Source organism: Salmo salar, chromosome 26 (assembly GCF_965601325.2).
Source record: "Salmo salar chromosome 26, fSalSal1, whole genome shotgun sequence".
NCBI lineage: Eukaryota > Metazoa > Chordata > Actinopteri > Salmoniformes > Salmonidae > Salmo > Salmo salar.
The window spans coordinates 780,156-852,244 of NC_138316.1; the positions used below are offsets into that span (position 1 = coordinate 780,156).

General features: G+C 42.4%; 2 protein-coding genes across 2 annotated transcripts in view; both read right to left on the bottom strand.

The window, feature by feature from the left end:
- qsox2 (quiescin Q6 sulfhydryl oxidase 2) overlaps positions 1–5,029 on the bottom strand; it is an 88,403-nt gene extending 83,374 nt beyond the window's left edge. Inside the window, exon 1 of the mRNA XM_045708129.2 lies at positions 4,663–5,029. Within this exon, the coding sequence (XP_045564085.1) occupies positions 4,663–4,936 (274 nt within the window). The 5' untranslated portion in view covers positions 4,937–5,029. The remainder of the gene's footprint in view (positions 1–4,662) is intronic.
- A 27,251-nt stretch (positions 5,030–32,280) lies between these two features.
- cmlc1 (cardiac myosin light chain-1) lies at positions 32,281–33,043 on the bottom strand. The gene has a single exon (NM_001141464.1). The coding sequence runs from the start codon at positions 33,008–33,010 to the stop codon at positions 32,414–32,416; it is 597 nt and encodes a 198-aa protein (NP_001134936.1). The 5' UTR covers positions 33,011–33,043; the 3' UTR covers positions 32,281–32,413.
- Between the last annotated feature and the right edge of the window lie 39,046 nt (positions 33,044–72,089).

Consider the following 72,089-nt stretch of genomic DNA (forward strand, 5'->3'; position numbering starts at 1 on the left):
TGCGACCAGTCGCACTAGTGTAGTCCATTTTGTTGAAATGTAGGCTACATATGAAGGTGGTACCACAGAGTATTAAATGTAGGGCATTAAACTCTTTTCACAGCATGAACCAATTTTTTGCGCTCTTCCAAGTTTCTTGGAAATGCATGGAAACCTATGTACGGCTGCTTTTGCTTGATATTAGTACAGAGAAGTAAGCAACAAAAACACTGATTTAGCCTCCGCCATTGTTGATTGTACTCAGTAACCAAGGAAGGGACTGGAATTATTCATACCCAACAAAGGATGCTTCCACATTCCAAAACACAGAAGTATGATAAAAGCCTTTAAAACAACACAATGTAACTCCAAGTCAATCACACTTCTGTGAAATCAAACTGTCCACTTAGGAAGCAACACTGATTGACAATAAATGTCACATGCTGTTGTGCAAATGGAATAGACAACAGGTGGAAATTATAGGCAATTAGCAAGACACCTCCAATAAAGGAGTGGTTCTGCAGGTGGTGACCATTTACATTACATTTACATTTAAGTCATTCAGCAGACGCTCTTATCCAGAGCGACTTACAAATTGGTGCATTCACCTTATGATATCCAGTGGAACAACCACTTTACAATAGTGCATCTAAATCTTTTAAGGGGGGGGGGGGGGGGGGGTTAGAAGGATTACTTTATCCTATCCTAGGTATTCCTTAAAGAGGTGGGGTTTCAGGTGTCTCCGGAAGGTGGTGATTGACTCCGCTGTCCTGGCGTCGTGAGGGAGCTTGTTCCACCATTGGGGTGCCAGAGCAGCGAACAGTTTTGACTGGGCTGAGCGGGAACTGTGCTTCCTCAGAGGTAGGGGGGCCAGCAGGCCAGAGGTGGATGAACGCAGTGCCCTTGTTTGGGTGTAGGGCCTGATCAGAGCCTGAAGGTATGGAGGTGCCGATCCCTTCACAGCTCCGTAGGCAATCACCATGGTCTTGTAGCGGATGCGAGCTTCAACTGGAAGCCAGTGGAGAGAGCGGAGGAGCGGGGTGACGTGAGAGAACTTGGGAAGGTTGAACACCAGACGGGCTGCGGCGTTCTGGATGAGTTGTAGGGGTTTAATGGCACAGGCAGGGAGCCCAGCCAACAGCGAGTTGCAGTAATCCAGACGGGAGATGACAAGTGCATGGATTAGGACCTGCGCCGCTTCCTGTGTGAGGCAGGGTCGTACTCTGCGAATGTTGTAGAGCATGAACCTACAGGATCGGGTCACCGCCTTGATGTTAGTGGAGAACGACAGGGTGTTGTCCAGGATCACGCCAAGGTTCTTAGCACTCTGGGAGGAGGACACAAGGGAGTTGTCAACCGTGATGGCGAGATCATGGAACGGGCAGTCCTTCCCCGGGAGGAAGAGCAGCTCCGTCTTGCCGAGGTTCAGCTTGAGGTGGTGATCCATCATCCACACTGATATGTCTGACAGACATGCAGAGATGCGATTCGCCGCCTGGTTATCAGAAGGGGGAAAGGAGAAGATTAATTGTGTGTCGTCTGCATAGCAATGATAGGAGAGACCATGTGAGGATATGACAGAGCCAAGTGACTTGGTGTATAGCGAGAATAGGAGAGGGCCTAGAACAGAGCCCTGGGGGACACCAGTGGTGAGAGCGCATGGTGGGGAGACAGATTCTCACCACGCCACCTGGTAGGAGCGACCTGTCAGGTAGGACGCAATCCAAGCGTGGGCCGCGCTTGTGTGACCACAGACCACTTCTCAGTTCCTATGCTTCCTGGCTGATGTTTTGGTCACTTTTGAATGCTGGCGGTGCTTTCACTCTAGTGGTAGCATGAGACGGAGTCTACAACCCACACAAGTGGCTCAGGTAGTGCAGCTCATCCAGGATGGTACATCAATGCGAACTGTGGCAAGAAGGTTTGCTGTGTCTGTCAGCGTAGTGTCCAGAGCATGGAGGCGCTACCAGGAGACAGGCCAGTACATCAGGAGACGTGGAGGAGACCGTAGGAGGGCAACAACCCAGCAGCAGGACCGCTACCTCCGCCTTTGTGCAAGGAGGAGCAGGAGGAGCACTGCCAGAGCCCTGCAAAATGACCTCCAGCAGGCCACAAATGCGCATGTGTCTGCTCAAACGGTCAGAAACAGACTCCATGAGGGTGGTATGAGGGCCCGACGTCCACAGGTGGGGGTTGTGCTTACAGCCCAACTCCGTGCAGGACGTTTGGCATTTGCCAGAGAACACCAAGATTGGCAAATTCGCCACTGGCGCCCTGTCCTCTTCACAGATGAAAGCAGGTTCACACTGAGCACATGTGACAGAGTCTGGAGACGCCGTGGAGAACGTACTGCTGCCTGCAACATCCTCCAGCATGACCGGTTTGGCGGTGGGTCAGTCATGGTGTGGGGTGGCATTTCTTTGGGGGCCCGCACAGCCCTCCATGTGCTCGCCAGAGGTAGCCTGACTGCCATTAGGTACCGAGATGAGATCCTCAGACCCCTTGTGAGACCATATGCTGGTGCGGTTGGCCCTGGGTTCCTCCTAATGCAAGACAATGCTAGACCTCATGTGGCTGGAGTGTGTCAGCAGTTCCTGCAAGAGGAAGGCATTGATGCTATGGACTGGCCCGCCCGTTCCCCAGACCTGAATCCAATTGAGCACATCTGGGACATCATGTCTCGCTCCATCCACCAACGCCATGTTGCACCACAGACTGTCCAGGAGTTGGCGGATGCCACCTCCTGACGCCACCTCATCAGGAGCATGCCCAGGCTGTAGGGAGGTCATACAGGCACGTGGAGGCCACACACACTAGTGAGCCTCATTTTGACTTGTTTTAAGGACATTACATCAGACTTGGATCAGCCTGTAGTGTGGTTTTCCACTTTAATTTTGAGTGTGACTCCAAATCCAGACCTCCATGGGTTGATAAATTGGATTTCCATTGATTATTTTTGTGTGATTTTGTTGTCAACACATTCAACTATGTAAAGAAAAAAGTATTTAATAAGATTATTTCATTCATTCAGATCTAGGATGTGTTATTTTAGTGTTCCCTTTATTTTTTTGAGCAGTGTATTTAGCCGAAGTCCAACAAATTAATTGCTTTAAATAATTATGACATGTTAAGAAAATGATGAGCAATGTAAAAGTAATGACTTTCCAAATAAGCTACACGTTATGTTGGCAGACAATTTGTTAGGTACGTTATCCTTACGCATCATTAGAGCAGTATGTGCCTGTATGTTAGCTAGCTACCTAATGTTAGTTGCCTGCTAATACATCAAACTTGCCAGTATATTAATGATATGCTATTCAACTAACTACCCAACGTTTATTGACTTGATTATTCACGTCATTCTTTGCTTAGCTAAGTGGTACAGTTGTTGTGCGTTCTCAATGGACATTGTTAATGAAGGGTTCGTAAATTCGCTCTGGATATCTACACCAATTTCAGAGCACTCTTGTCTGAGTGTGCCAGAACGCAGAATAACTGATTAATTTATGAAAGCTCAACACCCGTTGAATATGGCCGGTGTCAGTAAACATCTGCAAAAAAGCGTAATTAAATTGGTGCCAGCAGCAGTTACAGACACCAACGCTATGGACAACATGAAAACAGCTTAATCAGCTCTGCTAGGGAGAGTAAAATGGTCAGAGCGAGGAGTTCTCTCACTTGTGTCTGGAAGTAGCTAACAAGCTAGCCAACATTAGCCAGTGGACTTGACTGCAGTTGTGAGGTCAGAACGCTCAGATCAACCCGACTCCTCGACCAGTGTCCAATGTGCACTCTGAATTTACAAAGCGCCAAGAGAGCACTCTGGCAGTACAAATTGAATTTATAAACACACCCGTAGTCTTAAGATGTCTAGCTAGTAATTTGTTATGCTAACAAACTAGCAAGAGGTTGCATAACAACAGCATCAACTTCCAGTAGACAAGCGAAGAGCTAGTACGCTCAACTGAAAGGTTACCATTCGTTTACAGTATACTAAAATTAACGAATAGTGTATAGTATCATATACTCATAAAGTGTGCAGTATACAGTATGTTATTATTGGTATTCAAACAACTTTAGTGAGGTTGCCAAGTCACGTGGTGGAAGAGCTATTGCCATTTGAATATTGTGATCATGCACTTTGTTGACTGTCCATAACTAGTGTCAGTGCGCAAGGCTGTCTGAAAATAAGACCTGTGCAATGTTGTACAGCTTTTTTCCTTCATAAAAGAGCCTTATCCGGTGTATGTAACGTTAGCGCAAATCGTTCGCGACCTATTGAAGTTTACGGTCCGAATATTCGGCAAATATCTCATCTCAAACCAACTTTAACCACGGTGTTAAACCGTACCATATGTTGACGGACTAGAAGAGCCGATGAGGGGAAAAAACATCGAGATCCAAATAGCTAGCTAAGAAAACATGCACGAAATTGATAACATTATGACTAAGCTTGCCGTTGTTATTTGTAATGTTAGCTAACTAGTGTATCACTTAATCCAAACTCAATTAAGGTAGCTACTAAACTAGCTAGTTATCAACCAGCTAACAATATTAGCCAGCTAACGTTGTTAGCTATCTGCTAAGAAGATAGCAGAAATACAACAGGGAAAGATCATTTAGAAAAGGCTAGCAAACCTTTTATGTGACCGTGCTAGCTAGCTAAATATCCGTAAGACTCACCTTTTACATCGCCAGCTAGTGCCTTCCAGGTAGGAGAGTACTGGATGCAGTGACCACACCACGATGAGTAAAACTGGACCAGCCAAGCGGTGGAAGAGTTGAGCAAAGTCTGCTCGACAGTCGCGCTTGTCAGTATAACCACCGAGTCCTCCTCAGAATACAGCCGAGTGGTTAGAGACGGATTAAATAGAAACACAAAAATAATGCTCGTTTTGAACAATAAAAAACCTGTTTTTCGGAGCGAAGGGCAGTCGTCTACACACAGAGTCGCCATATCGTAAAGACAATGTGGAGATGGAAAGCGAGAGGCTACGGACACGCCTGGTGGCAAAATTGATGACGTATGTCGAGTGGATACGAACGGATTCGGTTCAGTCAAAGATTTGTTCAACTGAACCAAGATAGACCACAGCCTGTCATTTCCAATGGGAACGAATGAGTCATAGTGGGCAGAACAACCACGAGCTAGCGAGATCCTATTGGCGCGTTCTAGCAGACATCTGCATATTTCCGTTAGGGAACGCCTCCTCTGTGAAGTGCGCGTGTGCAATAACCCAATTCGCATTTGCACTCATTATAAACAACGCGATTTAAAACAAATAACAGATTGTAGCGAATATAAAACTGTATTGATATCAAATGTTTCATCGATGAGAAAATGTGCAGAATGTCAGCCAAAATCCATCTCGTTCCTGCTTCTCCCACTGCCGGCCAGTGGGCTTCCTCTCGCAAAGCGGATGATTTATACATCCGATAAAATAATCTGTCTCGTGGTTCTATCTGTGGTTCAGCTGTCCCAATGAGCCTTTCCCAGCTAGCTAGTTTATTGTGGCTAGAATCTTCAGCGAGACTGGGAAATTTGTCTGCGGAAGTTGGGACTTGGAAGTGTTCAAAGTGTTTCCGTTTTTATCCGAGTGAATTTTCGTTGTTGTTTTGGGATTTTCTTTACAAAAACATTTAAAAGTCAATGCCGTAGTTGTACATTTTCGGTGCAATAAATGTGCTTCAGCGGTCACCCTGGTCTGATATTGGATACACTATCTCGCTACCTTCCACTAACGCTTCGATCACACCAACAATGACCCGCAGCATCGTCTGGATATGTGTGCAACAAAAGTTCATAAACCACCTGCTACCATTTCTGTCAAGCGGCCTGCGCATACAGTTTGAATAATATATTCCATAAATCCAACACAGAACGCACGTCAACTGCCTCTGCAACGCAAAGCTGCAAGGCAAATGCAGCGTTCCATTGGAAGTTAATGTACTTCTGTTGTACATTTACATTACATTTAAGTCATTTAGCAGACGCTCTTATCCAGAGCGACTTACAAATTGGTGCATTCACCTTATGATATCCAGTGGAACAACCACTTTACAATAGTGCATCTAAATCTTTTAGGGGGGGGGGGGGGGGGGGATTACTTTATCCTATCCTAGGTATTCCTTAAAGAGGTGGGGTTTCAGGTGTCTCCGGAAGGTGGTGATTGACTCCGCTGTCCTGGCGTCGTGAGGGAGCTTGTTCCACCATTGGGGTGCCAGAGCAGCGAACAGTTTTGACTGGGCTGAGCGGGAACTGTGCTTCCTCAGAGGTAGGGGGGCCAGCAGGCCAGAGGTGGATGAACGCAGTGCCCTTGTTTGGGTGTAGGGTTGTACCAAAGTGCAAAAACATTGTAGGTGTAATCGAGGCATAACATGCTGACCACATCGCCTGCAATTTGCGCACAAGCGTTGTAAAATAAATGTACACATACCTGTTATTCAATCACACCTGTTACACATACCTGCTCACGTGCATGCTAAAATATAATTGACTGCATCACTTCCAATCCCCCATATATATTTAGCAAATATATATATTTATATACATACAGTGGGGGGAAAAAGTATCTGATCCCCTGCTGATTCTGTACGTTTGCCCACTTACAAAGAAATGATCAGTCTATAATTTTAATGGTAGGTTTATTTGAACAGTGAGAGACAGAATAACAACAAAAAAATCCAGAAAAACGCATGTCAAAAATGTTATGAAATGATTTGCATTTTAATGAGGGAAATAAGTATTTGACCCCTCTGCAAAACATGACTTAGTACTTGGTGGCAAAACCCTTATTGGCAATCACAGAGGTCAGACGTTTCTTGTAGTTGGCCACCAGGTTTGCACACATCTCAGGAGGGGTTTTGTCCCACTCCTCTTTGCAGATCTTCTCCAAGTCATTAAGGTTTCGAGGCTGACGTTTGGCAACTCGAACCTTCAGCTCCCTCCACAGATTGTCTATGGGATTAAGGTCTGGAGACTGGCTAGGCCACTCCAGGACCTTAATGTGCTTCTTCTTGAGCCACTCTTTTGTTGCCTTGGCCGTGTGTTTTGGGTCATTGTCATGCTGGAATACCCATCCACGACCCATTTTCAATGCCCTGGCTGAGGAAAGGAGGTTCTCACCCAAGATTTGACAGTACATGGCCCCGCCAAATGATGCGATGAAGTTGTCCTGTCCCCTTAGCAGAAAAAATCCCCCAAAGCATAATGTTTCCACCTCCATGTTTGACGGTGGAGATGGTGTTCTTGGGATCATAGGCAGCATTCCTCCTGTCTCCAAACACGGCGAGTTGAGTTGATGCCAAAGAGCTCCATTTTGGTCTCATCTGACCACAACACTTTCACCAGTTGTCCTCTGAATCATTCAGATGTTCATTGGCAAACTTTAGACGGGCATGAATATGTATTCTTGAGCAGGGGGACCTTGCGGGCGCTGCAGGATTTCAGTCCTTCACGGCGTAGTGTGTTACCAATTATTTTCTTGGTGACTATGGTCCCAGCTGCCTTGAGATCATTGACAAGATCCTCCCGTGTAGTTCTGTGCTGATTCCTCGCCGTTCTCATGATCATTACAACCCCACGAGGTGAGATCTTGCATGGAGCCCCAGGCTGAGGGATATTGACAGTTCTTTTGTGTTTCTTCCGTTTGCGAATAATCGCACCAAATGTTGTCACCTTCTCACCAAGCTGCTTGGCGATGGTCTTGTAGCCCATTCCAGCCTTGTGTAGGTCTACAATCTTGTCCCTGACATCCTTGGAGAGCTCTTTGGTCTTGGCCATGGTGGAGAGTTTGGAATCTGATTGATTGCTTCTGTGGACAGGTGTCTTTTTTACAGGTAACAAGCTGTGGTTAGGAGCACTCCCTTTAAGAGTGTGCTCCTAATCTCAGCTCGTTACCTGTATAAAAGACACCTGGGAGCTAGAAATCTTTCTGATTGAGAGGGGGTCAAATACTTATTTTCCTCATTAAAATGCAATTCAATTTATAACATTTTTGACATGCGTTTTTCTGGATATTTGTGTTGTTATTCTGTCTCTCACTGTTCAAATAAACCTACCATTAAAATTATAGACTGATCCTTTCTTTATCAGTGGAAAAACATACAAAATCAGCAGGGGATCAAATACTTTTTCCCCCCAATGTATACATACATACACAGACCTGTATTTCCATCTCATACATACTATATACATTTTATGGACACAGTCTATTTTACAATAGTTTTATTTTGTTTGTTTTTAACTCTTGTCCTTCTTCTACCGTCAAACTCTCCCATATATGTATGATATCCATCCGGTTTGATTTCTATTTGCCATATATTTCAAACTGCTCTTTCAAAAAGTTCTTAACCTATATACGTTTTACGGGCACATTATGTATGTTTTACATTCGTTATCTTGTTGTTATTAGTCCCAACCTTCAGCTCCATTCAATCCCTCCCATCTATCTCTTAACACCATCCATATTGGATTTCTATTTGCTATACATTTTTCAACTGTGCTGTGATGTTTCACAAACGTTCTGAACCTTTCTATTCTCAGTGTTCCTACAGATTGTAAATTGAAAATAAATATTTTTGGTAAAAGTATTATTATATTATTGTTCGACTGACTATGACTTTTCAGATCACCCAGTAGTGCTGTCCGCAGGGTTAGCTCCAGGTAAATATTGCAATTCTTCAACCATTCCTGCACCTGTGACCAAAAACAAGCTACATATGGACAGTACCAAAACAAATTATCGAATGATTCTGCCTCTTCGCAGTAAAATCTGCAGTGCTGGGAAGGTTGAATCCCCCATATAAATAACATTCTGTTGGTTGCAAGAATTCTGTATAATAATTTAAATTGAAAAATTCAACAAAATTCGTTGTCGTTTTGCGTATCAGTTCATAAACCATGTGCCATGGAATCGGTACCTAAAATATCTCTTCACAACTATTTTGCAATCTATTTGGCACGGCTGTACATTTTTTGGTTGTTAAATTAAATGAAACTAGTATACTTTTTTATTTATCTGAAACCAATTGTGGTCTTTAATGCAGGGCCAACAGACAAATTCCTTACTTTTTCCCCCTTCCACTTTCCTCTTCCATTTTTGCGGTAATGCTGCAATTAGTTGGTTGTAATTTTGGGTAGAACTTGGTTCTATTTTTTATGCATGATGTGCTTCAAGTCCTGCCTCTCCCATCTCCTCATTGGTTTTTAAGAGCATATACTCACATGGGTGGTTGAAAGCTGAACTGAGGTCCACAGTCGGTTGTAGTAATGCACCTTAATAATGGTTGCTAACCGCCATATGAAGTCCACAAAAGAAGAAGAGATTACTAGAAACTAACTAGGTTTACCCTTTTATCTGTGGATTAATTATCGGAGTAGAGAATACACAATTTTGGGTGACTCAGAATGAGTAAAAATTCTGCAAAAATCCAGGAAAAAATGCACCTTGTGCATTTCAGGTAAAATAACAACCCAATGTTTATATCCCAGGACAAATTAGCTAGCAACAGCAAGCTAGCTAGCTAAATGTCCATGAATGTTTCATGTGTTTCGACCTGTCCTCAAATTAATTTAGCGTATAGATGCCACCTATCAGACGTTATTTTCTTTTTTTTAAAATGGGAAATAAACCATATATATGTGTTTCCGTTAAAAATCGAAATTACATGATGGATTCATTTACATTTACATTTAAGTCATTTAGCAGATGCTCTTATCTAGAGCGACTTACAATTTGGTGCATTCACCTTATAATATCCAGTGGAACAACCACTTACAATAGTGCATCTAAATCTTTTAAGGGGGGGGGGGGGGGGGGTAGAAGGATAACTTTATCCTATCCCAGGTATTCCTTGAAGAGGTGGGGTTTCAGGTGTCTCCGGAAGGTGGTGATTGACTCCGCTGTCCTGGCGTCGTGAGGGAGCTTGTTCCACCATTGGGGTGCCAGAGCAGCGAACAGTTTTGACTGGGCTGAGCGGGAACTGTGCTTCCTCAGAGGTAGGGAGGCGAGCAGGCCAGAGGTGGATGAACGCAGTGCCCTTGTTTGGGTGTAGGGCCTGATCAGAGCCTGAAGGTACGGAGGTGCCGTTCCCCTCACAGCTCCGTAGGCAAGCACCATGGTCTTGTAGCGGATGCGAGCTTCAACTGGAAGCCAGTGGAGAGAGCGGAGGAGCGGGGTGACGTGAGAGAACTTGGGAAGGTTGAACACCAGACGGGCTGCGGCGTTCTGGATGAGTTGTAGGGGTTTAATGTCACAGGCAGGGAGCCCAGCCAACAGCGAGTTGCAGTAATCCAGGCGGGAGATGACAAGTGCCTGGATTAGGACCTGCGCCGCTTCCTGTGTGAGGCAGGGTCGTACTCTGCGAATGTTGTAGAGCATGAACCTACAGGATCGGGTCACCGCCTTGATGTTAGTGGAGAACGACAGGGTGTTGTCCAGGGTCACTCCAAGGTTCTTAGCACTCTGGGAGGAGGACACAAGGGAGTTGTCAACCGTGATGGCGAGATCATGGAACGGGCAGTCCTTCCCCGGGAGGAAGAGCAGCTCCGTCTTGCCGAGGTTCAGCTTGAGGTGGTGATCCGTCATCCACACTGATATGTCTGCCAGACATGCAGAGATGCGATTCGCCACCTGGTTGTCAGAAGGGGGAAAGGAGAAGATTAATTGTGTGTCGTCTGCATAGCAATGATAGGAGAGACCATGTGAGGATATGACAGAGCCAAGAGACTTGGTGTATAGCGAGAATAGGAGAGGGCCTAGAACAGAGTCCTGGGGGACACCAGTGGTGAGAGCACTTGGTGCGGAGACAGATCCTCGCCACGCCACCTTGTAGGAGCGACCTGTCAGGTAGGACGCAATCCGGAGATGCCCAGCTCGGAGAGGCTGGAGGATCTGATGGTTCACAGTATCAAAGGCAGCAGATAGGTCTAGAAGGATGAGAGCAGAGGAGAGAGAGTTAGCTTTAGCAGTGCGGAGAGCCTCCGTGACACAGAGAAGAGCAGTCTCAGTTGAATGCCCAGTCTTGAAACCTGACTGATTAGGATCAAGAAGGTCATTCTGAGAGAGATAGCAAGAGAGCTGGCCAAGGACGGCACGTTCAAGAGTTTTGGAGAGAAAAGAAAGAAGGGATACTGGTCTGTAGTTGTTGACTTCGGAGGGATCGAGTGTAGGTTTTTTCAGAAGGGGTGCAACTCTCGCTCTCTTGAAGACGGAAGGGACGTAGCCAGCGGTCAAGGATGAGTTGATGAGCGAGGTGAGGTAGGGGAGAAGGTCTCCGGAAATGGTCTGGAGAAGAGAGGAGGGGATAGGGTCAAGTGGGCAGGTTGTTGGGCGGCCGGCCGTCACAAGACGCGAGATTTCATCTGGAGAGAGAGGGGAGAAAGAGGTCAAAGCACAGGGTAGGGCAGTGTGAGCAGGACCAGCGGTGTCGTTTGACTTAGCAAACGAGGATCGGATGTCGTTAACCTTCTTTTCAAAATGGTTGACGAAGTCATCCGCAGAGAGGGAGGAGGGGGGGGAGGGGGAGGAGGATTCAGGAGGGAGGAGAAGGTAGCAAAGAGCTTCCTAGGGTTAGAGGCAGATGCTTGGAATTTAGAGTGGTAGAAGGTGGCTTTAGCAGCAGAGACATAAGAGGAAAATGTAGAGAGGAGGGAGTGAAAGGATGCCAGGTCCGCAGGGAGGCGAGTTTTCCTCCATTTCCGCTCGGCTGCCCGGAGCCCTGATTCACATGTCCATGAGGGTTATAACAAAGTATGTATAATCTGTGTATGATCTACTTTACCCAATTTTTTGGGGGGTCAAAAGTCCGAACGAGGGCATCCTCCGGTGAAAACAAATTCTCAGATGCGGTTTCCGCTTAAAGGTCACATGATCAACGCATTGGCAAACACTCTGGTTGCAGTCCAAACACTTAAAAGACACACCCTATCCCCTCAGCCCTCAAATTAAGTGGACACTTCTGATGACGTATCATTATGTCTGATGAGTTTACACTTGCAGGGAAAGGGGCGAGGGAGGAAGGAATTATTTTTAAAAGGTCCACCCTTGGCCAGAAATTCATCACTCGTTCATCCCGCGATGATTGTGTTTTCAGCCACCTGTAGCTTGTGGGTGCTTTATATGGGCTACAGTCAATTATGAGTGCAAGTCTACTTATATTAAATATATAATTATTAATATACGCCTACTGTATGATAGATAGCAAATTAATTAGCTAACTAACGTCAGCCTGTCTAGCTGTAACTTCTGAAGAAGGAAAATGTTTTATTTCTAAAAGATAACCAAACAAAAACATATTTACTTTTTACGGGATGTGCAGTTGTTGGAAGTTTACATATACCTTAGCCAAATACATTTAAACTCAGTTTTTCACAAGTCCTTACATTTAATCCTACTAAAAATTCCATGTTTTAGGTCAGTTAGGATCACCACTTTATTTTAAGAATGTTAAATGTCAGAATAATAGTAGAGAGAATGATTTATTTCAGCTTTTATTTCTTTCATCACATTCCCAGTGTGTCAAAAGTTTACATACACTCAATTAGTATTTGGCAGCATTGCCTGGTGCAGGCATTCCGCTAGCGACCCACCTCGACAACATCCGGTGAAATTGCAGAGCGCCAAATTCAAAATACAGAAATAGTCATATTAGACATTCATAAAAGATACAAGTGTTATACATCGGCTTAAAGATTAACTTCTTGTTAATCCAGCCGCTTTCTCAGATTTCAAAAAGGCTTTACGGCGAGAGCATACCATGCGATTTTCTGAGGACAGCACCCCGCTTACAAAAGCATACAAACATTTTACAACCAAGTAAAGGAATTACAAAAGACAGAAATAGCAATAAAATTAATGACTTACCTTTGAAGATCTTCATATGGTTGCAGTCACAAGAGTCCCAGCTACACAATAAATGTTTGTTTTGTTTGATAAAGTCCCTCTTTATATCTTAAATACTCAGTTTTGTTGGCGCGTTTTGTTCAGTAATCCACTGGCTCAAAGGCGGTCAAAACATGCAGACGAATACATCCTAATAGTACCGGTAAAGTTCGTCGAAACATGTCAAACAATGTTTATAATTAATCCTCAGGTTGTCAATTGTCTAAATAATCGATAATATTTCAACCGGACAATATCGTATTCAATAGAAAGGAAAAACAACGAAGGGCAGGCACTCGGTCACGTGCGCAAACCAGCACTGCATGACTCTACAGTCCACTGACAGAAAGGTCTCATTCTTCTGAAAATACAAGCCTGAAACAATGTCTAAAGACTGTTGACATTTGGTGGAAGCCATAGTAACTGCAATCTGGGTCCTAACCTATTAGATACTTTATAGGCATTCAATTGAAAACTACCCACATTAAAAAAAATCCCACTTCCTGGATGGATCTTCCTCAGGTTTTCACCTGCCATATTAGTTCTGTTATAATCACAGACATTATTTTAACAGTTTTGAAAACGTTAGAGTGTTTTCTATCCAAATTATATGCATATCCTAGCATCTGGGCCTGAGTAACAGGCAGTGTACTTTGGGCACTCTTCTCATCCAGACGTCGAAATAATGCCCCCAAGCCATAAGAAGTTAAAAAGACCCTAAGGCTTGATTGTTAACATCGTTTGACATGTTTCTACGAACTGTAATGGAACATTTTGACTTTTCGTCTCTGGTTTTGCGCTCGCGCATTTTGCCTTTGGATAGTGATCTGAACGCGCGAACAAAATGAGGTATTTGGACATAAATATGGAGTTTACCGAACAAAACTAACATTTCTTGTGGGAGTCCTGGGAGTGCATTCCGACGAAGATCAACAAAGGTAAGTGAATATTTATAATACTATTTCTGAGTTTTGTTGACTCCAGAACTTGGCGGGTAACTGTATAGCTTGCTTTGATGGCTGAGCTCTGTACTCAGAATATTGAACAATGTGCTTTCGCCGTAAAGCTGTTTCGAAATCTGACACAGCGGTTGCATTAAGAAGAAGTGTATCTATAATTCTTTCAATAACTGTTGTAAATTTTATCAATGTTTATGATGAGTATTTTTGTAAATTGATGTGCTCATTCACCGGAGGTTTTGGAGGCAATACATTTTCTGAACATCACGTGCCAATGTGGACTTTATCGAACAAAACATACATGTATTGTGTAACATTGAGTCCTGGGAGTGTCATCTGATGAAGATCGTCAAAGGTTAGTGATTCATTTTAGCTGTATTTCTGGTTTTTGTGATGCCTCACCTTGCTTGGAAAATGGCTGTGGTTTTTCTTGTCAAGGTGATGTGCTAACATAATCTAATGTTATGCTTTCGCCGTAAAGCCTTTTTTTTGTGGTATATAAACGGACAATGTGGTTGGATTAACGAGAAGTTTATCTTTAAAATGGTGTAAAATAGTTGATTGCTTGAGAAATTTGAATTATGAGATTTTTGCTGTTTTGTATTTTGCGCCCTGCTATTCCATTGGCTGTTGGCTAGGGGTCCCGCTGGCAGAACGGGGTTCCGCTAGTGGAACGTCTATCCTCAACAGCTTAACCTGTTTGGGATAGGGGGCAGTATTTTCACGGCCGGATGAAAAAACGTACCCGATTTAAACTGGTTATTACTCTTGCCCAGAAATGAGAATATGCATATTTTTAGTAGATTTGGATAGAAAACACTCTGAAGTTTCTAAAACTGTTTGAATGGTGTCTGTGAGTATAACAGAACTCATGTGGCAGGCAAAAACCTGAGAAGATTCCAAGCAGGAAGTGGCCTGTCTGAGAATTTGTAGTTCTTTTTTTGATTCTCTATCGAAACTACAGTATCTGTGGAGTTACGTAGCACTTTCTAAGGCTTCCATTGGCTCTCTAAAGCCTTCGGAAAGCGGATTGAGGCGTCTTCGGTCTCTGGGCAGAGTATAGTAGCTCAGTTTGTCAGTGGTCTGCCTGGTGACAAAGAGATTGGATATGCGCGTTCACGTGAGCACGCTGTTTTTTCTTTCCCTCTTTGAATGAATACACTATTGTCCGGTTGGAATATTATCGCTATTTTACGAGAAAAATACCATAAAAATTGATTTTAAACAGCGTTTGACATGCTTCTAAGCACGGTAATGGAACATTTTGAATTTTTTGGTCTCGAAATGCGCTTGCTCGTTACCCTTTGGATAGTGACCTGAACGCACGAACAAAACGGAGGTATTTGGACATAACTATGGATTATTTGGAACAAAAACAAAATTTATTGTGGAAGTAGCAGTCCTGGGAGTGCATTCTGACGAAGATCAGCAAAGGTAATACCATTTTTCTAATAGTAATTCTGAGTTTAGTGAGCCCCGAACTTGGCGGGTGTCAAAATAGCTAGCCGTGATGGCTGAGCTATGTACTCAGAATATTGCCAAATGTGCTTTCGCTGAAAAGCTATTTTAAAATCTGACATATCGATTGCATAAGTAGTTCTGTATCTATAATTCTTAAAATAATTGTTATGTATTTTGTCAACGTTTATGATGAGTAATTTAGTAAACTCACCGTAAGTTTTGGGTGGGAATGCATGTTCTGAACATCATGCACCAATGTAAAATGCTGTTTTTGGATATAAATATGAACTTGATTGAACAAAACATGCATGTATTGTATAACATAATGTCCTAGGAGTGTCATCTGATGAAGATCATCAAAGTTTAGTGCTTCATTTAGCTGTGTTTTGGGTTTTTGTGACATATATGCTTGCTTGGAAAATGGCTGTGTGATTATTTTTGTCTATGTACTCTCCTAACATAATCTAATGTTTTGCTTTCGCTGTAAAGCCTTTTTGAAATCGGACAATGTGGTTACATCAAGGAGAAGTGTATCTTTAAAATGGTGTAAAATAGTTGTGTGTTTGAGAAAGTTGAATTATGACATTTTGTTGTTTTTGAATTTGCCGCCTTGATATTTCATTGGCTGTGTCCCGCACGTGGGACGCTAGCATCCCACGTAGCCCATAGAAGTTAACATAAATCTTCGATAATATTCCAACCGGACAATAGCGTATTCATTACAGAGGAAAAAGAAGGAACGGTGTGTCTGCGTGACTGCGCAGTAAACAACTCATATGTCTCAGGCAGTCCACTGGTTGAATGGGCTCTTATTCTCTCCCCAGTAACAATAAAATCATGAAACAAGGTTCTAAAGACTGTTGACATCTAGTGGAAGCCTTAGGAATTGCAAAATGACCCCACAGACACTGTAGTTTGGATAGGTAATCACTGGTAAAACTTTTTCTCTGGTTTTTGCCTGCCATATGAGTTCTGTTATACTCACAGACATCATTCAAACCGTTTGAGATTTGCCTCTGGGCCCGAGTAGCAGGCAGTTTACTCTGGGCACGCTTTTCATCCGAACGTGAAAATACTGCCCCTATCCCAAACAGGTTTTAACATTGTATGTGGTACTGAGCTGAGCTGTACCAATCCACGCCACTCGTCATTCAGTATGGCTCACTATTGAACATCCTGCTGTAATTATTTTGCCCAACCTTTGTCATGGAGAACTATCCCCCTAAAGGTTTTCACTTCATTCCTTACCTAACCTACTTGTACACATTCAGTACAGAATGATCCACTGTATAGAACCATCTTTTTAACCAATAAAAAAGCAGTTGGTCAAAGTCAATAACGTCATCCTCTCTACGTGACAAATGTCCTAATAACAATGCCTCCATGCAAAGTCAAAGCTGTATTAGAGGAACTCTCAGTACCACTAATGATTAAGTTATGGGGGTGATTGATAGAAGTCATGGTTACCTGCAGGAAGTCCCCAGTGTGCTGTGCATAGAGAAGAGCCAGGTACTTGGAACAGAGTGGACTCCTGTAGCTCCTATCTCTGTCAGCTAAGCAGAGAACAACTACCACATAAATCAAACTAAATCAAATCAAATGTTATTGGTCACATACACATATTTAGCAGATGTTATTATGCGTGTAGCAAAGTTCTTGTGTTCCTAGCTCCAACAGTGCAGTAGTTCACAACAATACACACAAATCTCAAAGTAAAATAATTAAGAAATGTAAATATTAGGACGAGTAATGTCGGAGTGGCATTGACTAGAATACAGTAGATTACAGTATATACTGTACATATGAAATGAGTAAAACAGTATGTATACATTATTAAAGTGACCAGTGATTCCATGTCTCTGTACATAGGGCAGCAGCCTCTAAGAGTTGAGTAACCAGGTGGTAGCTGGCTAGTGACAGTGACTAAGTTCAGGGGAAGATACTGGGTGGAGGTCGGCTAGTGATGGCTATTTAACAGTCTGATGACCTTGAGATAAAAGCTGTTTTTCAGTCTTTCGGTCCCAGCTTTGATGCACCTGTACTGACCTTGCCTTCTGGATGATAGGCCGTGGCTCGGGTGGTTGATGTCCTTTATGATCTTTTTGGCCTTCCTGTGACATCGGTCGTTGTAGGTGTCCTGGAAAGTGGGCCTGCATGGAAAGAGGGATGGAGAGAGAGAGAGAGAGAGATGGTTAGAGGTCATTCTCTTTTATTGTAACTGCACAAAAACTGCCAGAGTAAAAGTAATCAATTCTGTATTTCAAAAAGACTGTCTCAAGGAATTAGTTAGCGGTGTACAATATTCACTATTTAGTTCAGAGTTTGAGCTCTCTTGGCTCCCCCTCACCCCATCTCAATCAAGGGCCTCTTCCCCACTGAGGGCCTTCCCTGTCTGTTCTCAATCTCACCCTGCCTCTCCCTCCTCTGCCACTCCCTCCCAGTCATGCTGGTTTTCCAAATCCTCCTCCTCTACTAACCCCTCGTTAACTTAGCTAGCTAGCTACAAAACTCTTTGCTAAACCAGAGATATTGGTAACGTTTATATGTGGTTAAATATTAGCTAACGTTAGCTAACCAGCTAGTTAGGTTCGGAGCTAGCTGCTAGCTGACGCTAACCTAGCTTGCCTAATCAATAACTTGCTTTAATAACAGAAGACTAAATAATAACCTACTTCAATTTCAATATTGAAATCATAGTTGATTAGTTGGTGTCGGGAATAATGATTTTCTTAAGGAGTGGAACATGCTGAGCCCAAGGATAAGGCAAACGACTTCTAAATTTAAAGGTTTAATTGACAAACAATTGACAGACATACGCATAATGAAGACCGACACTTTCCTCTGAGAGGTTTGTAGTAATCTGCTCTATATTCCAAAGATAAGACATTGTATGCTCATCCTTATCTCTGTTCGCTCACCAGCTGCCTCCCTGGTCAAAACATGGTCAAAACACAAGTCAACTTGCAAGGCCAGTGTGAACTATAGAGTAAACGTCTCTAACACTTTCAAGTGCTTAGCTGAATTACAGCCAATGGCCTTAGCCCCAGGAATGTCACTTTGGGCATTAAGTGCTGTTTTATGGTGACCCCACTTGCTGTTTTATGGTGACCACTATCCTCCACCTAATAAAGCATTTATAATGGATTAGTAAATAGTGTAGTCATAATTTATTAATCATTACTCCCACATTTGTAAATGTTAGTAACCTAGTTATTCACAAATGTATAAACAACAAGTATTTAATAATCATTCATAAATTAAGTTATTACATTTTTAATATAGGTCCTTGTAAACCATTTATGAATCATTAGTTAAATATTTTTGCGTGGCCTCATCTAAAGTGTGGGCTATTTATACTTTAGGAATACTTTATAAGTGTTTTGAGTGACCAGTGTAATTTCTCACAAAAAGATGGCCATGCCTTTAGCAGATAACATGACACCTAGAAGACATCATTAAACAATAAGCACATAATACAGGGGATGTTTAAAGGTCCAATGCAGCTGTTTTTATCTGAATATGAAATCATTTCAGTGTAACAGGTACCTTAATGTGATTGTTTTCAATTAAAACGGTCAAAAAGAAACAAAAATAGCTTCTTAGCAAAGGGTAATTTGTCAAGAAAGAATTTAGCTAGGACTGTCTGTCAGTGGTCTGAGTGGGGAAGGGAAAACTGAAAATTAGCTGTTATTGGCAGACAGACTAATTTACCACATGGTGATGTTTGGAAGGCCAAAACTCCATCCCACCAAGGCAGACATTTTTCAAACAGCTCTTACACTAAGAGGGCATTATCTTAATTTTCACAATTTCACAGTATTATTCCAACTTTATAGTGTGGAAATATACAACGAGATCCAAAAGTATTGGGACAGTTTTTTTTTTTGCTCTGTACTCCAGCACTTTGTATGATACAATGACTATGAGGTTTAGGTGCAGACTGTCAGCTTTAATTTGAGGATATTTCCATCCATATTGGGTGAACTGTCTGGAAATTACAGCACTTTTTGTACACAGTCCCCTCATTTTAGAGGACCAAAAGTAATGGGAGGAATTCACTTACGTGTATTAAAGTAGTAAAAAGTTAAGTATTTAGTCCCATATTCATAGCATGCAATGACCACATCAAGCTTGGGACTACACATTTGTTGGATGCGTTTGCTGTTTGTTTTGGTTGTGTTTCAGATTATTTTGTGCCTATAACACATGAATGGTAAATAATGTATTGTCTCAATTTGGAGTCACTTTTATTGTAAATAAGAATAATTGTGAATAATGATGACTGAGAAAGTTACAGATGCATAAATATCATACCCCCCAAAAAATTCTAACCTCCCCTGTTATTGTAATGTTGAGAGGTTAGCATCTCTTGGGGTATCACTTTTTGTGCATCTGTAACTTTCTCACTCATCATTATTCACGATTCATTCAGGATTAGCCGTAATCATGGTAGCATCCACATTAATGTAGCAATGTTTAGGAACATATTCTATTCTTATTTACAATATAAGTGATTCCAAAATTAGTCAATACATTATTCCAAACTAATTTATTCCAAACTAATTTTGCTCACAAAAGAATGTCACGTCCTGACCATAGAAAGCTTTTATTTTTCTATGGTAGAGTAGGTCAGGGCGTGACAGAGGGTTTTGTCTAGTTTATTTATGTCTATGTTGGTTCTAGTTTCTTTTTTCTATGTTGGGGGTTCTGTCTAGTTTATGTATTTCTATCTTTTTTTGGGGGGGGGGATGATCTCCAATTAGAGGCAGCTGGTCATCGTTGTCTCTAATTGGGGATCATATTTAAGTGGTTGTTTTTCCCACCTGGGTTTGAGGGAGATTATTTTGAGTAAGTGTATGTTGCACCGCTTTGTCACGGTTTGTTGTTTTGTTTATTTCTATGTCTTGCATAGTTTCACAGTTATAATAAAAATGTGGAACGCTACACACGCTGCGCCTTGGTCCCATTCTTCAGACAGCCGTGACAAAGAAGCACATTTTAAATCTTAATTTCTTAACTAACTCAACTATATGCTTTTCAAAAGATCGTTTTTCGTCAATCCAGATGCACAGATGCATAAATCAGACATATTTTTTTACGTGAATTGTAAAATAACATACTTGGTTTTACTTGCATTAAGTACCAATTTCAGTTCAACAAAGGCTTTCTGAAGCTCCAAAAGAGCCTGGCCAACCATAGGGATGATAACATACACATCAGTGCCATCTGCATACAGGTGCATGTTACAATTTTGTCTATCCTCTCTAGGGCCGGCAGGACGAATTCGTCCCACCTACGTAACAGCCAATTGAATCCTGTGGCGCGATTTTCAAATACCTTAGAAATGCTATTACTTCAATTTCTCAAACATATGACTATTTTACAGCTATTTAAAGACAAGACTCTCGTTAATCTAACCACACTGTCCGATTTCAAAAAGGCTTTACAACGAAAGCAAAACATTAGATTATGTCAGCAGAGTACCCAGCCAGAAATAATCAGACACCCATTTTTCAAGCTAGCATATAATGTCACAAAAACCCAGAAGACAGCTAAATGCAGCACTAACCTTTGATGATCTTCATCAGATGACACACCTAGGACATTATGTTATACAATACATGCATGTTTTGTTCAATCAAGTTCATATTTATATCAAAAACCAGCTTTTTACATTAGCATGTGACGTTCAGAACTAGCATACCCCCCGCAAACTTCCGGCGAATTTACTAACAATTTACTAAATTACTCACGATAAACGTTCACAAAAAGCATAACAATTATTTTAAGAATTATAGATACAGAACTCCTCTATGCACTCGATATGTCCGATTTTAAAATAGCTTTTCGGTGAAAGCACATTTAGCAATATTCTAAGTAGATAGCCCAGCATCACAGGGCTAGCTATTTAGACAGCCACCAAGTTTAGCACTCACCAAAGTCAGATTTACTATTAGAAAAGTTTGATTACCTTTCCTGTTCTTCGTCAGAATGCACTCCCAGGACTTCAATAACAAATGTTGGTTTGGTCCAAAATAATCCATAGTTATGTTCCAACAGCGGTGTTTTGTTCGTGCGTTCTAGACTCTATCCGAATGGTAGATAAGGGTCATGCGCACGGCGCATTTCGTGACAAAAGATTTCTAAATATTTCATTACCGTACTTCGAAGCATGTCAACCGCTGTTTAAAATCAATTTTTATGCCATTTTTCTCGTAAAAAAGCGATAATATTCCGACCGGGAATCTGCAATTAGGTAAATAGACGAAAGAAAATATATCACTGGGTCGACTCGGGCACACGCCTAATTCCTTTGTCCTCTGATCGGCCACTTGGCAAAGGCGATAATGTGTTTCAGCCTGGGGCTGCCTCGACATCGTTCAGCTTTTTCCCGGGCTCTGAGAGCCTATTGGAGCCATAGGAAGTGTCACGTTACAGCTAAGATCCTGACTCTTCAATAAACAGAGACAAGAAGAACGACCACTTGTCAGACAGGCCACTTCCTGCATGAAATCTTCTCAGGTTTTTGCCTGCCATATGAGTTCTGTTATACTCACAGACACAATTCAAACAGTTTTAGAAACTTTAGGGTGTTTTCTATCCAAAGCCAATAATTATATGCATATTCTAGTTACTGGGCAGGAGTAGTAACCAGATTAAATCGGGTACGTTTTTTTATCCGGCCGTGTAAATACTGCCCCCTAGCCCTAACAGGCTATCAGGCTGCTTGAACCAGACCAATTTCAGACTGTCTACGAATTAATAATGGCTGGTCAACAGTGTCGAAAGCCTTCAACAGTTCTATGAAAAGGGCAGCACAATGCTGCCTTTTGTCCATGCTATTTACAATGTTATTTATCACCAAAGAAGCAGCAGATATGCAGTGCCTTCAGAAAGTATTCATAGCTCTTGACTTATTCCACATTTTGGTGTGCTACAGCTGTCAAGTGTCAGTTGTGCAGAGGTGAGGACGGAGTCAGGCGCAGGACACAGAACTGAGTAAAATAACGTATTTTACTCTGAAAAATAATCAGCCAATAAATCCATGCAGGGATAACAAACCCAAACACAAAAGACTAACACAAAACCAGGAATCATTCACGCACAAAACATAATAAGAACCAGAGGGTTAAATAGGGAAATAATAATAATGTAATGGGTACCAGGTGTGAACAATCAAGACATAACAAATGGTAAAAGAAACGTGGATCGGTGGCAGCTAGAAAGCCGGCGACGATGACTGTCGAACGCCGCCTGAACAAGGAGAGGCACCAACTTCGGTGGCAGTTGTGACAGTACCCCCCTGACGCGCGGCTCCAGCTGCGCGCCGACACCGGCCTCGGGGACGACCCGGAGGACGAGGCGCAGGGCGATCTGGGTGGAGATGGTGAAATTCCTGCAGTAAGGAAGGGTCCAGTATGTCCTCCACCGGCACCCAGCATCTCTCCTCCGGACCGTGCCCCTCCCACTCCACGAGGTACTGAAGGCCCCTCGCCCGACGCCTTGAGTCCATGATGGCTCGCACAGTATACGCCGGGGCCCCCTCGATGTCCAGAGGGGGCGGAGGAACCTCCCGCACCTCAGACTGCTGGAGCGGACCAGCCACCACCGGCCTGAGGAGAGACACATGGAACGAGGGGTTAATACAATAATCAGGGGGAAGCTGTAACCTACCTCGTTCAGTCTCCTCAGGACTTTAAATGGCCCCACAAACCGCGGACCCAGCTTCCCGGCAGGGCAGGCGAAGGGGTAGGTTTCGGATCGAGAGCCAGACCCGGTCTCCCGGTGCATATACCGGGGCCTCACTATGGTGGCAGTTGGCGCTCGCCTTCTGTCGCCTGATGGCCCGTTGCAGGCGTACATGGGCAGCGTCCCAGGTTTCCTCCGAGCGCCGAAACCATTCATCCAGTGCAGGTGCCTCGATCTGGCTCTGATGCCACAGTGCATCAGAGCCAGGAGTTTTGGGCCATCTCTGCCCAGGGGATGAAAGCCGACCACTCCCCCGGCCGGTCCTGGCAATAAGACCTCAGAAACCTACCCACATCCTGGTTAACTCTCTCCACCTGCCCATTACTTTCGGGGTGAAACGCTGAGGTCAGGCTGACCGAGACCCCCAGACGTTCCATGAGCGCCCTCCAGACCCTTAATGTGAACTGGGGACCACGATCAGACACTATATGCTCAGGCACCCCGTAGTGCCGGAAGACGTGTGTAAACAGGGCCTCCGCAGTCTGTAGGGCCGTAGGTAGAACGGGCAAAGGAATGAGACGGCAGGACTTAGAAAACCGATCCACAACAACCAGAATCGTGGTGTTCCCTTGTGACGGAGGGAGATCCGTCACGAAATCCACCGATAGGTGTGACCACGGCCGTTGTGGAACAGGTAGGGGTTGTAATTTCTCTCTGGGCAGGTGTCTAGGTGCCTTGCACTGGGCGCACACCGAGCAGGAGGAAACATACACCCTCATGTCCTAATCTAAAGTGGGCCACCAGTACTTTCCACTAAGACAGCACACTGTCCGACCGATGCCAGGATGACCAGAGGAAGGTGACGTATGAGCCCAACAGATCAATCGATCACAAACATCAGATGGAACGTACTTACAACCAACTGGACACTGGGTGGGAGTGGGCTCCGCACGTAATGCCCGCTCGATGTCTGCGTCAACCTCCCATACCACCGGTGCCACCAGGCAAGAAGCCGGCATTATGGGAGTGGGATCCGTGGACCGCTCCTCTGTGTCATACATCCGAGACAGTGCGTCTGCCTTAGCGTTCTGGGAACCTGGTCTGTACGATAGAGTGAACACAAAACAGGTGAAAAACATGGCCCACCTTGCCTGGCGAGGATTCATTCTCTTCGCCGCCCGGATATACTCCAGATTGCGGTGGTCAGTCCAAATGAGAAAAGGGTGTTTAGCCCCTTCAAGCCAATGCCTTCACGCTCTCAGAGCCCCGATAATAGCCAACAGCTCCCGGTCCCCCACATCATAGTTTCGCTCCGCCGGGCTGAGTTCCTTCGAAAAGAACGCACAGGGGCGGAGTTTTGGTGGTGTACCCGAGCGCTGAGACAGCACAGCTCTTATCCCAGTCTCGGATGCGTTCACCTCTACTATGAACGCTAAGGAGGGATCAGGATGAGCCAACACAGGAGCCGAGGTAAACAGAGCCTTCAGGTGACCAAAAGCCCTGTCCGCCACAGCTGACCACTGCAGTCGCACCGGTCCCTCCTTCAGCAAAGAGGTAATGGGAGCCGCTACCTGACCAAAGCCCCGGATAAACCTCCGGTAGAAGTTGGCAAACCCTAAGAACCGCTGCACCTCTTTTACCGTGGTTGGAGTCGGCCAATTACGCACGGCTGAAATGCGGTCATTCTCCATCTCCACCCCTGACTCGGACAGGCGATACCCTAGGAAGGAGACGGACTGTTGGAAGAACAGACATTTCTCAGCCTTAACGTACAGGTCATGCTCCAACAGTCGACCAAGCACCTTGCGCACCAAAGACACATGCTTGGTGCGTGTAGTGGAGTATATTAGAATGTCATCTATATACACCCTGCCCGTGCAGGTCCCTGAAAATCTCGTCTACAAAGGATTGGAAGACGGATGGAGCATTCATCAACCCGTACAGCATGACGAGGTACTTGTAGTGCCCAGACGTGGTACTAAATGCCGTCTTCCACTCATCCCCCTCCCGGATACGCACCAGGTTGTAAGCACTCCTGAGATCCAATTTGGTGAAGAAGCGCGCGCCCCATACAATGACTCGGTCACACTGGCTATGAGAGGCAGAGGGTAACTATACTTCACCGTGATCTGATTTAAACCTCTATAGTCAATGCATGGGCGTAAACCTCCATCCTTCTTCACAAAAAAGAAACTCGAAGAGGCAGGTGAAGTGGAAGGCCGAATGTATCCCTGTCCCAGAGATTCGGTGACATATGTTTCCATAGCCGCCTTCTCCTCCTGTGACAGAGGATACACGTGACTCCTGGGAAGTGCTGCGTCTACCAGGAGATTTATTGCACAATCCCCCCGTCGATGGGGTGGTAGTTGAGTTGCCTTCTTTTTACAGAAGGCTAGAGCCAAATCTGCATATTCACGGGGGATGTGCATGGTGGAGACCTGGTTTGGACTCTCCACGGTAGTTGCACCTATGGAAACACCGATACACATCCCTGAACACTGACGTGACCATCCCTTGAGAGCCCTCTGTTGCCACGAAATAGTGGGGTCATGATGGGCAAACCAGGGAAACCCCAACACCACAGGAAACGCATGAGAATCTATCAGGAAGAGACTAATTCTCTCCTCATAACCCTCCCGCGTTATCATACATAGTGGAGCTGAGACCTCCCTAATCAGGCCCGACCCTAAAGGACGACTATCTAAGGAATGTACAAGGAAGGGCACATCAACAGGAACAATAGGGATCCCTAATCTACGAGCAAACGAATGGTCAATAAAGTTCCCAGCTGCGCCTGAATCTACTAGCGCCTTATGCTGGGAATGCGGGGAAAACTCAGGAAATTCTATAGATATATACATGTGCGCAACAGGAAGCTCTGGGTGAGTTGGGTGCATACTCACCTGGGATGATCCAACAGTGCCCTGCCTGCTGCCTCGACTTCCTGGGAACCTCTCCAGCACCGACCAGTGGTGTGTCCTCTGCGGCCACAGGTAGTGCAGGAAACAGCCCCCCCTCCGGTCACCCTTAGAGCAGCACCTCCGAGCTCCATAGGTGTGGGATCGGAGGTGCTGGGGGATGGAATGGACGGACCCCGATCCAGACGTCCACGGGTGGGCAATAGGTTATCCAGCCGGATGGATAAATCCACCAGCTGGTCGAGGGCATGGATGGTGTCCCTGCAGGCCAGCTCCCGACAAATGTCCTCACGTAGACTACATCGGTATTATGGCAAGAACAGCTCAAGAAAAGAGAAACGACAGTCCATCATTACACTAAGACATGAAGGTCACGGAAAATTTGTGCAGTTGCAAAAACCATCAAGCGCTATGATGAAACTGGCTCTCATAAGCACCGCCACAGTAAAGAAAGACCCAGAGCTAACTCTGCTGCAGAGGATAAGTTCACTAGAGTTAACTGCACCTCAGATTGCAGCCCAAATAAATGCTTTCATGGAGTTCAAGTAACAGACACATCTCAACATCAACTGTTCAGAGGAGACTGCGTGAATCAGGCCTTCATGGTGGAATTTTCTGCAAAGAAACCACTACTAAAGGACACCAATAATAAGAAGAGACTTGTTTATGCCAAGAAACACGAGCAATGGGCATTTGACTGGTGGAAATCTGTCCTTTGGTCTGATGAGTCCAAATTTGAGATTTTTGGTTCCAACCGCCGTGTCTTTGTGAGACGCAGAGTAGTTCAACGAATAATCTCTGCATGTGTGGTTGTCACCAAGAAGCATGGAGGAGGTGTGATGGTGTGGGGGTGCTTTGCTGGTGACACTGTCAGTGATTTATTTAGAATTCAAGGCACTCTTAACCAGCATGGCTACCACAGCATTTCTCATCCATATATTTATATGTACATATTCTTATTCATTCCTTTACACTTGAGTGTAAAAGGTAGTTGTTGTGAAATTGTTAGATTACTTGTTAGATATTACTGCATGGTCAAAACTAGAAGCACAAGCATTTCGCTACACTCACATTAACATATGCTAACCATGTGTATGTGACCAATACAATTTGATTTGATTTGATTCTGCAGCGATGCGCTTAGCGGGACTATCATTTGTTTTTAAACAGGACAATGACCCAAAGCACACCTCCAGGCTGTGAAAGGTCTATTTGACCAAGGAAAGTAATGGAGTGCATCCATCATCAGATGACCTGGCCTGTGAAATGCTTGATAATGTATGTGATATCAACAGACAAGTATATTTTCTGGGTGATTTAAATATTGACTGGCTATTATCAAGCTGCCAACTCAGGAAAAAACTTCAAACTGTAACCAGTGTCTGCAACCTGGATCAGGTTGTCAGTCAACCTACCAGGGTAATTACAAACAGCACAGGAATTAAATCATCAACATGTATTGATCACATTTTTACTAACGCTGCAGATATTTGCTTTAAAGCAGTATCCAAATCCATAGGATGTAGTGATCACAATATAAATATAATAGCCATATCTAAGAAAACTAAAGTTACAAAGGCTGGGCCTAATATAGTATATAAGAGATCATACAAGAAGTTTTGTAGTGATTCATATGTTGATGATGTAAAGAATATTTGCTGGTCTGTGGTGTGTAATGAGGAGCAACCAAACGCTGCACTTGACACATTTATGAAACTACTTATTCCAATAGTTTCATAAACGACTTATTCTTTATTCTAATAAGCACGCAACATTAAAATTACTGTATAAACTGTTAAATCCCCTTGGATTGATGAGGAATTGAAAAATTGTATGGTTGAGAGGGATGAGGCAAAAGGTATGGCAATTAAGTCTGGCAGCCCAACTGATTGGCAAACGTGTTGCAAATTAAGAAATCATGTGACTAAACAAAATTAAAAAAAACTACGCTATGAAACCAAGATAAATTATATTAAGAATGACACTAAAAGACTTTGGGGCACCTTGAATGACATTTTGGGGAAAAAAGCCAACTCGGCTCCTTCATTCATTGAAGGAGCCACTGATATTGCAAACTGATATTGCAAACTACTTTCAACTTCTGGTGAAACTGGAGGGCGCGCCAATTCAAATAAATAATCATAAAAAAGATGGATATTAAACATTTAGGTACATATAAGTGTCTTATATTGGTTGAAAGCTTAAATTATTGTTAATCTAACTGCACTGTCCGATTTACAGTATCTATTACAGCGAAAACATGCCATCCATAGGATGTAGTGATGCCATGTGATTGTTTAAGGACGGCACCCCACGTCAAAATATTTTGCCACCGGCACAGGTTTCATACATTCACAAATAGCGATTAAATATTCACTTACTTTTTTAAAATCTTCCTCTGATTTGTCATCCAAAGGGTCCCAGTTATAACATATAGTGTCGTTTTGTAAGATCAAATCCTTCTTTATATCCCAAAAAGTCTGTTTAATTGGCGCCATCGATTTGAGTAATCCACTCGTTCAACAGGTAGAGAAAGGAATCCGAAAATCTACCCCTAAACTTTGTTTCAACAAGTCAAAATACATTTCTATTCACTCCTCAGATACCCTTAAATGTGATCAAACTATAATATTTCTTACGGAAAGAAGTATGTTCAATAGGAAATAGGATTTTAGCAGGTGCGTACTGTCTTCATGGTGCACGCAAACATGAATTTCCAAGACTGTGTCCCTGTACTAAAACTGATATTTCTTATTCATTTTTGAAGTTACAAACCTGAAACCTTGAACATAGACTGCTGACAGCCTGTGGAAGCCATAGGAATTGCATCCAGAGAGCTAATTTTCAATATATTATACTTGCCATTTTAAGAGGATGGTCTCTTTGGGCACGTCATTCAGGTGGAAATTGATAAAAAAAAGGGGCCTAGCCCTAAGAAGATATAATAATGACTTTTTCATTGGCAAGATAAGCAAACGCTGACACTACATATCAAAGTATATTGGACCAAATTATGAAAGACAAGAATTGTACTTTTGAATTCCGTAAAGTCAGTGTGGATGAGGTGAAAAAATTATTGTTGTCTATCAACAATGACAAGCCAACGGGGTCTGACAATCTAGATGGAAAATTACTGAGGATAATAGCAGACGATATTGCCACTCCTATTTGCCACATCTTTAATTTAAGCCTACTAGAGAGCCTGTCTTGTTAGACTTCAGTGCAGCTTTTGACATTATTGATCAGAGTCTGCTGCTGGAAAAATGTATGAGTTATGGCTTTACACATCCTGCTATAATGTGGATAAAGTGTTACTTGTCAAACAGAACACAGAGGGTGCTCTTTAATTAATGGAAGCCTATCAAATATTATCCTGTTAGAATCAGGAATTCCCCAGGGTAGCTGTTTAGGCCCCTTACTTTTACATTTTTTTTTACTAATTACATGCCACTGATTTTGAGTAAAGCCAGAGTTCCTATGTATGTGGATGACTCAACACTATACACGTCAACTACTACAGCGACTGAAATGACTGCAACACTCAACAAAGAGCTGCAGTTAGTTTCAGAGTGGGTGGCAAGGAATATGTTAGCCCTAAATATTTCTAAAACTAAAAGCATTGTATTTGGAACAAAACATTCACTAAACACTAAACCTCAACTAAATCTTGTAATAAATAATGTGGAAATTGAGCTAGTTGAGATGACTAAACTACTTAGAGTAACACTAGATTGTAAACTGTCATGGTCAAAACATATTGATGCAAGAAATTATGAAAATTGCAATTGGCTCAGAACAGAGCAGCACGGCTGGCCCTTGGATGTACACAGAGAGATAATATTAATAATGTCAATCTCTCCTGGCGGAAAGTGGAGGAGAGACTGACTTCATAACTACTCCTTGCTCATGAGAGGAATTGACATGTTAAATGCACCGAGTTGTCTGTCTAAACTACTGGCACACAGCTCGGACACCCATGCATACCCCATAAGACATGCCACAAGAGGTCTCTTCACAGTCTCCAAGTCCAGAACAGACCATGGGAGGCACACAGTACTACACAGAGCCATGACTACATGGAACTCTATTCCACATCAAGTTACTGACACAAGCATTAAAATTAGATTTAAAAAAGGATGAAAAAACACCTTATGGAACAGCGGGGATTATGAAGCAAACATTGGCACACACACACACACACACACACACACACACACACACACACACACACACACACACACACACACACACACATGGATTTAGTACTGTAGACATGTGGTAGTGGTGGAGTAGGGGCTTGAGGGCACACAGTGTGTTGTGAAATCTGTGAATGTATTGTAACGTTTTAAACTGTCTTAATTTTGCTGGACCCCATGAAGAGTAGCTGCTGCTTTGGCAGCAACTAATGTGGATCCATAATAAATACAAATACAAATTGTGATGGTTTGGGATGAGTTGGACCTGCAGAGTGAAGGAAAAGCAGCCAACAAGTGCTCAGCATATGTGGGAACTCCTTCAAGACTGTTGGAAAAGCATTCCTCATGAAGCTGGTTGAGAGAATGCCAAGAGTATGCAAAGCTGTCATCAAGGCAAAGGGTGACTACTCTGAAGAATCTAAAATGTTAAATATATTTTGATTTGTTTAACAGTTTTTTGGTTACTACATGATTCCGTATGTGTTATTTCATAGTTTTGATGTCTTCACTGTTATTCTACAATGTAGAGAATAGTAAAAATAAAGAAAAACCAGGGAATGGGTTGTTGTGTCCAAACTTTTGACTGGTACTGTAAGTATTCACACCCCTGAGTCAAAACATATTAGAATCACCTTTGGCAGCAATTACAGCTGTGAGTCTTTATGGGTAAGTCTCTCAGAGCTTTGCACACCTGGAATATACAATATTTGCACATTATTATTTTTTTAATTCATCAAGCTCTGTCAAGTTGGTTGTTGATCATTGCTAGAAAGCCATTTTAAAGCTTTTCATCTATTTTCAAGCCGATTTAAGTCAAAACCATAACTAGGCCACTCAGGAACATTCAATGTCACAAGCAACTCCAGTGTATATTTGGCCTTGTGTTTTAGGTTATTGTCTTGCTGAAAGGAGAATGTGTCTCCAAGTGTCTGTTGAAAAGCAGACTGAACCAGGTTTTCCTATAGGATTTTGGCTGTGCTTAGCTCTATTCTGTTTAATTTATCCTAAAATAACTCCATAGTCCTTGCCAATGACAAGCATACCCATAACACCACCACGCTTTAAAATTTGCTTGAAAATATAAAGAGTGGTATATAACTCATTGTATTCAGGACATAAAGTAAATTTCTTTACCACATTTTTTTCGATTTTACATTAGTGCATTATTGCAAGAATACATGTTTAGGAATATTTTTATTCTGTACAGGCTTCCTTCTAACAATAGGTGCCCTTCTTTGCGAGGCATTGGAAAACCTCCCTGGTCTTTGTGGTTGAATCTGTGGTTGAAATGTATGCTCGACTGAGGGACCTTACAAATAACTGTATGTGTGGGGTACAGAGATGGGGTAGTCAGTTAAAAATCATGTTAAAAAAACACTATTATTGCACACAGAGTAAGTCCATGCAACTTATTATGGGATATGTTAAGCAAATCTTTACTCCTGAACTTATTTAGGCTTGCCATAACAAAGGGGTTGTATTCTTATTGACTCAAGAAATTTCAAAAAACATAATTCCACTTTGACATTATGGGGTTTTGTGTTTAGGACAGTGACAAAAAAAGAATCTAAACGTGATAAATGTTATATTCAGGCTCTAAATCAAAAACATGTGGAAAAAGTCAAGGGGTGTGAATACTTACTGAAGGCACTGTATATTCAGAAACTGTGCCTGGGATTCAATGAATTTCAATCTGACGCGCGCTGTCCAGCGCTTGACATGAAAAGGTCATGAATGCAATCTCAGCGAACTTGGGGACCTTGGCTTCAGAAGACGCATTGTCGACAGCGCTCAGATTGAATCCTGGCCTATGATCTATTGTGACCTCTTCAAAAATATAGAAAATCCTAGACCTTGTTGTGACATGTTGGGTATCAATCAGTCTGGAGCTCTGGAAAGCAGCTGGTGTGTGATCTGTCCCTGTAGGAAGCCTGTGATTTACTTACAAACCCAACTCTCACACTTACTAATTGATGTCATGTACTGTATTTATACAACGTCCGTATTGTGTCTTATTTTGTTTTGAATCAGACACTAAATGGGTTTCAACAGCTTGTCTTTACCGGAGATACATTCTGACAGTATTTCTCAGCAATGACCGTATATCACGAAATCTAGCCAACTTTGGAGGCTTGTATCTACTGCTGCTGTTTCTTTTTAAACAGTATTTCTCAAAAAATGACTGAACACACCTAGAATGATGGGCATTTATTTAGGAATCAACATTGTTCAGCATACAGACAGAAAGGGCAATATATGTTCCATTCAGTCCTTTGAGCCAGGCAATGTTAAAGTAGAATTTGTAATGTGACTCAAGAAAGAGCAGCTCACGTAGAGAGGATGTGTTTGACAAATTCGGTGTAATTGATGTGGCCACTTGAGTCCTCTTGTCCGATCATGAGTTGGTCCACTTCGCTCTCCATCAGCTTCTCCCCAAGGGTAGCCAAAACGTGCCTGAGCTCAGCCCCCATCACCGTGCCATTGCCCTCTTTGTCGAAGACTCTCAGACCCTCCACAAAGTCCTCAAAGGTCCCTGTCTCCTTGGTGCGGGAGATATGCTGCAGCATGGGCAGGAAAGTCTCAAAGTCCATCAGCTTGGCGTTCATCTCCTCAGCCTTGGGCTTGCCCAGCAGCTTCAGCACATCAGTGTTGGTGGGGTTATGACCCAAGGCCCGCATTAGGTCTCCGCACTGGGCGTACCTGATCTTCATCTCGCCCGTCGGTGTTTCATCGAACAAGGTGAACGCCTCCTTGAACTCCTCAATCTGGTCCAGCGTGAAATCTAGAATGATACTCTTGAGGTCCACCTCAGGCTCCTTGGGAGGCTCAGGTTCAGGGGCCTTTGCTGGCTCTGCCTTGGCCTCTGCTTTGGGCTCTGGTTTCTTAGGCTCTACTTTCTTGGGTTCCACTTTTTTCGGGGCCATGTTGCCAGTATACCTACTGCCACGTCAATGTGTGCGGATGTGAGGCGAGAGCGAGCGAGTGATACAGGGCACACTGTGCAAGCCTCTCTAGAGCTTTTATACTGTTTCTTAGTGCAAATGAGATAAGGGTTATCTAAACCAGTACACTGACGCCTATAAAAGGAATAAACTTTAAATAGAACCACTTACCGGTCACTTCACAATGGAACTTTTCCAGCAGCTGTCAAGATAGAGAGATTTATTAGTCCACACGAGATGGAAATGTTTCTTCTGCTTTTTATCCAACCCACTGATACACACACACACACACACACACACACACACACACACACACACACACACACACACACACACACACACACACACATTAGGTTGGAGAGCCTGTCAAGCCTGTCAAGCCTTCGACAATCCTACACATTGGGGTTCAATTAGGATTTTGGAGGTTGGCTCTACCCTAATTTCCAAAATGACATCTTAGTTCAACTGCTCACTCAACATTGACTTCATTTTCAAAGGTACAGTGCATTTAAATGTAATCTCATAAACATTTCATACTAAGAGTATTTTGAGAACAGTATTTTGACCACATATTAAACCATTCAATATTTCCTTCATGGTCCTTCAAACCTGCTAGCGCAATTCTTTTTCCAAGGTTAACATTCATTTACAGTAATTACACATAAAAAATTAAGGGTCACACATTAAACAAGGTATATCCAATAACGCTTAATAAAGCCCTTTCAAGGCCACCAATAATGCTTGACAAATTATTTAGACGCTAATGTCTACCATACCATCCTCACATCTGTTGCTTTGTCGTATGTGGCATAAGCCTTATACTAACTACCCTTTTATATAGTTCAACATCTGCTTGTAAATGCTTCAGGCCTTATGATGGCTTCATAAGATATAATTTGCTTACTGTGACCACAAAAAAATTAAATATATCTTGTGCATAAGCACTTGTCCACCAAAACTCAATTGGATTCAGGCTGAGAAGTGAGAAGATAGGGCAGGAATGAGGCAGGCAATATCCCAGGAGCAAGAGTGGCTTTGAGCTGTTGACAGAGAGAGAGAGAGAGAGAGGCCTACTGGGTGTCTGGCATACATCTCTGTTGATGGAGCTGGTATTTCAGTGATATGAGCTCAGCTCGTAAAGGACTGATAGGAACCATCCACATTCCAGACGATCCCCATATTGTCAGCCTCGATCAATTCACTTTTCTAATAACAGGTATTGAAAGAAAGAGGTGTATCACAGTATATGGCCCTCTGGGGGCCACCTTCTTTATCTTTTATCATTATGACCTTGTGAATAATATGGTGTGGAAATCAGCATCACGATCACATCTGGACCAAATTGGTGGTCAACTCTCTCTGTACTCTATGTGCCGGAACTGTATGTCCACACATAACACAGTCCTGTGTCCCTGTGGTGTCATGGGCCCGGTGCCACGAGGGGGGCATAGACCTCTCAGTTCAAACTTATGCCCCCTCAGTTTTAGTTTTTTGTCTGTACATAAAAGTTGCAAAAAGGTTTGATTGCGTGACAGGTTGGCGCCAAACAATTGGTGTTTCTGCTGCACTGCGTTGCTGTGTGTAGGCAGCCTGGTCTCATAGACTAGATGTAACATAGTAAATCTAGATCCGGGACACTCAAAATATATGTTACATATGTTACATTTACTTAAAGGTGCAAAATGCAGAAATTGCTCTGCTATTTCCTGGTTGCTAAAATTGCAATAGTTTGCCTAATTTCAGTTTATGTGAAAAAACAAGCAGTCATTGTCTAAAGAATCATTGTACCATCTAAACCACTGTAAAATATATTTTCCGTAACATATCATACAAAAATGGATGATGGACATTCTCAAATTAATACATATACTTCACTTGAATAACTCTACTCAAGTATATATTACCTCAATTACCTCGACGAACCGGTGCCCCCGCACATTGACTCTGTACAGGTACCCCCTGTATATATATAGCCTCGCCATTGTTATTTACTGCTGCTCTTAAATTTTTTGTTACTTTTATTTCTTATTTTTCATTAGGTATTTTCTTAAAACTGCATTGTTGGTTAAGGGCTTGTAAGTAAGTATTTCACTGTAAGGTCTACACCTATTGTACTCGATACATGTGACAGCTAAAATTTGATTTGATTAAAAAAGATTTGCCAGTAGGTTGTCGACTTGATTCATGATGATGATTGCTAGCTAAGATTTTGAAAGTATGATGTTGACATGATCAGTCCAATCAAAGCTACTGTAGATATGTGATTTGACATCATTTTATCTGTGGCCAATGACCTTGAGCCTTCTTGGATGGGCACTTCTAATGTAACTCTATGGCAGCACCCAAGCATGCAAGAGAGCATCAGCTGTTCCGGATGACTGTGTGATCACGCTCTCCGCAGCCGATGAGTACAGGTCAACATTCACAAGGCCGCAGGGTCAGACGGATTACCAGGACGTGTACTCAGAGCATGCGCTGACCAACTGGCAAGTGTCTTCACTGACATTTTCAACCTGTCCCTGACCAAGTGTGTAATACCAACATGTTTCAAGCAGACCACCATAGTCCCTGTGCCCAAGAACACCAAGGTGACCTGCCTAAATAACTACCAACCCGTAGCACTCACGTCTGTAGCCATTTAGTGTTTTGAAAGGATGGTCATGGCTCACATTAACACCACAATCACGGAAACCCTAGACCCACCCTAATTTGCATACCGCCCTAAGAGATCCACAGATGATGCAATCTCTATTGCACTCCACACTCCGCACTCCACACTACCCCGTCCCACATGGACAAAAGGAACACCTACGTGAGAATGCTAGTCATTGACTAAAGCTCAGCGTTCAACACCATAGTGCCCTCAAAGCTCATCACTAAGCTAAGGACCTTGGGACTAAACACCTCCCTCTGCAACTGGACTTCCTCACGGGCCGACCCCAGGTGAAAAGGGTTGGTCACAACACATCTGCCATGCTGATCCTCAACGCAGGGGGTTGAGCACGCAGGGGTGCGTGCTCAGTCCCCTCCTGTATTCCCTGTTCACCCATGACTGCATGGCCAAGCATGACTCCAACACCATCATTAAGTTTGCGGACGACACAACAGTGGTAGGCTTGATCACTGACAACAATGAGACTGCCTCTAGGGAGGAGGTCAGAGACCAGGCAGTGTGGTGCCAGGATAACAACCTCTCCCTCAACGTGATCAAGACAAAGGAGATGATTGCGGACGACAGAAAAAGGAGAACAGAGTACGCCCCCATTCTCATCGATGGGGCTGTAGTGCAGTAAGTTGAGAGCTTCAAGTTCCTTGGTGTCCACATCTCCAACAAACTATCATGGTCCAAACACACCAAGACAGTCATGAAGAGGGCACGACAACACCTATTCCCCCTCAGAAGACTGAAAGGATTTGGCATGGGTCCTCAGATCCTCAAAAAGTTCTACAGCTGCACCCTCGAGAGCATCATGACTGGTTGCATCACCGCCTGGTATGGCAACTGCTCGGCCTCCAACCGCATGGCACTACAGAGGGTAGTGCGTACAGCCCAGTACATCACTGGGGCCAAGCTTCCTGCCATCCAGGACCTCTATACCAGACGGTGTCAGAGGAAGGCCCAAAAAATTGCCAAGGACTCTAGCCACCCTATTCATAGACTGTTCTCTCTGCTACCACACGGCAAGCAGTACCGAAGGGCCAAGTCTAGGTCAGAGGCTTCTTAACAGCTTCTACCCCCAAGCCATAAGACTCTAAAACAGTTAATAAAATGGCTACCAGGAGTATTTGCATTGTCCCCACCCCATTTTTACACTGCTTCTACTCTCTATGTATTATCCATGCATAGTCATTTTACCTCTACCTACATGTACATATTACCTCAACTAACCAGTGCCCCCGCACATTGACTCTGTACTGGAACCCCCTGTACATATCCTCACTACTGTTATTTTATTGTTGCGCCTTAATTATGTTATATTTCTATTTTTCTTTTTTTCTTAAAAATGCATTGTTGGTTAAGGGCTTGTAAGTAAGCTGTTGTATTCAGTGCATGTGACAAATAAAATTTGATTTGAAGGGTCTAGCCTTAGACTTGGTGGTGACGTAGTGTCCCCATGAGTGACAGAACACTGAGCCAATCATCGCGCAACGCTCCTTATTTTCTGCTGGCTTGCCCCAGCACCACAGAAAGCACTGAGCTAGGCTGAAACACCTGCATTTTGGAGCTCCCTTACTCAAGAAAACAAAAAGGAGACCATATCAAGACATTTATCAAAAAAACTATGAGTAATAAAGAGTAGTAAAAACAAGAGGGTAATGTTCTGTGTGTATGTATATGTAAGGGTGAATGAGTGAGTGGGTGGGTGTCGGTGCAAAAAGTATATTGAGAAGCAGGGGTGAAGAGTCAGTAAAAATAGTCTCTACGGTGCAGGTGCAGACATCGTGTCTTCAAGTTGCCCCTGCAAATCGGTGCTTTTCGTCAGCAGAGAGTTCTTTTGACCAACTTGCCAGAGCCTGTGAAAGTACAGGAGACAGTAAGTTATTCTTCCCAATAAAGCAACACTGGAATCTCAAAGATAAAAAAGCACCACTAAAATCTGTGGAACTTACTACTGAATTTAAAAGTTATAGATTGGTTTATATTTATAAACTAACCTGTCTGTGGCGACGCCACCTTCACTTTTCTTATGTCCCGTTCCTCTCTTTCTGTGGTGTCCGAGGACTTATGCCTCTCTCTTTCAGTCCAATAACAATTTGCAACTGCATCTGAGGAGTCAGTGTGGTGTATTAGCAATGGCTATATGCATCAAAATCCTTGAAAAAATTGTAAGATGTCAAACAGTTACAGTCAGTCCATGTCTTTATTGGACTACTCACCTTCAAAATCAACCATGCTCCACTCTCCATATGTGTACCTTAATCTCAGCTGACTGACCAGCAGATATTACATGGGTGTTGTGCAGACTGTTCTTCCTGAGACATAACAAAGAAAAAAACCATGAAATTAAGTTTATGCATGATATTTGCACCACTATCTCGTGTAACATATTTAGACCAGCATTAGCTAATTAACAGGATTAAAATATTCAACGTTAGCTAGATACCACTGAGTTCACGGATAGCTCATTCGGTCTTGCTCAACAAACATCCAGAGAAATGCTCTTTTGTAGCTGCTGCTGTAGTTGAGCTACTTGTGTCCTGAGTCTTTAGTTCATATCAGCTACCATGTTGTAGTGCAGCATCTGATTCAGCCTGGCCATAACATAAGTTGTTGGAAATCCATGCCCTTGTTTGGTGATTCATCGTTGCCTTGCACGAATAGACTCCTGGCAGTCCCGCGGGTCCCACAAACGAATTGTATCAATGAAAAATATAAACAGTCAATAGCCACTTGTCTCCTTAGCTGTATTTTACTAGGCTTGGCTAGCTACCAAGCTATCTGTTCTTCCACCAATGTTGGTTATCTAACATTAGCCAATTATGCTTTGGTAGCTAGCTAACATTAGCTTGTTTTAGTCAAAACAGCAACGTGCAATTTCTTACTCTGCTGGCAAGTAAGATGGTCAGCGTGAGGTGTTCTCTCATTTGTGTCTGGAAGTAGCTTGTGGGGTTTATCGGCGGTTGGCATCCAACGTCATGGTGCATTACCACCAGCTACTGTACTGGAGTGTGGACTAGCGACAGGGAGAAACTAAATCCTACCTGCCAGCCCCGTTTCTCTTAAAAAAGATAACATATTTGAGACTGTATATAATGACATTCTACTCAATATTCTCTTTAAACTAATTTCCTGTATCACCTACGCCCTCATACTGAATCACAGCCCCTCTTTTTCCCTCTCATACTGCCCACACTATATCAGTACATGCTCCACTGTCTCTGTGTCCTGGCAGTAATCATACTTTCCTGTTGGATGAGTTCCTATCACATTTAAAATGTCCCACCATTATTCTTGTAAATATAGCGTCCTCACTTCTGTCTCTTCCTGCTGTCCTCTGTACTTGGAATAAATGCCTGCCCTTAGTGTCTCTATTCTGTTCCACTGCTCCTGCCATCTCTGCACCACCACTGTCCATATCAGGCTTTTTGCCTCTGCCTTGCTCATTGAAACTACCACATCCACATCCCCACTACTAAAGTGCTTGTTAAGCCAATACATCAGCTGCCTTGTTCCCCTCTGCCATGCTGAAGAACTTTGAGCCTGCACAGAGAAGCACGAGATTGAACTTCACTCAACATTCTACAGTTTTCCACTTTAGTTAAACCTCTTAAGGATAGGACCCCTTTTTTTTTTAAATGTCACCTAAAATGACATATCCTTGCTACATGCAGTTCGATTTGGCTATGTTCATTGTTGTTTAACTACCTAACGTTAGCTGGCTGGCTCGTTAGCTAACGTTATGTGATGTGTGTGATCTTACATGTTGTTTACCAAGCTAGGTTCATTGTTTACCTAGCTAGCTAGCTACATTTTTTACATTTAATGTATTTATTTGTTAAATTTTTTATTATGAACACAACAAATACAAAAAAAAAATGAAATATACAAACAAGAGTACAAAACCTAACAGACAGGGATATGACATATCAAGATTCATTTTCAATTTGTTAAATACTTTTATGGTGCATATTGCTTTTTTGTTTTTACATTTACTGATAATTTCAAAATAATATTTCAATTCTATCTTAAATAATGTGAAAAGGGGTTTGTTCTCTGCCCACTTCATTTTATGGACAAAGACTCTTCCTTGAAAGTTAAACAAATTAACAATGAAAGTTAAATCAGGGTCCATATCATTTGGTTCAAAATAAAACATAATATCGGAGTCTTTCAAATTGACATTAATAGTTGTTTCTTTTAAAATAAAATCTTCTAACTCACACCAAAATCTTCTGACATAAGAGCAGTCCCAAAATAAATGATCAAGAGTCTCTGGGTCACAATCACAAAATACACATTTGTTATCAATAGCTATTTTAAATCTGTGTATAAAGGTCTTTACAGGGTAGATTCTATGAATGAGTTTGTATGATACTTCTTTCACCTTATTAGATATACAATATTTACCAGATAACGAAACTTTGTTCCAGTTCACTTGTCCTAGGGCTGCATTCCAGTACATTTTAGCAAAAAATCGAAGAGTCTCAAAAAGAAAATAATGTTCAACTGTATCAGCTCTAACATGCAGCCCTAGGTTTTAAAATCCAGAGCATTCAACCCTCCCTCTCCTTGGGTGCTACATATTACCGCTTTTCTTAAATAATGTGGTTTATTCCTCCATATGAAGTGAAATAATTTCGTATCAACCATTTTAGTTACTGACAGAGGAACATCCAAGGCAAGGGAGGTATAAACTAATCTGGACAGACCTTCAGATTTTGATAAAAGTACACGTCCAGATAAAAGAAAGATCTCTTAATAACCAGGAGTTAAATCTCTTTCCAATTTTCTTTACAATAGGAGAGAAATTTAAGTTGGCCCTTTCTTTCTGATCTTTGCTAACTGTATTACCAAGATATGTGATCACATCTTTTACAGGGATATTACATACTGAGTTTAAGTCACATCGTTTCAATGCAAATAATTCACATTTCCTAATATTCTGAGATAAACCTGATACATGTGTGAAGGCATTAATACACTCAATAGCTTTCTTGACTTCATTATGATCTTTCAAAACAATGGTGGTGTCGTCAGCCAATTGTGAACATTTTATCGCTTTGTCTTGTATCTGAATACCACTAAAACTATCCTTATTTATATGACGTGCCATAACTTGTGTGACCAATAAAAATAAGAAAGGAGAAATTTGGCATCCTTGTTTAATTCCACGTCTAATGTTGAATCTTTGTGAAGTTCCATGGGATAATTTAACAGAGCTGTTACTATTATTGTAAAGTGTCTTAATTACATTTTGAAAATCTTGACCAAAAACAAATGCCTTGTAAAAAAAGCATAACAATTATTTTAAGAATTATAGATACAGAACTCCTCTATGCACTCGATATGTCCGATTTTAAAATAGCTTTTTGGTGAAAGCACATTTTGCAATATTCTAAGTACATAGCCCAGCCATCACGGGCTAGCTATTTAGACATCCGGCAAGTTTAGCCTTCACCAAAATCAGATTTACTATTATAAAAGTTTGATTACCTTTTTTTTGTCTTCGTCAGAATGCACTCCCAGGACTGCTACTTCAATAACAAATGTTGGTTTGGTCCAAAATAATCCATCGTTATATCCGAATAGTGGCATTTTGTTCGTGCGTCCCAGACACTATCCGAAATGGTAAATCAGGGTCGCGCGCATGGCGCAATTCGTGACAAAAAAATTCTAAATATTCCATTACCGTACTTCGAAGCATGTCAACCGGTGTTTAAAATACATTTTTATGCAATTTATCTCGTAAAAAAGCGATAATATTCCAACCGGGAATCTCCTTTTCGGCAAACAGAGGAAAAATCTCAAAGACGGGGGCGGCCAGGGCACGCGCCTAAGCCCACAGTCCCTTGATCGGCCACTTGAGAAAGGCGATAATGTGTTTCAGCCTGGGGCTGGGATGACGACATTCAGGTTTTTCCCGGGCTCTGAGCGCCCATGGGAGATGTAGGAAGTGTCACGTTAGAGCAGAGATCCTTTGTAAAAGATAGAGATGGCAAAGAAGTTCAAGAAATGGTCAGACAGGCCACTTCCTGTAAAGGAATCTCTCAGGTTTTGACCTGCCATTTGAGTTCTGTTATACTCACAGACACTATTCAAACAGTTTTAGAAACTTTGGAGTGTTTTCTATCCAAAGCCAATAATTATATGCATATTCTAGTTACTGGGCAGGAGTAGTAACCAGATTAAATCGGGTACGTTTTTTATCCAGCCGTGAAAATACTGCCCCCTAGCCATAACAGGTTAAATTCACTTAAAATTAACCAACGTCCAGAGTGGTGAGTCTTACTACTGATGACCTTCCCTTTAAATGCACCTCTTAACCTCTATGGGCTAGCGTCCCACCTACTCAACAGCCAGTGTAATCCCGTGGCGTGATATTCAAATACCTCAAAAATGCAAAAACTTAAATTTCTCAAACATATGACTATTTTACACCATTTTAAAGACAAGACTCTCGTTAATCTAACCACACTGTCCGATTTCAAAAAGGCTTTACAACGAAAGCACCGAACACTTCCGGTGAATTTACTAAATTACTCACGATAAAACGTTCACAAAAAACATAATTATTTTAAGAATTATAGATACAGAACTCCTCTATGCACTCGATATGTCCGATTTTAAAATAGCTTTTCGGTGAAAGCACATTTTGCAATATTCTAAGTAGATAGCCCGGCATCACAGGGCTAGCTATTTAGACACCCAGCATGTTTAGCATTCACCACAGTCAGATTTACTATAAGAAAAATGTTATTACCTTTGCTGTCTTTGTCAGAATGCACTCCCAGGACTTCTACTTCAATAACAAATGTTGGTTTGGTCCCAAATAATCCATTGTTATATCCAAATAGCGGCGTTTTGTTCGTGCGTTCAAGACACTATCCGAAAGGGTAAATAAGGGTTACGAGCACGGCGCATTTCGTGACAAAAAACTTCTAGATATTCCATTACCGTACTTCGAAGCATGTCAACCGCTGTTTAAAATACATTTTTATGCCATTTTTCTCGTAAAAAAGCGATAATATTCCGACCGGGAAATCGTTTTTTATTACAAAGAGAGTGAAAGTAAAAGCATGCTATCCCCTCATGCACGAGCCTCAGTCTAATGGCCCTCTGATAGAGCACTTGCCAAACGCGCTAATGTGTTTCAGCCTGGGGATGGAATTACATCGTTCAGCTTTTTCCCGCCTTCTGAGAACCCATGGGAGCCGTAGGAAGTGTCACGTCATGCCAGAGATCCCCTGTATTTGTTAGAGATGATCAAGGAGGGCAAGAAATGGTCAGACAGGCCACTTCCTGTAAGGAATCTTCTCAGGTTTTGGCCTGCCATATGAGTTCTGTTATACTCACAGACACCATTCAAACAGTTTTAGAAACTTTAGGGTGTTTTCTATTTAAAGCCAATAATTATATGCATATTCTATGGCAGGAGTACTGGGCAGGAGTAGTAACTAGATTAAATCGGGTACGTTTTTTATCCGGCCGTGCAAATACTGCCCCCTAGCCCCAACAGGTTAAAACTGCTACACCTGCAGAGTGGTTGTTGCCATATGATAACCATATATCGTTACCCCATTGATTTTTCCAAAAAGATAGATCGGAAGAACAAGCATGAGTCTCTTGTAAAAAGTAAAAGTCTGCATTAAACCGTTTGCAATACAGGAAAACAGCCTTACGCTTGAGTAAATTACGAATACCCCTGACATTATTTGAACAAAGAGATAGACAAACTTCAACCAACAACCTTGTTATGCTAATATAAGCTTTTCCTAAGGATATGTAACTCAAAAGGATTTCCATCCCATTATTAACCTCTCCAACAACAAAAAAACTAAAAAAATATTGGTCATAAAATTACCAAAGTATTGTTACTCCCACAAGGGGGAGACATTGTGTAGACTTTACAATAAGCAGTTATTCACCTACAGTTAGTGTTTAGTTTACCAGTTCTCAGGTCAGCCTTTTCTCATTCAAGTGTTTGTGTACATTTTTATAATAAAAGGCTGCTTTTCACCTGGTAATCAGTTTTTTGGCCTGACAGTTCTGTCCGAGTTAGACTCTGGCTCTCACTCAAATGTTCTGATTTGGCCGCATTTCTTTCCCATCGATGATCACTCTTGCACCGATAAAAAAATTAAGTTTCCCCTGCCTTTCGAGCTGCAGCCACCATCGGCCACAGTTTCTCTCTTGTCACTGTCTGCTGAGGTCAGATCCTCCGTGAACCTCAATTTTTGTTTCATGAGGAATTCACAATTCTTTGCTCGCCTCCAAAGAAGATCCCGTGTAGATCTGTTGGTGAACCGGATGATGGTTGTCCTCGGTCTCTTGTCTTGATCCTTAAGTCTTCCCAAACGATGGACGATGTCTACATTTTCCTGAAGTTTGGCTTTTGATTCGGGAATGACAGCTCCACAAATGTCAACAACTCTGCATTTGATGTCCTCACCCGCTTGTTCTGGAATTCCATGGAGCCTCAGGTTCCACCTGCGCTGGTATCTCTCTGCCTCATTCACCTTTTGCTCGAGTTCAGCCACCTTCTTTTCATTTTCCTGGCAGATAACTTCCACTTTCTTCATGTCACTTTTGAGGGTTTTCAATTTTTCAAAGGTAAAGTCAACAGATTTTTTAATGGCCTCAATTTTCATCGTATTCTCCCTAACCATGACCTCCAAGCCATTTGCCCCTTCATCTATCTTTGCTGTCAAAAGCATTACAATATTGTTTTGCATCTCAAGAAGTGACATACCCTCTTGGCCTCAAATTTTTCCTCTGGGGCTTGACTGGAGTGCCGGGGTCGTAAGGTAAAGGCCTGAGCTGGGGACTGGAGGGGCGCAAGATGTGAGCATTGTTGTCCGTGCTCACCGCATTTTTATCACCCATTGCATTTTCATCACCCATTGCAGTATTTCCCCCCACAGTTACATTCTGAAGAGGAGTACCCAAAATCATACTATCTTTTGTGGTTAATTGTCCATCTGACGATCTCTCCATTTCTTTCCTTTTGGTTCTGGTCGTGGCAGTTTCCATGTACGTTCGACAAGCTAGTTATTGAGCTAGCTAGTTTATCAGGCTATCTAGTGTTGTCGCAAACTACTAGCTAGCTACATGTCTTAAGCTAAAGTACACTGTTAGCTAGCTAGCTAACGTTAGCTGGCTGGCTCGTTTGCTAACATTACGTGACGTGTGTGATCTTACACATTGTTTACCTAGCTAGGTTAATTGTTTACCTAGCTAGCTAGCTACATGTCTTAAGCCAAATTGTACTGTTAGCTAGCTAATGTTAGCTGGCTGGCTCCCTAGCTGACGTTATTATTCGTATCCCAGAGCCGTTTGCTTTGCTAGTTAGAGCCTTATGTTAGCTAGCTAACATTGAACCTGGTTGGTTAGGTCCCAGCAGATTCATGCAGGGTAGCAACGACATGATTTGGATCTATGTTCATTGTTGTTTAACTAGCTAACGTTAGCTGGCTGGCTCGTTAGGTTAACGTTACGTGTGTGATCTTACACATTGTTTAGCTAGCTAGCTACATGTCTTAAGATAAAGTGTACAACATTTAGGCTGTTTTCATGTTATCCAGAAATAAATAAATCATTTGCCAGAGCATCAAGTGTGCGCTCTGAACACTCCGAGAGTGAAACGAGATGGGTGGGGCTAATGCTTAAGAGACCATTTTCTCAAAAGTGAGTTTATCAACTTCCAAAGTGGAATTACTTTCTCATTGTAACTCAAAAATGTAGTGGTATGATATACCATTTTGTAGTCTCTACTTTTATCCTATGTAAAAAAAAATATTTCAAATTTTGCGACATAAGACCGAATCCAAGTGGTGAGTCACAAATTATCTAATGATTCTGTCTCCTGGTTGTATCCCCCATATATATATAGCATTCTATTGGTTGCAATAATTTGGTATAATATCAAAAAATATGACGTTTTGAATCCGGCGTTGTTTTCTGTATCAGTCCATAAACCACGTGCCATGGAATCGGTACATAGAAAATCTTTTCCCAACTATTTTGCGATCTATTTGGCACAGCTGTCCATTTGTTGGTCCTTAAATGAAACTGGTATACTTTTTGATTTATCACAATTTTCTTTAACCGATTTTGGTCTTTAATACAGGGCCGACAGACAAGTTCCCCCTTCCACGTGCCTCTTCCATAATGCTGCAATTAGTTGTATATCATTTTGGGTAAAGCAGACATTTCTATATATTGTTGTTAGCTGCATGTGTGCCTTATCTCCACCAGTACTATATATGATATCATTTACAAAGAATACATTTTTTTTTATTTGAATTATTTTTTTTTATCAATTCGTATATTTGAGTTTAACCATAACATTTGTTGAATTATTTGTTCTCACTTTTGTGGATTAAACTAAATATGAAACCAACTTTCTATGACTTGTTTTAAAAAAAGCGATATTTTGGAGATTGTTTTTCTAAATAACCGAAAGTGGGAGGTTGTAATCTGTATAAATTGAAAAAGACCATTTTTGAACATGGGGTGAGACATTCTTACTAATCTGTTAAAGAACCAGTTCGGATTTAAGTATAACTTTTGTAAGACTGAAGGCTTTAGTGAGAGGTCTAATGCTTTAATATTTAATCATTTCTGCCCTCCAAATTCATATTCATTATACACTGCTCCAAAAAATAAAGGGAACACAAAAATAACACATCCTAGATCTGAATGAATGAAATAATCTTATTAAATACTTTTTTCTTTACATAGTTGAATGTGCTGACAACAAAATCACACAAAAATAATCAATGGAAATCCAATTTATCAACCCATGGAGGTCTGGATTTGGAGTCACACTCAAAATTAAAGTGGAAAACCACACTACAGGCTGATCCAACTTTGATGCAATGTCCTTAAAACAAGTCAAAATGAGGCTCAGTAGTGTGTGTGGCCTCCACGTGCCTGTATGACCTCCCTACAATGCCCGGGCATGCTCCTGATGAGGTGGCGGATGGTCTCCTGAGGGATCTCCTCCCAGACCTGGACTAAAGCATCCGCCAACTCCTAGACAGTCTGTGGTGCAACGTGGCGTTGGTGGATGGAGCGAGACATGATGTCCCAGATGTGCTCAATTGGATTCAGGTCTGGGGAACGGGCGGGCCAGTCCATAGCATCAATGCCTTCCTCTTACAGGAACTGCTGACACACTCCAGCCACATGAGGTCTAGCATTGTCTTGCATTAGGAGGAACCCAGGGCCAACCGCACCAGCATATGGTCTCACAAGGGGTCTGAGGATCTCATCTCGGTACCTAATGGCAGTCAGGCTATTGAGCTAGCTTCTTTGGAGGGCTGTGCGGGCCCCCAAAGAAATGCCACCCCACACCATGACTGACCCACCGCCAAACCGGTCATGCTGGAGGATGTTGCAGGCAGCAGTACGTTCTCCATGGCGTCTCCAGACTCTGTCACGTCTGTCACATGTGCTCAGTCTGAACCTGCTTTCATCTGTGAAGAGCACAGGGCGCCAGTGGCGAATTTGCCAATCTTGGTGTTCTCTGGCAAATGCCAAACGTCCTGCACGGTGTTGGGCTGTAAGCACAACCCCCACCTGTGGACGTCGGGCCCTCATACCACCCTCATGGAGTCTGTTTCTGACCGTTTGAGCAGACACATGCGCATTTGTGACCTGCTGGAGGTCATTTTGCAGGGCTCTGGCAGTGCTCCTCCTGCTCCTCCTTGCACAAAGGCGGAGGTAGCGGTCCTGCTGCTGGGTTGTTGCCCTCCTACGGTCTCCTCCACGTCTCCTGATGTACTGGCCTGTCTCCTGGTAGCGCCTCCATGCTCTGGACACTACGCTGACAGACACAGCAAACCTTCTTGCCACAGTTCGCATTGATGTACCATCCTGGATGAGCTGCACTACCTGAGCCACTTGTGTGGGTTCTAGACTCCGTCTCATGCTACCACTAGAGTGAAAGCACCGCCAGCATTCAAAAGTGACCAAAACATCAGCCAGGAAGCATAGGAACTGAGAAGTGGTCTGTGGTCACCACCTGCAGAACCACTCCTTTATTGGGGGTGTCTTGCTAATTGCCTATAATTTTCACCTGTTGTCTATTCCATTTGCACAACAGCATGTGACATTTATTGTCAATCAGTGTTGCTTCCTAAGTGGACAGTTTGATTTCACAGAAGTGTGATTGACTTGGAGTTACATTGTGTTGTTTAAGTGTTCCCTTTAATTTTTGGAGCAGTGTATAACAGGCCCGTTTAATTTTGGAATATTTTTTGCTCATATAATTTCAAAAACAAGTTGCTAGGCGTAGGCAAGGCCATAAGCAAATAGTTCAACTGAGATGTGACTAAAATGTTTCCACAAATAGACAGGTATTTTCCTTTTCATGGTAACAGTTTTAAAAACTTTTTATGAAAATGTATTGTTAATGAGAACTTCTTTCTTTCGGGATAGAAATACCTTGTATGTCCACATCACCATCAGACCCTTTTATTGGTAAACTACACGGTAATGTAGTTTACCAATTGTGGATTTAAAAGAAAACATGAATCATCAGCATACAATGAGACCTTTGTTTTTGTACAGTACCCCGAGTTTCTAGCCCCTTGATATTATTGTTGGATCTGATTTTAATAGCTAACATTTCGATGCCCATAATAAATAGGTATGTCGATAATTAACAACATTGTTTTACAACTCTTGACAGTTTAATACTTTCTGAAAAGTAGCCATTATTTACTATTTTACACCAATTGAGATGGTTTGGGATGAGTTGGACAGCAGAGTGAAGGAAAAGCAGCCAACAAGTGCTCAGCATATTCAAGACTGTTGGAAAAGCATTCTTCATGAAGCTTGAGAGAATGCCAAAAGTGTTCAAAACTGTCATCAAGGCAAAGGGTGGCTACTTTGAATAATCTCCAATATAAAATATATTTTCATTTGTTATGTTTCAGTGATGGTGATGATGGTGGTCAGGGCTTTCAAAGAAACCACTACTAAAAGACTGCAACATCAGAATGAAGTCACAAAATGCGAGGGAGTAGCCTATGTGGATATAATAAAGGCTGAAACTGGGTCCAGATTGTCTAAACTATTTATTCAATTTCCATATTTCATGTCCATAGACATGGCTGTAGTGGACCCTATGCATCAACTTTTAACCTGTTGGGGCTAGGGGGCAGTATTTGCACGGCCGGAAAAAAAACGTGCCCGATTTAAACTGGTTACTACGCTTGCCCAGAAACGAGAATATGCATATAATTAGTAGATTTGGATAGAAAACATTCTAACGTTTCTAAAACTGTTTGAATGGTGTCTGTGAGTATAACAGGAACTCATATGGCAGGCCAAAACCTGAGAAGATTCCATACAGGAAGTGCCCTGTCTGACAATTTGTTATCCTTCTAGGGCATCTCTATAAAAAAAACAGCATCTCTGCTGTAACGTGACATTTTCTAAGGCTTCCATTGGCTCTCAGAAGGCGCCAGAAAGTGGAATGACGTCTCTGCAGTCTCTGGGCGAAAAACAGCAGGAGTTTTTGTGAGTGGTCAGGCTGAGAACAGTGACACTGGAGTGCGCGTCCACGAGAGGACTCCATGTTTTTCTTTCAGTCTATGAATGAATATAACGTCGCCGGTTGGAATATTATCGCTATTTTACGAGAAAAATCGCATACAAATTTATTTTAACCTCTTACATCTAGACGTTCCGCTAGCGGAACACCTGCTCCAATATCCAATGATGGGCGTGGCGCGAAATACAAATTCCTCTAAAATCCGAAAACTTCAATTTTTCAAACATATGACTATTTTACACCATTTTAAAGACAAGACTCTCGTTAATCTAACCACACTGTCCGATTTCAAAAAGGCTTTACAACGAAAGCAAAACATTAGATTATGTCAGCAGAGTACCCAGCCAGAAAAAAATCAGACACCCATTTTTCAAGCTAGCATATAATGTCACATAAACCCAAACCACAGCTAAATGCAGCACTAACCTTTGATGATCTTCATCAGATGACAACCCTAGGACATTATGTTATACAATACATGCATGTTTTGTTCAATCAAGTTCATATTTATATCAAAAAACAGCTTTTTACATTAGCATGTGACTAGCATGTGACTAGCATTCCCACCGAACACTGCCGGTGAATTTACTAAATTACTCACGATAAACGTTCACAAAAAGCATAACAATTTTTTAAAGAATTATAGATACAGAACTCCTCTATGCACTCGATATGTCCGATTTTAAAATAGCTTTTCGGTGAAAGCACATTTTGCAATATTCTCAGTAGATAGCCCGCATCACAGGGCTAGCTATTTAGACACCCAGCAAGTTTAGCACTCACCATAGTCAGATTTACTATAAGAAAAATGTTATTACCTTTGCTGTCTTCGTCAGAATGCACTCCCAGGACTTCTACTTCAATAACAAATGTTGGTTTGGTTCAAAATAATCCATAGTTATATCCAAACAGCGGCATTTTGTTCGTGCGTTCAAGACACTATCCAAAAAGGTAAATAAGGGTGACGAGCATGGCGCAATTCGTGACAAAGAATTTCTAAATATTCCATTACCGTACTTCGAAGCATGTCAACCGCTGTTTAAAATCAATTTTTATGCCATTTTTCTCATAAAAAAGCGATAATATTCCGACCGGGAATCTGCGTTTAGGTAAACAGATGAAATAAAATAAGGCATTCGGTCGACTCGGGCACGCGCCTAAGCCCATAGTACTCTGATCGGCCACTTGCCAAAAGCGATAATGTGTTTCAGCCAGAGGCTGCCTCGATATCGTTCAGCTTTTTCCCGGGCTCTGAGAGCCTATGGGAGCCGTAGGAAGTGTCACGTTAGAGCAAAGATCCTCAGTCTTCAATAAAAAGATCCAAGATGAAACACAACTTGTCAGACAGGCCACTTCCTGCATGGAATCTTCTCAGGTTTTTGCCTGCCATATGAGTTCTGTCATACTCACAGACACCATTCAAACAGTTTTAGAAACTTTAGGGTGTTTTCTATCCAAAGCCAATAATTATATGCATATTCTAGTTACTGGGCAGGAGTAGTAACCAGATTAAATCGGGTACGTTTTTTATCCGGCCGTGTCAATACTGCCCCCTAGCCCTAACAGGTTAAAGCATTTTGAAGACAGAGGATGCCTGCATTTGTTTATTAGGCTACTGTACAGTCTGAAAGTAAGCATAGCCTACAGTACATACTGTAGTAAACATGGTTAAGGGCCTAATTCCTTACATAAGGGAGAGCAGGCCATGTCCAGACTTTCTCGGTGACCTCAAGTACTTATTAACTCTGTCATTAATGCTTTTTCGGGTTGCATCAGTCATGGACAGAAACATCTGAGACACAGTATTAATGATGAACACCCGGAGGATCACTGGTAAGCCACATTTGCTTCGGGATCCATCCCAGTTTGTATTCTGTGTCCACTCGTAGTATCTCTCTTCGGTTACACATCCTTGGAATAGCAGAACAGCATAACGGTCTGGACGGCCCTTGCTGTGCAGTTGGTCAAGTTCTGTTGTCAGAAGAGGAATGGAAATGTCAGGGTGAACCGACGACCTGACAAACCCGGCACGTATGTTGACTGCCTGTCGGAGGTGGAGTTCCAGAGCTCACAGGTGTGCCTGGCATGGATTGTGACTCCATCACGTTCCTCGCCCTCTTCAATGCGTCAATCTCCGCCTGACTCTCCGCCAGTGCCGTCTAACATAACAAGCCTTATCCTCTGTTGTGGGTTTAGATACAAAACTCTAGATGAGCGCAAATCATATCTCAAAGAGAATGGCATCTGTTTTCGATGTTGTGGGTCAACTCAGGACAGGGCTAAAGACTAAGGTGTCAATCAAATGATCTGAGTGTGAGAGCGACAGATAACTTGCTGCTCTGCATCCAGGTCCAGCCCCTTCAACTACAGACACCGCTACAGCAGAGAAAGAGCATGGCGGAGAGTAAGGTGAAGATGCTCCTCCATCAGTCACTTTAAAGTGTAACAAGATCTGTGGTGAGGCAGCCAATCCAAGCTCATGTTAAAAAATATGCCTAGTCAAAGCTTATCCAGTTGGGAAAAGAAAGAAAGCTGTTAAAATGTATGTAGTTTTTAATGAACAGAGCAACAAATCTCTGGCCAAGACAGTTTTTCAACGTGTTCAACATCAGTGACAACTCTGCTCCATACACCATGAAGACCTGTTCTGGGGAAAGAGAGACTTCAGGCAAGAGAGCCGTCAACTTCATGGTGGAGTCTATAGATGGACACATTCAGCTAACTCTTCCTACTCTGATAGCGTGTGACATGGTGCCAGACGATAGGATGGAGATTCCCTCCCTCGACATTGCGCATCATCATCCCCATCTGCGTGACCAGTGGTGGACAAAATTCCAGCTGTGGACCTAGACGCTCTCATCCTCCTGCTCTTAGGATGAGACAGCTTAAGGGTACACAAGGTACGAGAGCAAATCAATGGGCCCCACGACACTCCTTATGCACAGCAACTCGACCTCTGATGGGTCATCGTGGGTGAGGTTTGTCTGGGAATGGCTCACCGAACAGCCAGTGTTAACATGTTCAGGACAAACATACTTCGCAATGGTCGCACATCCTATCTGAGCCCTTGCCCTGTCATCATCCAGGTGAAAGAACTACAGCAGCGTAGCTCTGCAACACATTGCTCTCTCTACAGTGCACCTGATAGATCCAAGTACAACTTTGAACCTAGACAGCCTGGGATGTTCCGTGTTTGACAAAACACAAGACGATAATAAACGAGTACCATCTGTAGAAGATAAAGCCTTCTTGGACATTATGGATGAACAGGTTTTCCAGGATGATGGAAACAACTGGGTGGCTCCACTAGAGGTCGACCGATTATGATTTTTCAACGCCGATACATCGGCCAATTTTTTTTTTCTTTATTTGTAATAATGACAATTACAACAATACTGAATGAACACTTATTTTAACTTAATATAATACATAAATAAAATCAATTTAGCCTCAAATAAATAATGAAACATGTTCAATTTGGTTTAAATAATGCAAAAACAAAGTGTTGGAGAAGAAAGTAAAAGTGCAATATGTGCCATGTAAGAAAGCTACCGTTTAAGTGCCTTGCTCAGAACATGGGAACATATGAAAGCTGGTGGTTCCTTTTAACATGAGTCTTCAATATTCCCAGGTAAGAAGTTTTAGGTTGTAGTTATTATAGGAATTATAGGACTATTTCTCTCTTTATGATTTGTATTTCATATACCTTTGACTATTGGATGTTCTTATAGGCACTTTAGTATTGCCAGTGTAACAGTATAGCTTCCGTCCCTCTCCTCGATCCTACCTGGGCTCGAACCAGGAACACATTGACAACAGCCACCCTCGAAGCAGCGTTACCCATGTAGAGGAAGGGGACCAACTACTCCAAGTCTCAGAGCGAGTGACGTTTGAAACGCTATTAGCGCGCACCCGCTAACTAGCTAGCCATTTCACATCGGTTACACCAGCCTAATCTTGGGAGTTGACAGGCTTGAAGTCATAAACAGCGCAATGCATTGCGAAGAGCTGCTGGCAAAACGCACAAAAGTGCTGTTTGAATGAATTCTTACAAGCCTGCTGGTGCCTACCACTGCTCAGTCAGACTGCTCTATCAAATCATAGACTTAATTATAATATAATAAACACACAGAAATACAAGCCGTAGGTCATTAATATGGTCGAATCCGGAAACTATCATCTCAAAAACAAAATGTTTTTTTTTTTCTTTCAGTGAAATACAGAACCGGTCCATATTTTATCTAACGGGTGGCATCCCTAAGTCTAAATATTCCTGTTACGTTGCACAACATTCAATGGTATGTCATAATTACGTAAAATTCTGGCAAATTTTACAATGAACGCAAGAGCAGTGACACAATTTCATGTTAGCAGGCAATGTTAATTAAATATGCAGGTTTAAAAATATATACTTGTGTATTGATTTTAAAGAAAGGCATTGATGTTTATGGTTAGGTACATTGGTGAAACGACAGTGCTTTTTTCGCAAATGCGCTTGTTAAATCATCACCCGTTTGTCGAAGTAGGCTGTGATTCGATGAGAAATTAACAGGCACCGCATCGATTATATGCAACGCAGGACACGTTAGATAAACTAGTAATATCATCAACCATGTGTAGTTAACTAGTGATTATGTTAAGATTGATAGTTTTTTATAAGATTAATGCTAGCTAGCAATTTACCTTGGCTTCTTGCTGCCCTCGCGTAACAGGGAGTCAAGCCTGCCATGCAGGCACCTCATGGAGTGCAATGTAAGGCAGGTGGTTAGAGTGTTGGACTAGTAACCAGAAGGTTGCAAAAACGAATCACCGAATCCCCCCTGAACAAGGCAGTTAACCCCCGTTCCTAGGCCGTCATTGAAAATAAGAATGTGTTCTTAATCTGACTTGCCTAGTTAAATAAAGGTGTGTAAAAAAATCTACAAAAAATATTTTATTAAAATCGGCAAATCGGTGGACAAAAATACCGATTACCGATTGTTATGAAAACTTGAAATCGTCCCTAATTAATCGGTCGACCTCTAGGCTCCACTACCTTTTCGCCCCACTAGACGTCGCCTTCCTAATAACAGGGAGCAGGCCATGAACCATCTCACATCACTTTGTAGGACTTCAGACAAAAACCCTGACATTAAAACCTGTTAGGGCTAGGGGGCAGTATTTGCACGGCTGGATAAAAAAAATGTACCCGATTTAATCTGGTTACTAATCCTACCCAGTAACTAGAATATGCATATACTTATTATATATGGATAGAAAACACTCTAAAGTTTCTAAAACTGTTTGAATGGTGTCTGTGAGTATAACAGAACTCATTTGGCAGGCAAAACCCTGAGACATTTTCTGACAGGAAGTGGATACCTGATGTGTTGTATTACCTTTAAACCTATGCCATTGAAAAACACAGGGGCTGAGGAATATTTTGGCACTTCCTATTGCTTCCACTAGATGTCACCAGCCTTTACAAAGTGTTTTGAGTCTTCTGGAGGGAGATCTGACCGAACAAGAGCCATGGAACGATGATGGCCCATTAGACACCTGGCGCGCGAGTTCATGTTGGGTACCCTCGTTCCAATACGTTATAAAAGAGTATGCATTCGTCCACCTTGAATATTATTCATGTTCTGGTTAAAAAAGGCCCTAATGATTTATGCTATACAACGTTTGACATGTTTGAACGAACGTAAATATATTTTTTCCCCTCGTTCATGAAGTGAAGTCCGGCGGGCTTAGATCATGTGCTAACAAGACGGAGATTTTTGGACATAAATGATGAGCTTTTTTGAACAAAACTACATTCGTTATGGACCTGTGATACCTGGAAGTGACATCTGATGAAGAGAATCAAAGGTAATGGATTATTTACATAGTATTTTCGATTTTAGATCTCCCCAACATGACGGCTAGTCTGTATCGCAACGCGTATTTTTCTGGGCGCAGTGCTCAGATTATTGCAAAGTGTGATTTCCCAGTAAGGTTATTTTTAAATCTGGCAAGTTGATTGCGTTCAAGAGATGTAAATCTATAATTCTTTAAATGACAATATAATATTTTACCAATGTTTTCTAATTTTAATTATTTAATTTGTGATGCTGACTTGACTGCCGGTTATTGGAGGGAAACGATTTCCTCAACATCAATGCCATAGTAAAACGCTGTTTTTGGATATAAATATGAACTTGATAGAACTAAAAATGCATGCATTGTCTAACATAATGTCCTAGGAGTGTCATCTGATGGAGATTGTAAAAGGTTAGTGCATCATTTTAGCTGGTTTTATGGTTTTGGTGACCCTGTCTTTGAATTGACAAAACATTACACACAACTCTTGTAAATGTACTGTCCTAACATACTCTAAATTTATGCTTTCGCCGTAAAACCTTTTTGAAATCGTAAAACGTGGTTAGATTAAGGAGATGTTTATCTTTCAAAGGGTGTAAAATAGTTGTATGTTTGAAAAATTTGAATTTTGACATTTATTTGGATTCAAATTTGCCGCTCTTGAAATGCACCTGCTGTTGATGGAGTGCACCACGGGTGGGACGCCTGCGTCCCACCTAGCCCATAGAGGTTAAAACGCCATTTTATTGACTTCACGCAAAAGATGCTGATTAACGACCAAGCCAAACCAAGCCAAATATTTTATTAAAATCGGCAAATCTGTGGACAAAAATACCGATTGTTATGAAAACTTGAAATCGTCCCTAAATAATCGGCCATTCCGATTAATCAGTCGACCTCTAGGCTCCACTACCTTTTCGCCCCACTAGACGTCGCCATCCTAATAACAAGGAGCAGGGCTTGAACCGTCTCACAAAAAGCCTGACAAAAAGCCTGACATTAAAACGCCATTTTATTGACTTCACGCAAAAGATGCTGATTAACGACCAAGCCAAACCACTAGAGGGAGACAGAATGCTTGTATCTGCCAATATTTGGTGTTTACCATCCACAAAAGTCTGAACAAATAAGAGTGGTGTTTGACACCAGCGCTGAGTGCTAAGGCGTGTCACTGAATGACATCCTGCTCAGTGATCCAGACTTAAACAACACACTCTTGGGCATCCTAATGTGCTTCCGCAAAGACTGCATTGCACTAACGACAGATGTGCAACAAATGTTTTACTGTTTTTTGGGAACAGCCCCTCACCAGCCGTAGCCATCTACTGCATGAGACGAGCAGCTCTACAGGGTGAGAAGGAACACAGGTCAGAACCCAAGAAATTTGTAGTGAGGAACTTTTACGACGATGATGGGCTGACATCAGTAGCTACTCCAGAAGAAGCTATCAACATTCTGAGAGAAACACAAGCAATGCTAGCGAAGTCCATGAAACTACACAAGATTGCATCCAATAGCAAAACATGGAAGCCTTCCCCATTGAGGACCTTGCTGAAGATTTAAAAGACCTGGACCTCGGAGTGGATCCTCTCCCCTTTCAACAGAGCCTGGGACTTTCCTGGAACCTGGAAACAGAAGCCTTTTACATGGAGAGGCATCCTGTCCACAGTGAATAGTCTTTATGACCCCCTTGGGTTCGTGGCTCCTCCAACAATGCAAGGTAAAGCCTTAATCAAAGAACTTTCTTCTGATCAGAGTGAGTGGGATGCCCCCCTTCCCACAGAAAAAGAAGAGGAATGGAATACGTGGAAGGAGTTGGAACATCTGTATATTCAGCGGACCTGCATCCCAGTCTCCTTGTCTATCACTCAAAGAAGAGAGCTGCACATGTTCTCGGATGCCTCTACATTAGCCATAGGAGCGGTAGCCTACTTCAAAGTTATTGACTCGGAAGGTCAATGCCATGTTTGGTTTGTCATGGGGAAATCTAAATTGGCCCCTCGACCGCCCCACACTATCCCACGCCTAGAACTGTGTGAAATGTATGAACTGATCAGAGACGAAATGGACATTGATGTTAATGCAGCCAAGTTCTACAGACAATAAGATAGTTCTCGGTTACATCCACAATGTCACCAAAAGCTTCTATGGGTATGTTGCCAATAGGGTAACTCGCATCAGGAAGTCTACCCATCCAGACCAGTGGTGTTATGTAAACACTGACAGCAATCCAGCAGACCATGCAACCAGCCCCATACTAGCTGCACCATTCCTGGCCCAAGCAAACTCAAGTGAGCCTGAGACTATCAATTTTGACCTTGTAGAGCCTGACGCAGAGACAGAGATTCAACCAGACGTCACTGCCTTCGCCACTAAGGTTTCTGGACCTCAACTCGGCTCTCATCGCTTTGAGAGGTTCTCAAGCTGTAAAGCTCTCAATCGAGCCACAGCGCCACTCATTCATGTTGCCAGATCCTTCCATGAAGGCACGAACAACACCAACTGCAGAGGCTGGCATCACTATAATAAACCGTGCAGTACAAGTGAGTTGTCACAAGCCAAAACAGCAATCATTCACTGTGTGCAACATGAAGGCATCAAAGAGGAATTCAAATGCTTTGAGAAAGGAAAAGAGTTCCCAAAACAAAGTACACTCAAAAAGCTGGACTCAGTGATTGATGAGGATGGGTTGCTGAGTGTGGGAGGCCGCTTATCCTCTGCCGACCTGTCACAAGATGAACAACATCCTCTCATCATCCCACGGACACACCACGTCGCCACTCTGCTGATAAGATATCACAAGCAAGTGACTCACCAGGGCCGTCATTTTTCAGATGGAGCTATTCGAGCAGCAGCCTTCTGGATTATTCGGAGCAAACGTCTGGTCTCTGGTATCATCCACAAGTGTGTCACCTGCCGCAAGGTTAGAGGGAGGTTAGTTGACCAAAAGATGGCTTACTTGTCTGCAGACAGACTCACATCTGAGCCACCATTCACAAGCGTTGGAGTTCACCATGTGTTTGGACCATGGAATGTCATAACTCGTTGCACTAGAGGTGGTAGTGCAGACTCCAAGCGCTGGGCGGTACTCTTTACATGTATGTATACTAGAGCAGTCCATATTGAGCTCATCAAATCAATGCCCACGTCCAGCAAAAGTGCTACGCTCTGATCGAGGTACAAACTTTATAGGTGCCTGTAGAGAATTGGGAATTGACAGAAATGACTCAGAACTGACTAAATACCTCTCAGACAAGGGATGTACTTGGAAATGTAAACCCCCACACTCGTCTCATATTGGTGGTTCTTGGGAGAGACTCATTGGGGTTTCCAGACGTATCCTAGATGCTATGCTGTTTCAGACGGGCTCCACTCGTCTCAAACATGAGGTCTTGAGCACTCTTATGTCTGAAGTTATGGCAATAATTAATGCGAGACCCCTAGTGTCAGTGTCAACCGACCCTGACATGCCTGCCATTCTCACACCCTCAATGTTACTGACACAAAAGACCAGCACTACCTCAGCCCCTTCTGGATACTTCCACATTAACGACCTTCATGGAAAACAGTGGAAGCAAGTCCAGTGTCTTGCTGACACCTTTAGGAAAAGGTGGAGATAGGAGTATCTGACAACACTGCAGAGACGTAGAAAATGTACAGCAGAAAAGCCAAATGTAAAAATATGAGATGTTGTCTTATTGAAAGACAGTCAGTCGCACAGAAATGACTGGCCAGTCAGGCTTGTGGTCAAAACCTTTCCCAGTACTGACAGAAAGGTCAGGAAAGTAGAACAAAAAATTGTCAAGCAAGGGACTGCTAAGGTGTTTCTGAGGTTGTTGTTCTTCTTTCTGAAGCATCCTAGAGACAAAAGATTTTTAAAAAGGAGCATTATTTGTTTCTTGATACATGTTTTATTTCATAGTGGCACAATTTCATTATACAAGGTGAGGAGTGTGCTGCCATCCTGTAAGAAGGTAACAGATCATTTTATTATAGTGGTTAAGATTGACTTTCATTGTGATCCATTGTGCTTATCACACCCTAGTGGAGATTTATGGTACTTAGAAAGACTGCACAAATACAGGAAGTAGAGTAGAGTAGAGTAGTCATTGTGCACGCAGACAAGCAGCTAAAAACAACGCCTTTCATGTATGCCGCCAGCTGTATTAGTTTGCTTGTGCGTCATGTAAGCGAATTGTAAAACGTACTATACTATAGTTTTGTTACTGTTTCTAGTGTATTATGCTTTGTTATTGTACAGAGGTTTAGTGTGCACATTATTAGAGTAATGAAAGGAGTTGGCTAGATGCTTGGGTGTTTTATTGAAGACTCAGTTGTTAGCTATCTGTCTAGTTTTGCATGGGAACGCAATTCCAGGACAGAATAACCGGAAACCTGCTTTTATTTATGTACGTGGGTGTGTGTAATAATGTGTACATCTCCTGTCAATGCGACACCTCCAGGTGTGAGCCCGCTTTGAGAAGGTTCTGGAGATGGTGACCCCACTTCCGCTACACCCCTCGCTACATGGAGGAGATGGAGTCTATCTTTGCCCAATCACAGGAAGTGGAAATGAAGAGTAATGATCCCCAATGGACGTCACCAACAATGAGAGCTAGGCTACACTTGCAGTCTGATTGTTACTTGGAGATGTGGGTGGCCTTTATATCATCTCTCACTATCTCCATCTTTCTCGCTCCCCTTTTTCGCCTTCTCTCCTTCTCTCTCCCAGTGTGAAGGCTGTGTATAATCAGCTCCACAACACTCTCATGGCATTCAATGAGCAAGACAAACTGCACTGGGGGAAGAACACCCACAGACCAGGCATGCCCACTGACTGGCCTCAGTTCCAGGTGCCCCCCCCCCCCCCCCCCACACACACACACACACACACACACACACACACACACACACACACACACACACACACACACACACACACACACACACACACACACACACACACACACACACACACACACACACAGCCCCTGTGTTATTGTCAGAGTTAGTCAAATGTAGTGAAAAGTGTTAAAAGCTAATATAGCAGACACTATTACCCTAGTGGGTAAGACTTTACTTGACACCCAGTGTTATAACACGTTATGGCACGGTCATAACCGTGTCATATGTCATAACAGCTGACATAGCTTGTTGTAACCTGTCATAATATGGTCATAACCCATATATTTACACTGTTGTGAAATACAGTACCAATCAAAAGTTAGGACACACCAGGACAATGATATCCTTGATCTAGAAAATGACACCAAAAAAAAGCATTATCACACTCTTGGCATTCTCTCAACCAGCTTCACTTGGAATGCTTTTCCATTAGTCTTGAAGGAATTCCCACATATGCTGAGCACTTGTTGGCCGCTTTTCCTTCATCTGCGGTCATCCCAAACCATCCCAATTGGGTTGAGGTCAGGTGATTGTGGAGGCCAGGTCATCTGATACAGCACTCCATCACTCTCCTTCTCGGTCAAATAGCCCTTACACAGCCTGGAAGTGTGCTGGGTCATTGTCCTGTTGAAAGAAAAATGATAGTCCCACGAAGCGCAAAGCAGATGGGATGGCATATCGCTGCAGACTGCTGTGGTAGCCATGCTGGTTAAGTGTGCCTTGAATTCTAAATAAATCACAGACAGTGTCATCAGCAAAGCACCCCCACACCACCTCCTCCATGCTTCCCGGTGGGAACCACACATGCAGAGGTCATGAATCAATCAAATGTATTCATAAAGCGCTTCTTACATCAGCTGATGTCACAAAGTGCTGTACAGAAACTCAGCCCCCCCCCCCAAAAAAAAAAACAGCAAGCAATGCAGATGTAGAAGCACGGTGGCTAGGAAAAACTCCCTAGAAAGGCCAAAACCTAGGAAGAATCCTAGAGAGGAACCAGGCTATGAGGGGTGGCCAGTCCTCTTCTGACTGTGCCAGGTGGAGATTATAACAGAACATTGCCAAGATGTTCAAATGTTCATAGATGACCAGCAGGGTCAAATAATAATAATCACAGTGATTTTAGAGGGTGCAACAGGTCAGCACCTCAGGAGAAAACGTCAGTTGGCTTTTCATAGCCGATCATTCAGTGTATCTCTACCGCTCCTGCTGCTGGGTTCCATAGCTTCAGGCAGAACAGTTGAAACTGGAGCAGCAGCACGACCAGGTGGACTGGGGACAGCAAGGAGTCATCAGGCCAGGTAGCCCTGAGGCATGCTCCTAGGGCTCAGTACTCCGAGAGATAGAAAGAAAGAGAAAGAAAAAGAAAGAAAGAGAGAAAAAAAGAGAGAATATTTAAATTCACACAGGACACCAGATAAGACAGGATAAATACTCCAGATATAACAGACTGACCCTAGCCCCCCCGACACAAACTATTGCAGCATAAATACTGACAGGAGACAGAAGGGGTCGGGAGACAGGAGGAGTCGGGAGACACTGTGGCCCTGTCCGACGATATCCTGCTTGTTTGGCCCTGCCGGGGGTATAACCCCACTCCCTTTGCTAAAGCACAGCCCCCACACCACAAGAGGGATATCTTCAACCACCAACTTACTGTCCTGAGACAAGGCCAAGTATAACCCACAAAGATCTCCCCACGGCACGAACCCAAGGGGGGGGCATCAACCCGGCAGGAAGATCACATCAGTGACTCAACCCACTCAAGTGACGCACCCCTCCTAGGGATGGCATGGAAGAGCACCAGTAAGTGTGGGAGCTAATGTAGCATAAATAGGTGTAGTTGCAATGCTGAAGTAGCAAGGACATACAATTACATTGACCATAGGAAGAGAAGGTGACACCTAGTACATTTGCTATTTCTGAAAAGGGCAACATGCCAGAGATTACATTAAGCTAAACAAACATGAGTACATTAGCCAAGGCCATAAGTACATTTATGACAACTGGACATACCAATGTCAGAAGGACACAGGAAGGAGGATGCTAGCAAAATGACCAACAGGTGAAACATGAGCATGCAATGCATGTATTATTTTTGTATGACATGAAGGGGTCCCGCCACCATTATAATCTAACCGGAAGCAGATATAGGCGTTATTGGGCGTGAACAAGCACAGAACTCAGACTAAAAAATAATGGTGGCAGAAGGACTAAGGGAAGTAACTTAATTTACATATGGGATGTACCCATATGCTGTATTTGTATAAAAGCAGAGCCAGTGCTCAGGGAAGTTGGTTGTTCTGCGGACCAGCACGGCTTTGCTACTCTGTATTAAAGTCTAAATTGAATTCACAAGTTCTTGTAAGAGTGTTATATTTCTGAGGCAATATTCCACGACATACTCTAGTGACTCAGCCCCTGTAATACGGTTAGAGGCAGAGAATCCCACTGGAGAGAGGGGAACCGGCCAGGCAGAGACAGCAAGGGCGGTTCGTTGCTCCAGTGCCTTTCCATTTTTCTTCACACTCCTGGGCCAGACAACACTCAATCATAGGACCTACTAAAGAGATGAGTCTTCAATAAAGACTTAAAGGTTGAGACCGAATCTGCATCTCTCACATGGATAGGTAGACCATTCCATAAAAATTGAGCTCTATAGGAGAAAGCCCTGCCTCCAGCTGTTTGCTTAGAAATTCTAGGGACAGTAGGAGGCCAGCGTTTTGTGACCGTAGCGTACGTGTAGGTATGTACGGCAGGACCAAATCGGAAAGATAGGTAGGAGCAAGCCCATGTAATGCTTTGTAGGTTAGCAGTAAAACCTTGAAATCAGCCCTTGCCTTAACAGGAAGCCAGTGTAGGGAGGCTAGCACTGGACTAATATGATAAAAGAAAATGGTTCTAGTCAAGATTCTAGCAGCCATGTTTAGCACTAACTGAAGTTAATTTAGTTCTTTATCCAGGTAGCCGGAAAGTAGAGCATTGCAGTAGTCTAACCTAGAAGTGACAAAAGCATGGATTAATTTTTATGCATCATTTTTGGACAGAATGTTTCTGATTTTTGAAATGTTACATTGATGGAAAAAAGCTGTCCTTGAAACAGTCTTGATATGTTCGTCAAAAGAGAGTAACGCCCAGGTCCTTCACAGTTTTGAGACGACTGTGTAACGGCTGTCGTGAGAGAGAGTAGACCAAGGTGCAGCGGAGTTAGTGTTCATCATTGAATTTTAATTTAAGAACGAACACGATACAACAAAATAAGAAAACCGACAGCCAAACAGTCCTGTCAGGTGCAAAACCCTAACAGAAACAATTACCCACAAAACCCAAAGGAAAAACATGCTCCTTATGTGTGACTCCCAATCAGCAACAACGCTCTACAGCTGTGCCTGATTGGAAGCCACACAGCCAAAATCAATGAAACAAACCAACATAGAAAAATGCACATAGAACGCCCACCCAATGTAACACCCTGGCCTAACCAAAATAAAGAACAAAAACCCCTCTCTATGGCCAGGGCGTTACAGACTGTAAAACCATTTAGATTACTTGTCAGATTCAACAGAAGATCTCTTTGTTTCTTGGGACCTAGAACCTCTGTTTTGTTCGAGTTTAAATGTAGAACATTTGCCGCCATCCACTTCCTTATGTCTGAAACACAGGCTTCCAGGAAAGGCAGTTTTCACCATGTTTCATTGAAATGTACAACTGTGTGTCGTCCGCATAGCAGTGAAAGTTAACATTATGTTACCGAATGACTTCACCTAGAGGTAAAATATATAGTGAAAACAATAGTGGTCCTAAAACAGAGCCTTGAGGAACACCGAAATGTACAGTTGATTTGTCAGAGGACAAACCATCTACAGAGACAAACTGATATCTTTCCGACAGATAAGATCGAAACCAGGCCGGAACTTGTCCGTGTAGACCAATTGGGGTTTGCAATCTCTCCAAAAGAATGTGGTGATCGATGGTATCAAAAGCAGCAAGGTCTAGGAGCACGAGGACAGATGCAGAGCCTCGGTCTGACGCCATTAAAAGGTAATTTACCACCTTCATAAGCGCAGTCTCAGTGCTAAGATGGGGTCTAACACCAGACTGAAGCATTTCGTATACATTGTTTGTCTTCAGGAAGGCAGTGAGTTTCAGTAGTTTAGTTGGAATAGGGTCCAGTATGCAGCTTGAAGGTTTAGAGGCCAAGAGAATTTTCATCAATGTGTCAAGAGATATAGTATTAAAAAACTTGAGTGTCTCCCTTGATCCTAGGTCCTGGCAGTGTTGTGCAGACTCAGGACAACTGAGCTTTGGAGGAATACGCAGATTTAACCTCTCTAGGGGCGTCCCACCTGGCCAACATCCAGTGAAATTGCAGAGCGCCAAATTCAAAAACAGAAATACTCATTATAAAAATTCATGAAACATACAATTGTTATACATCGGTTTAAAGATTAACTTCTTGTTAATCCAACCACGGTGTCAGATTTCACTGTGAAAGCAAACCATGCGATTATCTGAGAACAGCGCCCAGCAGACAAATCATTACAAACAGTAACAGTAGAGGAGTAATAAAAATCAGAAATAGCGATAAAATTAATCACTTACCTTTGATGATCTTCATATGGTTGTACTCCCAACACTCCATGTTACACAATAAATGTTTGTTTTGTTCGATAAAGTCCCTCTTTATATTCAAAAACCTCAGTTTTGTTGGTGCATTTCGTTCAGTAATCCATTGGAACAGATAGACGAAAAATTCAAAAAGTACCATAGAAGTTAGTAGAAACATGTCAAACGATGTTTATAATCAATCCTCAGGTTGTTTTTGTCATAAATAATCGAACCTATTTCAACCGGACAATAGCTTCGCCAATAGAAAAGGAAAAACAAGAAAGGCACGCTCCTGGTCACGCGCAGGACTCATGTCTGGAAATTTCCACTGTCCTCTCATTGAAAGTGGTGTTTCTCCCTCATTTTTCAGAGTAAAAGCCTAAATGCCTAAAGACTGGCCACATGTAGTGGAAGCCATAGGGATCGTGAACTGGGTCATAAGTCTTTGTATGGTGGATTGGCTTTCAATGGAAGAACAGGCATTTCAAAATAATAGCACTTCCTGGATGGATTTTCCTCAGGTTTTTGCCTGCCATATCAGTTCTGTTATACTCACAGACATTATTTTAACAGTTTTGGAAACTTTAGAGTGTTTTCAATCCAAATCTAACATCTGGGCCTGAGTAGCAGGCAGTTTACTATGGGCAGGCTATTCATCCAAAATTCCAAATGCTGCCCCCTACCCTAGTGATTAAGAACAGATTCTTATTTTACAATGACTGCCTACCCTGGCCAAACCCTCCCTCTAACCCGGACGACACTGGGCCAATTGTACGCTGCCCTATGGGTCTCCTGATCACGGCCGGTTGTGATACAGCCCGGGATCAAACCAGGGTCTGTAGTGATGCCTCTAGCACTGAGATGCTCTAGCACTTAGACTGCTGCACCACTCTGGAGCCTGAAATGGGTTTCCATGGCTGAGCAGCCGCACAAAAGCCTAAGATCACCATGTGCAATGCCAAGCGTCAGCTGCAGTGGTGTAAAGCGCTCCTCCACTGGACTCTGGAGCAGTGGAAATGTGTTCTCTGGAGTGATTAATCACGCTTCACCAGCTGGCAGTCCGACGGACGAATCTGGGTTTGGCGGATGCCAGGAGAACGCTTCAGGCCCCAATGCATAGAGACAACTATAAAGTTTGGTGGAGGAATAATGGTCTGGGGCTGTTTTTTATGGTCCAGAATAGGCCCCTTAGTTCCAGTAAACGGGAAATTTTAACACTACATCATACAATTATATTCAAGATGATTCTGTGCTTCCAACTTTGTGGCAACAGTTTGGAGAAGGCCCTTTCTTGTTTCAGCATGGCAATGCCCCCGTGCACAAAGCGAGGTTCATACAGAAATGGTTTGTAGAGATCGGTATGGAAGAACTTGACTGGCCTGCACAGACCCCTGACCTGAACCCCATCAAACACATTTCGAACTAGGGCTGTTACAGTGACCGTATTACAGCTACACCGGAGGTCATGGAGGCTATCAAATTCAATATGACCATTTAGTCACGGGAATTAAGCTTCTCCAAGCTCTGATGCTGCTGATGGTCATTAGTAGCCTACCAAACTTGGTAACTGCCTGGTATTCAGCAATCTATTGTCCCTCTAATCACTCATCAATGCAAATGTAATCAAAAATCTAATCAAACACTTCATGAGAGCCCATGAGCTCATGTTGCGCAAAATTTCTGTAGGCAATGCATTTGCGGTACAAAACCAAGTGATGGCATCTATTAAAAAGAGCAGGATCCCATCAGATTTCAATAGGTTAGGCCTACTAAACTCAGCAAAAAAAGAAACGTCCTCTCACTGTCAACTGCGTTTATTTTCAGCAAACTTAACGTGTAAATATTTGCATGAACATAACAAGATTCAACAACTGAGACATAAACTGAACATGTTCCACAGACATGTGACTAACAGAAATGGAATAGTGTGTCCCTGAACAAAGAGGGGGTCAAAAGTAAAAGTCAGTATCTGGTGTGGCCACCAGCTGCATTAATTTGCCAGTTCTTGCTGTCAGATGTTACCACACTCTTCCACCAAGGCACCTGCAAGTTCCAGGACATTTCTGGGGGGAATGGCCCTAGCCCTCACCCTCCGGTCCAACAGGTCCCAGACGAGCTCAATGGGATTGAGATCCGGGCTCTTTGCTGGCCATGGCAGAACAATGACATTCCTGTCTTGCAGGAAATCACGCCCAGAACAAGCGTATGGCTGGTGGCATTGTCATGCTGGAGGGTCATGTCAGGATGAGCCTGCAGGAAGGGTACCACATGAGGGAGGAGGATGTCTTCCCTGTAACGCACAGTATTGAGATTGCCTGCAATGACAACAAGCTCAGTCCGATGATGCTGTGACACACCGCCCCAGACCGTGACGGACCCTCCACCTCCAAATCCATCCCACTCGAGTACAGGCCTCAGTGTAAGGGGGCAGTATTTGAAAGGCCGGATAAAAAACGTACCCGATTTAATCTGGTTACTACTCCTGCCCAGAAACTAGAATATGCATATAATTAGTAGATTTGGATAGAAAACACTCTAAAGTTTCTAAAACTGTTTGAATGGTGTCTGTGAGTATAACAGAACTCATATGGCAGGCCAAAACCTGAGAAGATTCCATACAGGAAGTGACCTGTCTGACAATTTATTGTCCTTCTGTAGCATCTCTATCGAAAATACAGCATCTGTGCTGTAACGTGACATTTTCTAAGGCTTCCATTGGCTCTCAGAAGGCGCCAGAAAGTGTAAGGGGGTGTCTGCAGTCTCCGGGCGAAGAACAGTAGGAGTATTTGTTAGTGGTCAGGCTGGGAACAGTGACACTGGAGATGCGCGTCCACGAGACTACTCCATGTTTTTCTTTCAGCCTTTCAATGAATACAACGTCGCCCGGGTTGTAATATTATCGCTATTTTAACGAGAAAAATAGCATAAAAATTGATTTTAAACAGCGTTTCACATGCTTCGAAGTACGGTAATGGAATATTTTTAATTTTTTTGTCACGAAATGCGCTCGCGCGTCACCCTTCAGATAGTGACCTCAACGCATGAACAAAACGGAGCTATTTGAATATAACTATGGATTATTTGGAACCAAAACAACATTTGTTGTTGAAGTAGAAGTCCTGGGAGTGCATTCTGATGAAGAACAGCAAAGGTAATCCAATTTTTCTAATAGTAATTCTGAGTTTGGTGAGGGCCAAACTTGGTGTGTGTCAAAATAGCTAGCCGTGATGGCCGAGCTATCTACTCAGAATATTGCAAAATGTGCTTTCACCGAAAAGCTATTTTAAAATCGGACATATCGAGTGCATAGAGGAGTTCTGTATCTATAATTCTTAACCTCTTATGGCTAGGGGGCAGTATTTTCACGGCTGGATAAAAAACGTACCCGATTTAATCTGGTTACTAATCCTACCCAGTAACTAGAATATGCATATACTTATTATATATGGATAGAAAACACCCTAAAGTTTCTAAAACTGTTTGAATGGTGTCTGTGAGTATAACAGAACTCAAATGGCAGGTCAAAACCTGAGAGATTCCTTTACAGGAAGTGGCCTGTCTGACCATTTCTGGAACTTCTTTGCCATCTCTATCTTTTACTAAGGATCTCTGCTCTAACGTGACACTTCCTACGTCGTCCATAGGCGCTCAGAGCCCGGGAAAAACCTGAATGTCGTCATCCCAGCCCCAGGCTGAAACACATTATCGCCTTTCTCAAGTGGCCGATCAAGGGACTGTGGGCTTAGGCGTGTGACCTGGCTGCCCCCGTCTTTGTGATTTTTTCCTCTGTTTGCCGAAAAGGAGATTCCCGGTCGGAATATTATCGCTTTTCTACGAGAAAAATGGCATAAAAATTGATTTTAAACAGCGGTTGACATGCTTCGAAGTACGGTAATGGAATATTTAGAATTTTTTTGTCACGAATTGCGCCATGCGCCCGACCCATCTTTACCATTTCGGATAGTGTCTGGAACGCACGAACAAAACGCCGCTATTCGGATATAACGATGGATTATTTTGGCCCAAACCAACATTTGTTATTGAAGTAGCAGTCCTGGGAGTGCATTCTGACGAAGACAACAAAGGTAATGAAACTTTTGTAATAGTAAATCGGAGTTTGATCAGGGCTAAACTTGGTCGGTGTCTAAATGGCTAGCCGTGATGGCTGGGCTATCTACTGAGAATATTGCAAAATGTGCTTTCACCGAAAAGCTATTTTAAAATTGGACATATCGAGTGCATAGAGGAGTTCTGTATCTATAATTCTTAAAATAATTGTTATGTTTTTTGTGAACGTTTATCGTGAGTAATTTAGTAAATTCACCGGATGTTTGCGGGGGGTATGCTAGTTCTGAACGTCACATGCTAATGTAAAAAGCTGGTTTTTGATATAAATATGAACTTCATTGAACAAAACATGCATGCATTGTATAACATAATGTCCTAGGGTTTTCATCTGATGAAGATCATCAAAGGTTAGTGCTGCATTTAGCTGTGGTTTTGTTTTTTGTGACATTATATGCTAGCTTGAAAAATGGGTGTCTGATTATTTCTGGCTTGGTACTCTGATGACATAATCTAATGTTTTGCTTTCGCTGTAAAGCCTTTTTGAAATCGGACAGTGTGGTTAAATAAAGGAGAGTCTTGTCTTTAAAATGCTGTGAAATAGTCATATGTTTGAAAAATTGACGTTTTTGTATTTTTGAGGAATTTGTAATTCGCGCCACGCCTATCATTGGATATTGGAGCAGGTGTTCCGCTAGTGGAATGTCTAGATGTAAGAGGTTAAAATAATTGTTATGTTTTTTGTGAACGTTTATCGTGAGTAATTTAGTAAATTCACCGGCAGTGTTCGGTGGGAATGCTAGTCACATGCTAGTCACATGCTAATGTAAAAAGCTGTTTTTTGATATAAATATGAACTTGATTGAACAAAACATGCATGTATTGTATAACATAATGTCCTAGGGTTGTCATCTGATGAAGATCATCAAAGGTTAGTGCTGCGGTTTGGGTTTTTGTGACATTATATGCTAGCTTGAAAAATGGGTGTCTGATTATTTCTGGCTGGGTACTCCGCTGACATAATCTAATGTTTTGCTTTCGTTGTAAAGCCTTTTTGAAATCGGACTGTGTGGTTAGATTAACGAGAGTCTTGTCTTTAAAATGGTGTAAAATAGTCATATGTTTGAAAAATTGAAGTTTTTGCATTTTTGAGGTATTTGAATATCGCGCCACGGGATTATACTGGCTGTTGAGTAGGTGGGACGCAAGCGTCCCACCTAGCCCATAGAAGTTAATAGTACGTCATCAATTTTATTTTCCAATGATTGCACGTTAGCAAGAGGAATGGAAGGCATTGGGAGTTTACTCACTCACCTCCAGATTCTCAGAAGTATCCCTGATCTGCGTTCCCTTTTCCGGCATCTTTTCTTCACGCGAAAGGTGTGGATCTGGGCCTGTTCCAGTGAAAGCAGGATATCCTTCTCGTCGGACTCGTTAAAGGAAAAAGTTTATTCCTGTCCACGGTGAGTAATCAATTTTCTGATGTCCAGAAGTTATTTTCGGTCATAAGAGACGGTAGCAGCAACATTATGTACACAATAAGTAAAAAAATAAGTTACACAAAACGCCCAAAAAAAGAGAAATGTGACTCACCACCTGGATTTGTTCTTATATAGCTACATTTTAAATGTTATTTACATTGGATAAAATTAGAGATTCCGAGCTACAAAATGGTATATCATACACTGCATTTTTGAGGAACAATGGGAAAGTAATTCTGCTTTGAAAGTTGATCGACTTGTAAACTCACTTTTGAGAAAATGGCCTTTGAAACTTTTGGTATCTAGTTAAAAGCTCTTTGTCTACACCCATTCAGCATTGTTCACACCCTCTTAAGCTTTAGCCCCACCCATCTCATTTTTGCTCTCGGAGCATTCAGAACGCACACTTGACGCTTTGGCCAATGATTTGTTTACCTCTGGATAACATGACAACAGCCTAACCAGCTCTGCTGGCAACAATTTCATTACGCTTTTTTGCCAACTGGGTGTTGTACACTTTTTAGCTTAACACCTGTAACTAGCTAGCTAGGTAAACAATGAATTTAGCTAGGCATAAATAAATCTATTTAGTCTCAAATAAATAATGAAACATGTTCAATTTGGTTTAAATAATTCAAAAACAGTGTTGCAGAAGAAAGCAAAAGTGCAATATGTGCTATGTAAAAAAGCTAACGTTTAAGTTCCTTGCTCAGAACATGAGAGCATATGAAAGCGGGTGGTTCAATATTCCCAGTTTTTCAATATTCCCAGTTAAGAAGTTTTAGGTTGTAGTTATTATAGGAATAATGACGCGTCGACTATTTCTCTATACCATTTGTATTTCATAACCCTTTTGACTATTGGATGTTCTCATAGGCACTTTAGTATTGCCAGCCTAATCTCGGGAGTTGATAGGCTTGAAGTCATAAACAGCGCTGTGCTTCAAGCATTGCTAAGAGCTGCTCGCAAACGCAGTAAAGTGCTGTTTGAATGAATGCTTTCGTGCCTGCTGCTGCCTACCACCGCTCAGTCAGACTGCTCTATCAAATCATAGACTTAATTATAATAAACACACAGAAATACGAGCCTTTGGTCATTAATATGGTCAAATCCGGAAACTATAATTTCGAAAACAAAACGTTCATTCTTTCAGTGAAATACGGAACCATTCCGTACTTTGTCGAACGGGTGGCAACCCTAAGTCTAAATATTGCACAACCTGCAATGTTATGTCATAATTATGTAAAATTCAGGCAAATTAGTTCTCAACAAGCCAGGCAGCCCAAACGATTGCATATACCCTGACTCTGCTTGTACTAAACGCAAGAGAAGTGACACAATTTCCCTAGTTAATATTGCCTGCTAACATGCATTTCTTTTAACTAAATATGCAGGTTTAAAAATATATACTTCTGTGTATTGATTTTAACATTTTTTTAAGAAAGGCATTGATGCTTATGGTTAGATACATTTGTGCAACGAATGTGCTTTTTTCGTGAATGCGCTTTTGTTCAATCATCACCTGTTTGGCAAAGTTGAAGTAGGCTGTGAGTCGACGATACATATAATCAATGTGGTGCTTGTTAATTTAACGCAGGACAAGCTAGTTAACCTGTTATGGATAGGGGGCAGTATTTTCACAGCCGGATAAAAAACGTACCCGATTTAATCTGATTATTACTCCTGCCCAGAAACTAGAATATGCATATAATTATTAGCTTTGGATAGAAAACACTCCAAAGTTTCTAAAACTGTTTGAATGGTGTCTGTGAGTATAACAGAACTCATTTGGCAGGCCAAAACCTGAGAAGATTCTGTACAGGAAGTACCCTGTCTGACCATTTCTTGGCCTTCTTTGCCATCTCTATTCATTACAAAGGATCTCTGCTGTTACGTGACACTTCCTACGGCTCACATGGGCTCTCAGAAGGCGGCAAA

What these genes read in the sequence shown, in the direction of transcription:
- cmlc1 (NM_001141464.1), bottom strand. Translation starts at nt 33,010, where the DNA reads ATGGCCCCGAAAAAAGTGGAACCCAAGAAAGTAGAGCCTAAGAAACCA.